The sequence below is a fragment of the Candoia aspera genome, chromosome 4 (genome assembly GCF_035149785.1).
Source record: "Candoia aspera isolate rCanAsp1 chromosome 4, rCanAsp1.hap2, whole genome shotgun sequence".
Lineage (NCBI taxonomy): Eukaryota > Metazoa > Chordata > Lepidosauria > Squamata > Boidae > Candoia > Candoia aspera.
The window spans coordinates 106,992,346-107,053,293 of NC_086156.1; the positions used below are offsets into that span (position 1 = coordinate 106,992,346).

General features: G+C 39.6%; 2 protein-coding genes across 2 annotated transcripts; one reads left to right on the forward strand and one right to left on the reverse strand.

The window, feature by feature from the left end:
* Nucleotides 1–16,643: 16,643 nt before the first annotated feature.
* Nucleotides 16,644–36,277, reverse strand: LOC134496937 (vomeronasal type-2 receptor 26-like). The gene is made up of 6 exons (XM_063302651.1): nt 36,153–36,277; nt 33,142–33,433; nt 32,048–32,893; nt 29,579–29,806; nt 28,666–28,792; nt 16,644–17,545 (listed from the first exon to the last, which is right to left on the reverse strand). The coding sequence occupies exons 1-6, from the start codon at nt 36,275–36,277 to the stop codon at nt 16,644–16,646; spliced, it is 2,520 nt and encodes an 839-aa protein (XP_063158721.1).
* A 1,619-nt stretch (nt 36,278–37,896) lies between these two features.
* On the forward strand, nt 37,897–60,680 carry LOC134496938 (vomeronasal type-2 receptor 26-like). The gene is made up of 7 exons (XM_063302652.1): nt 37,897–38,742; nt 46,905–47,008; nt 48,028–48,319; nt 48,583–49,434; nt 57,686–57,913; nt 58,693–58,873; nt 59,779–60,680. Exons 1-7 carry the CDS (start codon nt 37,897–37,899, stop codon nt 60,678–60,680), a joined length of 3,405 nt encoding a protein of 1,134 aa, XP_063158722.1.
* Nucleotides 60,681–60,948: the final 268 nt, after the last annotated feature.

Sequence of the window (60,948 nt, forward strand, 5' to 3'; positions counted from 1 at the left end):
TCACAGGTTTTCTAAAGAGTTCATTTAAAACTGGAGACCAGCCCACAATTTCTTTGCTTATTTACAATATTGGAGGTAGACAGGCTAACCTGAAAAGGGGAGAGATGCAAGCCCTTAATATTTATTTATGCAAATTAGAATATACATGTGATTGGATAGAGCAGCAACGTTTTTGATTGGATAGAGCAGCACATCAGGTGTTTAGGGAGGAAATTAGGGCAGAACTTCAAAGGCAATGCTGGTTTTGAGAGAACACATGGAGAGTATTTCATGAACTTAGATTTTTTTTTTTTTTTGTAGAGTGATTGTTAAACTTCCTTTGGTTTCTAGAGTCTGTGCCCTCCTCCTGGTATTTGTCTGGGTTTTATCAACATTCATTGGCTTAATGTTTAATGGCTGAGATTACAAGATTCATTGTTCCTGGGAAGTAATCAGGGAGGGGATGAGGTATTTTCCTTTATGTCACTCATCCCAACCAGCCATATATTTTCTCCTATAGTACATAACCTCTACGGTACTACATATTTTCCTTCTGAATTTATTCCACAAAGGTTTTCATGCGTTAATTTTTCTAAACTGAGCACACCTTACCTTTCTGACTTGTAATCTTCCCTTCTGGACATGGAAGGCACTCATAGCAGCAAAATGGCTTTCCTTCTATTTTGGCCCTACTCGAACCAGAATGGCAATTGTCATTACAGAGGGAACGGGGTCTTTTCTGAAAAAAGGAGATGGAAATTTAAAGAATCCGTGTGGTGGTCTTGGCATGCCCTGGGGCATTGCTCTTACTGAAGCACACACACCTATTCTGTATGCACTGCTTGAGGGGATGCTCAGAATGAGACACTGTGAAGTGACTATAATGTTGATCCGTGTCTACATGGTGCGTATGTGCCATGGCAAGCATTTCCAGAGTGCTGTGCATCTTGGATATAATGAAAGATATGCACTAAGCAATGAGCTGAAGTGCAGCAGATGGGGACTTGGGTCCAATTTACATCATATTTTGGTCACTAACCCAAGGTAATCTCCTCATTCTACCTAACAGTATGAGAAAGTCAAAACCTGCTTTGAATCAATTTCAGCTGCTTGACAACAGCATGAAAATATTTTACTATCATTTTCCAGGATATTTTTTTCCCCCAGCCTAGCCTAAGCCCCAGAGATTTGACTTGGGCAGCTATTCCTGTTCTTACCAAGCCTTGCCCTACTTCTCTTTTCATGGTCAGCTGGAATCATCAAGGTAGTGGCATGTAATCACATACCACTCTTTAGAGCAATCTCAATTCAAGCCATGGCTTCAGTAACTGAATGTGGATTAAATTATCCCCAAATCTTTGCAAAATACTGTATGTATCTTGTTAAATCTTCTGGCCCAAACAATGGAGTCGTTTTGAATGTTTAGCAGTTTGGGTGAGGAAGACCTAAGCAGCCTAACACTCTTCTTCTGGAATTATTCAGAAGGTTGTCAGGTTACTGTCATCAAATTGCATAATAATCCCTAGAGCACATACCGGTTCAAAACACAAGTACAGTATCAAAATAAGGCTATGCTGTTTCAATAGATGAACAGGTCAACATTTTTTGAATATTCAGAATGTAGGTTAAACTATCCCCAGATCTGTACAAATTATATACCTGGTTAAATCTTGTGGGCCATACAATGGAGTCCTCATGAATGTTGAGCGATTTAGAAGAGAAATAATTTGTGTCTACCCATCCAACTTTGGTTTTTATAAATGAGTTGTTTGAGTATGTGACCCAGTTGAAAATATCAAATCCAGCAATTATATGTCCATTGTCATCAAAGGAAATATTTTCTCCAGCACTGTTTTTAAAAGAAGTACTTCTGATAAACTTGTGGAGCTAAATTGGAGAGAAGGTGGACAGAAAATGATGCCATGGGGCAACCTTCATAATAATCCTAACACAACTTAAAACTAAGATGAATGATTTTTAGGGGAAAAAAATCTACAAAAAGGAGGAGGAGGAGGAGGAGGAGGAGGAGGAGGAGGAGGAGGAGGAGGAGGAGGAGGAGGCAGAAACATTCAAGTCAGTTGCCTAGAAAGTGTGGTGACACCACCTGAGAAATTTTTCAGATAAATTGCTTTGCTCTCTCTCTCCTTAAGGTCAAAATATGCTACCAAAAATTTGGCAGTAGAAAATTTACAGTTCAAAACTAATAACATATTAATAGTAGAGAAGGTTTACACTTCCAGTAACAATATGTGTACTCACAAAACAAAAATAAAACTCTTTTGTGGACAGAAATATATAATATGGACATTTTACACATTTCATCTATTCTTAACATTTTGAATATGGTATTCATCCTCAGAAAATATATATTTAGAAAGGAAATGGGAGAAGAACACAGAGGGAAATGTGTGCCTTCTTTAACTATTTTAACCTGATGTGTCTTTCTTTATGTAATTTCCCCCAAAAGATAGCCATCATTACATCTTGGGATTTTTGATAGGAATTACATAGATATTTATGAGCTGTGAGATGGGTGGCAGTTTTTGTCTCTTTTGTATCTCCTTCCTGGCACTTAAGTGGGTAACATCTTGTCCCAATATTCTACTATTGCTACATGTTTCATTGTCTACTAAAAAGAGCTCTTCTGCATTCCTTTGGAAGATACCTGCCAGGGCTCTTCAAGTAGATATTCTTGTCTCATGTTTTTTATCTTTGTTGCCTCTTTTGATTTGGATGAACGTAGGGCATGCAGAGAATATATCATAATGTAAACTCCATTGTAGATGCTATAACTGTGGCCAGACATGCTAGTGTCAAACAGGGTCCCAGGTAGAGTCTCCAGCTCTTCGTCCCCAGAGCAGATCTCCTCAGCCTTCTTGTCTAGAGTGGAATTTGAGAAATCACAATTAAATGCATCTCTCCAGAAGACTCTGATAAAGCCATCTCTATTTTCTGAGAGAGGGTTTCTTTCCTTCATAAATTTCTGGAATCCTCTAGGATAGTTTGTATGAATAGCAAATGAGAGAGCACCATGGAGGAAATGAATGTCCCAATCTCTTATCAAACTAGGAGATGTAAAATCCATCTGGGCTGTCATAATCCACACTCGGCTCTCAATTGTTACATCAGAAAATTGTGAAAAGTGGAAAATTGTTCTTAAGACACTAATGGTTTGTATTTCACCTTGTACAATAATGACATTGGCAGTACTTCCTGTGACAACCCGTGAAGTTCCAAACCAGTTCATTGCTGTATCAGCAATGTCACCTGAAAAACTAATTTTGGGTATTGCTTCTAAGAAGTCCACACAGATACCCTGCTGAGAATATATGGGAAGAATATTCTGGACAAATATCTCTCCATTGTCATCATCAAAACAAATCACACCTATCCAGGTCCACTTGAAATGCAGTAGCAACTCAAGGATTTTCATATAGTGATGGGTTCCATTTGGAAAAATCTGGTGAATGAAATCTTCTTTGGTTTTGTCATTTATTATTGGAGAAGAGCCATATAAGATCTTGAGGAAGAAATACATGGGAGGCGGTCAGACATAATCCGAATGAATCTTCTCATACATTTGATATAAAGACAGACCATTAGAAATGGTTTCATTCTTTTTCTTTTCCATCTTTCCATCTGTTTTTTCCTGATCAATTAAATATTTCTTATGACCAACCTTCACCAAAACAACATATTCCTACAGAGCACTGGTATTTCAGGAACTTTATGTTTTACTGAGACTTTTTTTCTTCTTCTGTTGAACAGCATTGACTGCAATATTTAGGCATACATTTGAACTTCCCAAAGACTTTTTCAAAAACTCCAAATCAGTGCTTTTCAAGAAATGTAGAATCTATATTGACATATAGATCAAGTATTGCAAAATATTCTCATTTATTTTGAATACATCAAAGTGTCCCGACATTTTTGGCACCCAAACACAGATTGATCAATTACTTTCTCAGGACTTGATAAATAGGTCACCTAGCAAACTAATGAGGTTTCCATTTTCTACCTCCCATTTACCAAAGTGCCCTTAAACATAATGAGCTTGAACCTTTCATATCTCTTTTTACCTGTGGAATCTTGTAGGTGCTCAAGATGTTTGTCATTTGGAAACAGACTTCAGAAGTAGGTCCCCCAATGACTCCCACAATGTTGTTGTGAATGTCACATTTGTAGTTAGGGGTGAATTTGTCCTGCGTGGATAAAAGTTCCATTGAGGCAAGATAGGTCCATCTTGCCAAAAAATAGCTGTTTAAAATACAGAAGCCCAAAGTGACATTGGGTAAGAGTTGGGTATTCTCATTGATTTCCTTCACAGCAAATGCCAAGGCCAGAATGTGCTGGTAATTCTGAGTGAACATCCTACATTAGGAGCAATAGATTTCAGGTTATCACATTCTTAAGATCTTATTACTGATTCTATCTAATCATGGTCATTCTCATAATCGGCCCCTTGAAAATAGGAGACTTATTGTATGGAATAAATTGAAACATATTTTTAAGGTATGCCAATGGATGAAATTCATGACAAAAATGTAACACCGTTTTCCATAAATTGAGAAGACAGAATGCATATATTGCTTGCCTACAAGAAACACATTTAAAAACAGGAGACATCCATCTGTTAAAGCAGTGGAATTTGGGAAAAGGATATATTACTGTTCGACACACTAAAAATAATGAAATAGTAATTTGTATCAAATGACATGCCTGGGAAGATTTGAATCAGTTTAAAGACAGGGCAGGGAGGATAATAATCTGAAAAATATGAAAGGGGGAAATCAGAAACGTAATAGCTTGTTAACTTTTTTCTTTTTTCTTTTTTTTTCCTTCTTTTTTACTTTTTGTATTTTAATTTTGTTAACTATTTATTTGCCCAACTTTTTTTTCCCCTTTATTAACACACAGGCACACAAACATACACAGAGAGAAAGAGAGAGAGATGCACACATATTTATACCAAGTAACAACACAATGGAGATTTCAATATCAAGCAATATAGATTGAGATTGAAACCTTTAATATATAACAAACACCTTGATGTATTTTGCAGCGTGTCCTTCTTCTCTTCCTTTTCAATGCTATATTTAACTTTGAATGGGGGGGGGGATAAATAAATAATTGTAATGCTTGTAACACTGATATCCAAAATGATACAATTAAAAAAAAAAAATGTCTGCCAAAATTGAAAAGATGATAAGCTCCCCTTTTCCTTTTTTAAAATGAAATGATGAGAAGGTGAGAAACAACCTTTTCAATGGGCCTTCTCAGCCTTTTAGCTATATAGCCAGCTGGTTTTTGTGTTCATTGTGTTTTTGCCTATAGATACAAAACTTTTATTTCTTTTCCCCCCAAGAAGGACAGTTTTTACCCCCCCCCCCCTGAGAGACATTTCGTAGTTTCCAGCAAAGAAAAACTTCCTTTCTTTTTTGTGGTTTTCATAATTTCTATACAATAGATTATTATGTCTCACATTTATTATAGGTTATTATAAGAAGTTTCTGAATGTTGAATATACTAGCATATGTTTTGCAATTTGCAATTTCCAGTGAAGATGAGCACATGGAAATATGTATACCCTAAAATGTTGAATGAAATATCTACCCTCTTCTGTTTTCATCCTGAAGCTGGAGCTTTTGATGAAACCCCTAAATGAAGGCTACTAACTTAAATAACATGAAAACTTATCTGGTCACACAGAAAATGGGCTTTATTTTTCAGCCTAAAGTACTTACAAAAGATCATCAAAAGTTTCATCTGAAGGCTGCTTCTCAAAAGTTACTGGGCTTGAAAAAATGTAGACTTGAGATGTAATGCTAGCAATGATGAAATCGCCAGGTTGGTAATATTTGTGGAGAATATGCAGAGGTGCAGTAACAGGACACTTAGCCTGAGGAATCTTACTTGGGCCACAAGGCACCACTCTTGGGACAATCATCAGTGCCACACATAACATGACTCTAACGGAGAGTCTTCCTGCTTTATCCTGAATAGTCTGTCCCCTCATTGATATTTGAAAAGTGGTAATTCACAAAGCAACACTCAGCTGATCAAAAGCCAGAACTGTATAATATCAGCTACCAATAATCACAATAGTGTAGCTCTGCCTGTCTCATCCCTCATTAAAGGGAACATGAAATCACTGATCATATCAATAAAGCATGAGATATTAGTATAGTTAACGGTTGAATTGTCCTCCTGTCCCGAGGGAATGTTTGTGGGCTGGCAAGATACTCTATAGCATTAATTATGGTTATTTCATAAGTGCGGTGGGAAGGGGAAATAGTTACCAATTTAGAATTCTATGTTCTCTCAAAAAGATTCAGAGGTCAACATGTTGATCTTTATAACACCTCAGCTGGCATCTTCCCAATCTATCTCTTTGAAAGTCTTTTCCGTAGCAGTGCCTGCCCTCTGTAATCAGGTTACCTCCAAGTTCTGGATGGCCCCCGCTTGGTTGTTGTGTGTATGTATATGTACGTCCGTCCGTGCGTGCGTGTGTGTGTGTGTGTGTAAATAATTTTTCAACACCATAAAAGTATACAGAACAAAATAAAACAAAAAAGAAAGTAAGATAAGAAAAAGAAAAAAGAAAAAGAGAAAACAAATGAAAAGAGAAAAAAACATACAGTTATGCCTTCTGCCCTTCTTTCTATCGAGATATTATCATGGTATCCTTTTCCCCATCTTCTTTGACCTTTTATTCCCCATATCCAGAAATCATCAATTCAATCTTTACTTCTTTCAACAGAAAGTCCATGTATTGTTTCCAGTCTTTCAAAAAAAAAAAGATATTCCAACTTTTTGTATACAATAATCTTCCCCCAACTCTGTGATTGTTAGGACAGCAATGAAAACCTGACTCTTCATCCTGGCCTTTGTCTAGGGAGAGTGGGACCCTTCATTTCATTGTGCTTGCCACCTTTTATCTTTATATTTCTTATGTTGTATTGATTTTATTGTAATCGTAATTTTAAATTTTAATATTGTAATTTTAATTTTAAAATTGTAATTTTATTGTATGATGACTAATTAATGGTTGGTCAGGGTTACTGAGAGTAACATGGCATAAAATAATTAATAAATTGTTGTTGTTGTTGTTGTTGATCACACAGTCAGCCAGATGTTTAAACTGGATTTGGCATTTTTGTCCACCTATCGAGTCCTTCCCAAGGACGTGGAATCTACAGATTTTTTAAAAATAGTATTAAAGGTATCATCGCAGGATGTAAGATGTTCCAAGTAAAGCTGCCTTTTGCAATTAGCTGATGGTGATTTTGTCAATGTCGATGGTGTCCATGTGGTCCTCCAGATGTTTTGGAATTGCACCCAAAGCTCCTATTCCTATTGGTACTATTGTTGCTTTCTTTTGCCACAGTCATTCTACTTCTATTTCCAGGCCATTATATTTTGTGGTTTTCTTCAGTTTTTTTTCTCTTCTGTTCTGCTATCTCCAGGTATTGCAATGTCCACTATCCAAATTTTTTTTTTTAATTTTTCTTATCAACAATTGTGAGGTGTTGTGTGGCAGATGCTTGTCTGTATGAATTCCAAAGTCCCAGAGCACTTTAGCTTCTTCATTGTCTATTACTTTGTCTATTTTATGGTACCACCGGTTGTTGCTTGCAGGCAAGTGTTATTTCTTGCAGATATTCCAATGCACCATTGTTGTTACTTTGTCATGTCATTGTTTGTCATCAGTTTGTGCAATCTTATCGCAGCCGTTAACTAGGTGATCCACTGTTTCTTCAGCTTCTTTGCAGAGACAGCATTTGCTTTCTGGTGCTGTCTTCTCAATTCTGCCATTATATGCAGTTGTTTTTAAGATTTGGTCTTGTGCAGCAGAATGAGCCCCTCTGACTCTTCCTTCGCTTTCCTGCTCTTAGCTATTGCCAGGCCTCCTTGTTGTCTATTTTGCCTGTTTGCCTGTTTGTTTGTTTGTTTATTTATTGCACTGGCCATGTAATATTTTGCCTTGCCATGTCTTTTTTTCTGTTCTTCATTTAGTCTTCCTTGTAGGCCAGTTTGGTCTCTTCAGTATTCAGTAAGCCTTCATGGTATACACCTTCAATGCATCTTCTTCACTGTCCTTTAGTGCCCCCCCCCTTTTTTTTTCTTCAACTGTCTGGTGGACTTGCAACATTCCATGCTAAAATATGCTCCTTGATAAATAGATGATGATGATGATGATGATGATGATGATGAACACCAGATGCATAATTACCCATTGAAAGGTACACCCAGAAAAGAATCAGTAAGTAAAAAGAGATTTTTGCAAAGTATTATGCATAAGAAGATTTTTCTGTCCATTTCTCATTGTGGGATATATATATATATATATATATATATATATATATATATATATATATATATTCATCCATCCATCCATCCATCCATCCATTCATTCATTCATTCATTCATTGATTCATTCAATTTGTTCCTTTCCATCTTGGTAAAATGAGTACCCAACTTGCTGGGGAAAGTGACGACTGGGGAAGGCAATGGAAATCACCCCGCTATAGTCTGCTGATAAAACGTTGCAAAAGCAGCATCCTCCCAAAGGGTCAAATGTGATTCAGTGCTTTCACCTTTCTTTTTCACCAAATAAATAAATAAATAAATAAATAAATAAATGCCAAATATTTATTTATATGTTTACATGGGTTTCATCTCTCTCCAAGCAGGAAACATGTATATGCAAGTTCAATGCAAAGGTACAGATATACAACAAAAAAGTATGAGTAGAAACAAGTCCATTAAGAGTATTAGTGACAGATATTTATATTCCAAAAAGGCAAGTACACTTGGATCTCTGAGCTTTCTACTATCATGGTATGGGAAAGATAAATGCGGAAAGGAAAAAAAAAATGTTCTCTGTCTAAGAAGCTGGCTGTATTTGTAATGAATGTTAACCTTAACTGTAAGTGCACTCTTAACTTCTCCCATTTTTTATCTTACCAGTTCTTTCTAGAATCTTTTAAGGGAAAAAATGGAAGACCCTTTTTTTTCCTTTTTATCTAGAGTGTTGAAAACCAAAAGCCAAATCAGAAATTTCAAGATTTCCTTTTTATTAGTTGTTCCCTTGTATTCATAAAAGGTCTCAGAAGAATGAGGTGACATTTGGGAAAATAGATAAAACTGAGCAATCCAGCACTGGAAGCCAGGATGGAGAAGCCCTCTACTGCCACCATGTATTTCCCCTTGGTGCTCAAGTAGGTTGGAAGAAAAGACACCCAAACACTACAGAAGGCCAACATGCTGAAGGTGATAAACTTAGCTTCATTGAAAGTGTCTGGCAACTTTCTAGCTAGAAAAGCCACCATGAAGCAGACAATAGCCAAGAAACCCATATAACTCAAGACACAATAAAACATGGCAACAGACCCATCATTGCACCAAAGTGTAATTTCATGAACCGCTGAGTACATATCTGAATCTGAGGATGGTGGACATCTGGCTAGCCACACAAAACAAATAATGATTTGAATACAGGAGCAGAAAATAACTATGGAGATGGCTAATCGATTTCCAATCCATTTTCTTAACTTAGACCCTGGTTTTGTAGCCCTGAAAGCAAGAATCACCATGCTGGTCTTTGCCAATATGCAGGACAGGGTGTCAGGGTCAGCCTCGCTTCGCAATAAGACACAGACTCACTTAATGGGTATTAAGGATTTCTGGTTTATTGGAATGATGGCTGACAGAATGAAAAACGGGAACGGGGTGTGTGGTGTGGAGTTGCCCCTTTTATACCCTCTTGTCGGGTCCCGGGCTCCTCCACCCTTCATTGTCCCAATCCCTCTTGATGGGATCCTTGATGGCTGCATGGGCGTTTTCCCAGTGTCTCCTCTTGTCCTCTCGATTCTGGTGTGTCCTCCAGGGCACCAGGTGCGGCTTATCTCTGCTCATCCGATGTCCTTCTTTTCAGCTGTATATGGGTCCATGGGTGTGGGTGCTTTGGGTGCTTGTTTTAATCCCTGGTTTAATTATCTTCTTCCTCTATTCCTTGATGATCATGATCTACGTTGTGAGGCTCTTTGTGCCTTGCAACGAGGTCATGACATGCTGCCCCCCAAAGATGTCTTTATGGTGCTGGTTTCTCTGGGTATGCCTCGCGGAATTGTCTAGTTAGTTGTCTTGCGGTATCCGTGTCTCTCTCTGGGTCTCCTCTCAAGTTAGTCGACCCGTCGCCCGGGCGGGGGGGCGGGACGTTCTTCATCGGGTGGGCTCCTGGGATCGGGCTGTTGCCGCCGCCGTACGCCTGGTCATCCCTCCGCCTCTCGTCCGGGTGCGCCTCCAGTCGTCGGGTGGGCTCCTGGGATCGGGCTCCGCCACCGCCGCCGCCAAGGTCGTCCCACCGTCTCTCATCCGGATGCACCTCCGATCGGCGGGTGGGCTCCTGGGGTCGGGCTCCGCCGTAGTCGCCGCCGTCCGCTGGGTATCTGCTCCATCTCTCGTCCGGGTGCGCCGCTCGTCGAGTCGTTGTTGCTCTTTGTGCCATGCAACGAGGTTGTTCTCATTGGCTTTAACTATTTTATAGAACTTGCATTCTTTAGAATGGATTTGGATCCTCTGTTCATACCCTTTGTTCCCTAGTTAAAATATTTACCTGATTAAAGCCACTAGGCCATTTGATTGTGTCCTCCGAAATGGTGAGGTGTGTGTCTGATCTCATCTCTCCAACTTTGAGTTTCTGAAAGGACTGGTTTGGAAATGTGATCCAGTTGATAATATCAAATCCTGGTACCAGTTTTCCATCTGCATCAATGGAAACCCTTTCTCCAGCACTGTTGTTAAATGAGAGTCTTCTGAAGAAGTGGTGCAGCTATATTGAAGTGCAAATAAATAAATATACAAATGTGTAATACCGTAACTAATATTCTCTTCTTCAAAAGGGGCATTTGCAGAGTAACATGATAATAAAAGGAAACCTAGGAGGAAATATATCAGATCATCAGATCATTTTATAGGTCCATTGGCTCATTAACTCAGCTTTATTGAAGTCTTTTTGATTTCATGTTTGAAAGTTATTAGAAACTGGGCCTGGGACAATGGCAATCATCTTTAAAAAGTAATGTTAAAAGAATAAAAATAAAAGGAAAAAAAATATATATTAGTTTCTTCTGACATACAGTTTTTGAATATGTCTTTCCCTAATTAGCACATTTTAACAGAGAATTTCAATTACTGACACATTAAAAATATAATAACCAAAACCTTAATAACTTTCTAATGCCAATTTCTTTGTTGTTCTTCTTTTTACGTTAATTCCCCAATGCAGAAGTGTACATTTCCTTACAAACAGTTTTCTTCTTACAGATGTTTAATTGAAAAGAAAGGGCTGGCACTAGACATTTCATTTAATGCTAATGTCCAGGCCACTCTGGCTTGGAGCCAGATTAGGGCTACTAACTTAGTTCTTCATGTGAATATGGAAGAGCTGGGGGCTTTGCATTTAAAATGGAAGCTCAGACAGATATAGCCAAAAAATAGCTAGGAAAGTCAAACTATGGGTACACTTGCTGTAGGTAGCAAGTATTATTTCCAGTTGTATAATTCCAGGGACAATTTGTTTCCCATTATTCAGGGTAGGAAATACTAGATGGTCCAATGCACAATTATAAGGAAATTTCCTACATTGCATCAGTAGAACCAGTTCTGAAAATTATTGGAACATAGTGCACTGATAATTTCCAAAGTGCTTGGCTAGTGTTCAGAAAAGTCATGACATGGATGTATTTCTTCATCATGGAACTATCCAGCCTATGTTAATGCACCTAACCAACATTGTCTGATCTTGAAAAACTAAGCAGGGGTGGACCTATTTAGAGCTAGGATCTAAAGTAAGGATGGCTGTGTTTAGGGTTTTTTCAATAAGTATATACAATCCCTTTATAAATACAATGGAAATAATTTGAGATTTTAAACTTTTGAACATGGAAGAAAGCAAAATTCTAGTTTTTGCCAAGAGAGCTAGGCAGCATTCCTGGAAAGTAGAAGGGCATAAAGTAGAACAGGTCAATGTATCTAAATACCTTGGGGTGGACTTTCACTCAAAAGGTACTTGGAATGCACACCAGAACTATGTAACACAATCAGCCCTCAGATCAACGAACTCCATTAAACACTTTTTTTTTATACTGGCAGAGGACAATTAGTACCTGTGGCTTTAAAACTTTTTGAGCTCAAAACATTGTCTCAAATTCTTTATGGGGCACAAATAGGAATTTACATGAAGAAAGTGTGGCAGGAAACAGTCCAAACAAAATTCCTGCAATCAGTTTTGGCCACACCCAACGGTACATCAAATGCCCAGTTAAGGCTCGAAACAGGAATGCCGTCAATTTAAGTGAGGGCCTGGAAGCTGATGATAAATTATTGGCTAAAAATCCATTTTTTCCCAGTTGATTTAACTCCTTTAGTCCTAGTAGATAATTTCTCTTCACCCTGGAAGCAGGCGGTGGTATATCCTCTACTCTTAGCATCATTAGGCTACGATCAAGCCAAACAAATAGTCATCCAAAGAATGAAGGACATGGAGTTCCAGAATGAACTTAATAGGCTCCAACAACATAACATAATTTGTATAAACATGGGCATAGGGGAACCAGCAAGGTATCTGCTAAATTTAACATTTCCTAAGTTGAGAATCACATTTTTTTAAAAGCCAGATTCAATATTCTCCCATATGCACTACTCCAAGGCAGATACAACAAAGTATACAGACAAAGAAATAACTCCCTATTTTAAAACATACTTATAAATTTGAAATATTTTAATTGATAAATTGTCAGGGGATATACATTTTTACTTTTATTTTATAATTTCTTACCGTATAATTTCTAATGTTTTAGGCTCACCCCATAAGGTAACAAATGCATTAATACAGTAATGGAAGAGTGAACACTGTATTATTATGTGGTATATTTTGTTAGTTTGTAATTTATTATTGTATTTCTTAATTATACTTCATTTTTTTCTTTTAAATTTTGCTGGTCATTGACCGCAACTAATAGATACAAACACATACATGGATGAAGTAATGACCAGACCATGAAAGTGGGCAAGCAGATGTCAGTGAACAGCTGGGCCCAAGTCTAGAGCTACTCCTATTCAAAATACATTTTTTACCTGCCATGATGCTTGATGAAGAAGCTTCCTTGTGTTGAAATTTGCCAGTGTTCTGCGACTGAATTTGGAAGAATACATGGCTTGCAAAGCATGTGCCACAGCATAGACTGCATTGTATATGCTATAGCTATGACTAGCCATGCTCATTTCAAAGACAGATCCTGGAAGATTCTCCAGCTTCTCCTCCCCTGTGCACTTTTCCAAAACCTGGTGCTCTTCTAAGCAGCCTGGGAGAAGACAATTAAATGCTTCTTGCCAGAAGGCCCTGATAAAACCATCTTCTGTTTCTGAGATGGGTTTTCCAATATGAAGGAAATTCTGGAAGCCTGATACCTCATTAGAGTGAACTGCAAGTGATAGAGCACCATTGATAAAGTCCATGTCCCAGGTTCGTTGGAAAGGAAGCGATGTGATATCTATCTGGGCTGAGGTTACCCAGACCTTTTTCATAACAGATGTACGCTCATTTTCTGTGAAATAGAGCAATGTTCTCATAACCATCATGGTCTGAATTTCACCATTTATGATCACAACATTGGCAGAACTTTCCAGTACAAAAGCAAATGTTGTAAACCCTTCTACCATGATGCTGCCAATATCATTGGAAAAAACTTACTTGAGGGAACTTTTTAATGTAATCAAAGCAAATGCCGTTCTCAAGAAATGTGGGAAGCACAAGCTGTGCAAATTCATCTCCATTGTCATCATCCAGATAAAGTGCCCGGATCCATGTCCATTTGAAAAACAATAGTAACTGGATAATCTCTATATATTGAAGAGACCAATCAGGGAACATCGAGTACAAGAACGTGGTCTGAATTTTAGTAGTTTGTAGTGGAGCAGAGCCATATGTGAGCTAAAATAAAAAAATAAAAAAGGAGATAAAACTTACATCCCAACAGAAATGTGTATGCAGTGATACAGCCTCTAGCTGTTTAACATTGCCTGTAAGAAGAGTGACTTTTTTTTTTACTCTTATACTTATGATTTTACTCATCGATAAAGGAATATCTATGTATTCTTTTATTTCTGTCATATAAATGAATCATCAGGATTTTTCTTTCTTTCTTCTGTGTGCACGAAGCTAGTTTGCTTTTTCAAAAAAGGAACAAACGGCAAAGCCCTTTCTGGAAGACAAGAGAATTATGAAGTACCTATTTAACTCTTTTTCTTTATCTGCCTTTCATACCTGTAAAATCTTACAGATAGACAGGGTGGTTGCCATGGGAAGATACGTGTTGACATTAGGTCCTGCAATAACAGCAAGCGGATTATTTGGGGCATCACACTTGTAGTTAGGAATGAATTTTTCCCACGTAGAAAGAAGTTCAGTTGAGGCAAGAGAGGTCCAGAATTCCATGAAATAACTATTATATATACGGAAGCCCAGGGAGACATTGGGTAAAATCCCTGAATTTTCATTTATCTCATTGGTAGCAAATACCAAAGACAGGATGTGCTGATAAGTGTGAGTCAGTAATATCCTTCAATAAGAATTAAAGACTGTGTCAAATTCAAACTGAAACATATTTTTTATTAGTTTTACTATTTTTTTTCCAGGTAAAGACAAGGTAAAACATGAGATTTCCCCACTTTCTATTCTGTTCTACAGTGCTGGGATTTCATAGTGACCTCTGATTCTAGTTCTAGCAAGGTCCATCCCTGTTTACCTTTTCAAAATCAGACAGTGTTGGTTGGGTACTGTATTCAAGTAAGTTTCATGGTTCCACAATGAAGACATACATCCACATCTTGACCTTTCTGAACCCTAAGCCAAGCACTTTGGAAATTGTCTGTGTACTATACTCCAGTAATCTTCAAATCTGGTTTTATTGAGGGAATATAGGAAAATTCCTTATAATTGACAGTAATAATTTACTATTACATTAGACCATCAAATATTTCTTGCCCTGAATAATGGGAGACTTCCCTACTCTTACATGAGATGCTGAGAATTATACCTGAATTGTATGCTTGGAAATAGCATTTCCAAATACCCTGAATTTCAACTTTTCCCTACTACTATTTTAGCCTACTTTTCTTATCAATCAGTAATTTGAACTGACCCTATAGCTGGGGGTGATGGTGGCTGAACAAGTCATAATACCTGTTTTACATGTAACATTAAGCCATAAATCAAGCCATAAAATAACCAGCGTTGTACCTATGCCACTCTGAAATACCTGAAAGCCAATGTTTCCCAAATACCAGTCCAATTTCAGCCACTGATATTTACTTCACAATGAAGTAAGTAAAGAAGGTGGACTATTGAGAAGGGGAGGAAGAGAACACACTACCTGTTCAGGAAAAAGAAAGATGTTCTGCTGATCATTTCCTATCTAAAACCAATACAGGGCCCATCCCAGCATGAGAATATTATCTGTTCAAGTATAAGATAGAATTTTTTTAAAAAAATCCATACATGAACTCATTGGCCAAGTCTTGGGAAGGATATTTCAAAAAGGTGATTGCATTAGAAATGATGTAAAGATGAAAAACCAGTCCAGCAATAAGAATATCTCCTGGCTGATAATACTTGTGCTGAATAAGAAGAGTTTCCGTGATGGAGCATTTACTAACAGAAACTTTGCAGTCTGCATTTGGGAAGAACACAAGTAATAACATGGCAAATCCTGTCATCTTTCTTAAAAATCCTCTTTTGGCCCACAGTTCAATCATAATTTGACATTTTGATTTAAATGCCTTTGTGCCCAGTCATCACTCAGCTTATCTGAAGCAGGGAGGACCTTAGAGTCAAAAACAGCAATCAGTTAGTCTGCCAAGAATGCATATATACATATACATACATATATATGTATATGCATACATATATACCCACATACACACTATACACACACAGTTTTACATGACAGAGATAAACAGTCTTGCTTCGAAGAGTTTCAAGCTGACTCCAGATTTCCCTTTAGGATTGAGAAAAATGTAAGCCCCAATAGTTAATTTGATTACTAGTCAGAGATAATTACATACTCAATTCTAGGATCTCTGAAATGCAACTGGAATCGACATATCTGAACGAACTTCAGTTCATTTCAGTGTGATATTGAAAAAATGAAAAGCAAAACAAGAACAGCGAAATTTAAGATCTCAGAAGTAAAAAGGAAAAAAAAATCTGTGTCTCTTCTTGTGTTTGAAAAGTACAGAATACCCACACAAACCAACTTTATGTTATTTTTTTTAACATTCTTGTATAATCCAGTCAGCATATATACAAACATGAAAAAAGAAAAAAAAAATCTCTCTTTCTCTACCATAGGAAATAAGGAAGATTGCTGACTTTTCTGTATTATAGAAACATGGATAAAATATTAAAATCCCAGGGACTTTTTAAAATTTGTTTTGGGAGCCCATTAGCCCCTTTATTACTAATAGTTGTTTCTTATACATTTCAAAGACATGTTTACATTGAATATCTGCAAATAAAAGTACATCTTAAATTTGTATTGTAGATGTTAAAGAAAATAGTAGTGTGCTTCATGACATAAAGTAATCATGAAGAATACAATTTAATTGATTCTTTTTATCAGATGCTCTTTTCTATTAAAGGCAGGCCTCAACACAATAATATAACATTTTGGGAAAAAGACACAAACCAGTAGTCCTCCACTAGAGGCCAAGATGGCAAAGATCTCCACAGCCACCATGTATTTTCCTTTACTACTCATGTAGGCAGGTATGAAGGACAACCAGACATTGCAAAAGATCAGCATGCTGAAAGTAATAGATTTGGTTTCCTGGAAAGTATCTGGTAACTTTCTGGCTAGGAAAGCTACAACAAAACTAACAGCAGCCAAAAAGCCCATGAAGCTCAAGATACAATAAAGCATCATAACAGATCCTTCATTACATTGCAAAATTATTTCACTGTTTAGAGAGTTCATGTCAGTGTCTGGGAAAGGGGGAGAGGTAGAAAGCCAGATTAGACAAAGAATAGTTTGTACAAGGGAACAGGAGAAAACAACAGAAAGGGCTAATTGTTTTCCAACCCATTTCCTCATATTTGATCCTGGTTTGGTGGCCATGAATGCAAGAACCACTGTGATAGTTTTGGCCAACATACAAGAAACAGCCACTGAGAAGATGATCCCAAAAGCAGTTTGTCGAAGGAGGCAGGTCACCTTCATGGGTCGTCCAATGAAAAGCAGAGAACAAAGGAAGGAGAGCAGGAGGGAGGTAAGGAGGGTGTAGGAGAGGCTGCGGTTGTTGGCCTTGACAATAGGAGTGTCGTGGTACTTCCTGAAGATTCCTAGCACAGAAATTGTGGTGAAGGAAAGCACAAGAGCCACTGTGGCCAAGCCGGTCCCCAAATTTTCTTCATAAGAGAGGTAAATGATATATTTGGGAATGCATAAATCATGGTCTTTATTTGGATAATGATCATCTCGGCACTGAAAGCAATCATCCATGTCTGAAAAAGCAAAAGTGTATATTAAATCAAGATAATTTTGGCATTTATGTATATTCCCCCCATTAAGAATATAAAATAGATGTGTTAACTGCACTTCCATTTGTTTTTCTCTTCTCTGTGTTTTTATACAGTACAACACATATTTGTCAGATATGTTGGTAAAACAAACACATGCAGGGAAGAATGTATGCAAACTTTTTTTTTTTTCCCTAATGAGAAATTTGCCTTTAGTTACATTCAGGTGAGGTTTGTTTTTCTAATCACCAGCCAGTTGGTGAAATGCAATAATTAACTTACCATCTGCGACAAAATCTCATTCAGATAAAGATTATAGGGCATTTGGCAAAAATAGTTCACATTTTTATATCTATGTCTCCCTCTCTTCTATTTACAGTATATTGGTAGTAGAAATGTTGCTCTCTATGGAAAATCAATGGAGGCTAATTCACTACATTTCTTCCCATTGTTGTCCAGCTGCTCCTGAGATAATGCGTTTAAAAGCTATAATAATAAAAAAAATAAAAAGGAGTGCTCTCTTGCTGAACAACTGGATTTTCCTACAAATAAAATCAAAGTATTGCCTGTTTCTGGATCATGATTATGATTAGCAGCAAGCCAGTTTGGTCTAGTGGTTAAGGTGTTACCTTAGAACATGTCAGCCTTTCAAGGTAGTCCAGACAGGAAACCAAAACAACAGTAACAGAATTTTGCAAGTCTGAAAGAACTCCCTCCCCCCATCTTTTCTTTCCTGAGACCTAGGCAGGGTCCCTTCTGAGACCCTTTATCCACCCTTATCTCTCCTTTGGACTCAGATATCTCTTATCAGACATTGTCTAGACCAGCCTTTTGATGCTGAAGGAAGCCTTGAAATATTTTTCAAGCATCACGGAAGCCTGCAGATTCAGGCTCAAATGTAGGCCAGAGTTACAAAATTATTATATTTGTTTCATGTGTAGGACAGTATATCAGTATTCACAGTATTTAGTTTTTAAACTAAAAATAAACAGTGAAATATACCTCTTTAATGTGAAGTTGCAAATTTGAAATTTTTTTTTCAATGAATTGTGATTTCCCAAGGAATGCCTAGTGACCTCTTGTGAAACCCTAGAGTTCTGCGGAAACCTAGTTGAGAAACCCTGGTCTAGACTGGGTCCCAAGGTTGTACTCACAACTAATTACAAAGTAAACACCAGTTTGATGGAATGTGGCCCAGTTACTCTCTCACAGCCCTGGGAAGAACAGAATGGCAAACAACTTCTCAAAATGTTGCCAAGTAAACTGCATAGTCTTGTCCATGGAGATGCCAAGTGTGACTCAAAAATATGCACATGTATATACACAGAGAGAGAGAGAGTCAAGAGTGCTCATCTAGTATTGAGTAGAATAACTAAGAAACATGATTTGTATTTTTTCCTCTTTTTTTTTTTTTTTTTTGGAGGAGAATAGAAAGGGAGATTTTGTACATTGAGACTTTCATTTCCAGTGCTAATGCTAATTTCTGGGACAGTTTTTAAGAAAAGTGAGCATTTCTTTACAACCTGATGTCATCAGGAAGCAGTACATGACTGGTTTTGACTTGTTTTGGACTCACCAGACATACATAGCCACAGATCTTGGAAACCCCCTCCTGGACATTGTACTTTGGATTAAACCAAGAAAAGTACCAGGACCAGATGAATTACCAAGTTCCTATTATAAATGTTTTGAGGATGACATTTTACAACCTCTTCAAAATAAAGTGAATTTGGTGCACTAGTTGGTTTTAAGATTAACAAACAAAATACAAAGATTCTAATAAAAACATGAAGACACAAGATCAGGGAGAACTGGTGAACAAAACAGATTTTGTTTGGGTGAGACTGAGAAAAAGGTCAAATATTTGGGTGTTACCCTGACAAGTATCAATTGTATGTTGTTTTAAAATAACTATGTCAAGATAAGGAATGAAGTTTAAAAAATATATGTTAAGATGGCAAAAACTGCAACGGTCACTGTTGGGAAGAATTTCTAAGATTAAGAAGAATGTTTTACCTAGAATGTTATTTTTGTTTCAGACAATACCGGTTTTGAGAACTAATATAGCATTTAAATGGCAGAAAGATATTCTAAATAGCAAGGTAAAAAAAATGAGTTAAGTACAAAGTATTCAGCAAAGGATCATTACCTTGCCAAGGTGCTGGAGCTTGAGCACCTAAATGATGCCATGAGCTAAACCGTGAAGGGCCACCCAAGATGGGAAGGTCATGACAGAGAGGACAGACTAAATGCGATCCCTGGGGAAGGTAATGGCAACCCACCCCAATATTCTTGCCGTGAAAACTAAATGGATCAGTACAACCAGAGATATGTCGGTATACCATTGGGAGATGAGACCCCCAGGTCGGAAGATGGTCAAAATGCTACTGGGGAGGAACAGAGGATGAGCTCAACTAGCCCCAGACGTGATGACGCAGCTAGCTCAAAGCCGAAAGGACGGCTAGCGGCCGACGGTGCTGGTGGTGAACGGCGAATCCGATGTTCTAAGGATCAACACACCATTGGAACCTGGAATGTAAGATCTATGAGCCAGGGCAAATTGGATGTGGTTATTGGTGAGATGTCAAGATTAAAGATAGACATTCTGGGCGTCAGTGAACTGAAATGGACTGGAATGGGCCACTTCACATCAAATGACCACCAGATCTACTACTGTGGACAAGAGGACCACAGAAGAAATGGAGTAGCCTTCATAATTAATAGTAAAGTGGCTAAAGCAGTGCTTGGATACAACCCAAAAAATGACAGAATGATCTCAATTCGAATTCAGGGCAAGCCATCTAACATCACAGTGATCCAAATATACGCCCCAACCACAAATGCTGAAGAAGCTGAAGTAGAGCAGTTCTATGAGGATCTGCAGCACCTACTGGACAACACGCCTAAAAGAGATGTTATTTTCATCACAGGAGACTGGAATGCTAAGGTGGGCAGTCAAATGACACCTCGAATTACAGGTAAGTATGGCCTGGGAGAACAAAATGAAGCAGGACATAGGCTGATAGAATTTTGCCAAGACAATTCACTCTGCATAACAAACACTCTCTTCCAACAACCTAAGAGACGGCTTTATACATGGACTTCACCAGATGGACAACACCGAAATCAGATTGATTACATCCTTTGCAGCCAAAGGTGGCGGACATCTGTACAGTCGGTAAAAACAAGGCCTGGAGCTGACTGTAGTTCAGATCACGAACTTCTTCTTGCACAATTTAGGATCAGACTAAAGAGATTAGGGAAGACCCACAGATCAGCTAGATATGAGCTCACTAATATCCCTAAGGAATATGCAGTGGAGGTGAAGAATAGATTTAAGGGACTGGACTTAGTAGATAGGGTCCCGGAAGAACTCTGGACAGAAGTTGGCAGCATTGTTCAGGAGGCAGCAACAAAATACATCCCAAAGAAAGAGAAAACCAAGAAGGCAAAATGGCTGTCTGCTGAGACACTAGAAGTAGCCCAAGAAAGAAGGAAAGCAAAAGGCAACAGTGATAGGGGGAGATATGCCCAATTAAATGCAAAATTCCAGAGGTTAGCCAGAAGAGATAAGGAATTATTTTTAAACAAGCAATGCGCGGAAGTGGAAGAAGACAATAGAATAGGAAGGACAAGAGACCTCTTCCAGAAAATTAGAAACATCGGAGGTAAATTCCAGGCAAAAATGGGTATGATCAAAAACAAAGATGGCAAGGACCTAACAGAAGAAGAAGAGATCAAGAAAAGGTGGCAAGAATATACAGAAGACCTGTATAGGAAGGATAACAATATCGGGGATAGCTTTGACGGTGTGGTCAGTGAGCTAGAGCCAGACATCCTGAAGAGTGAGGTTGAATGGGCCTTAAGAAGCATTGCTAATAACAAGGCAACAGGAGACGACGGCATCCCAGCTGAACTGTTCAAAATCTTGCAAGATGATGCTGTCAAGGTAATGCATGCTATATGCCAGCAAATTTGGAAAACACAAGAATGGCCATCAGACTGGAAAAAATCAACTTATATCCCCATACCAAAAAAGGGAAACACTAAAGAATGTTCAAACTATCGAACAGTGGCACTCATTTCACATGCCAGTAAGGTAATGCTCAAGATCCTGCAAGGTAGACTTCAGCAGTTCATGGAGCGAGAATTGCCAGATGTACAAGCTGGGTTTAGAAAAGGCAGAGGAACTAGAGACCAAATTGCCAATATCCGCTGGATAATGGAAAAAGCCAGGGAGTTTCAGAAAAACATCTATTTCTGTTTTATTGACTATTCTAAAGCCTTTGACTGTGTGGACCATAACAAATTGTGGCAAGTTCTTAGTGGTATGGGGATACCAAGTCATCTTGTCTGCCTCCTGAAGAATCTGTATAACGACCAAGTAGCAACAGTAAGAACAGACCACGGAACAACAGACTGGTTTAAGATTGGGAAAGGAGTACGGCAGGGCTGTATCCTCTCACCCTACCTATTCAACTTGTACGCAGAACACATCATGCGACAAGCTGGCCTTGAGGAATCCAAGGCTGGAGTTAAAATCTCTGGAAGAAACATTAACAATCTCAGATATGCAGATGATACCACTTTGATGGCTGAAAGCGAAGAGGAACTGAGGAGCCTTATGATGAAGGTGAAAGAAGAAAGTGCAAAAGCTGGTTTGCAGCTAAACCTCAAAAAAACCAAGATTATGGCAACCAGCTTGATTGATAACTGGCAAATAGAGGGAGAAAATGTAGAAGCAGTGAAAGACTTTGTATTCCTAGGTGCGAAGATTACTGCAGATGCTGACTGCAGTCAGGAAATCAGAAGACGCTTAATCCTTGGAAGAAGAGCAATGACAAATCTCGATAAAATAGTTAAGAGCAGAGACATCACACTGACAACAAAGGTCCGCATAGTTAAAGCAATGGTGTTCCCCGTAGTAACATATGGCTGCGAGAGCTGGACCATAAGGAAGGCTGAGCGAAGGAAGATAGATGCTTTTGAACTGTGGTGTTGGAGGAAAATTCTGAGAGTGCCTTGGACTGCAAGAAGATCAAACCAGTCCATCCTCCAGGAAATAAAGCCAGACTGCTCACTTGAGGGAATGATATTAAAGGCCAAACTGAAATACTTTGGCCACATAATGAGAAGACAGGACACGCTGGAGAAGATGCTGATGCTAGGGAGAGTGGAAGGCAAAAGGAAGAGGGGCCGACCAAGGGCAAGGTGGATGGATGATATTCTAGAGGTGACGGACTTGTCCCTGGGGGAGCTGGGGGTGTTGACGACCGACAGGAAGCTCTGGCGTGGGCTGGTCCATGAAGTCACGAAGAGTCGGAAGCGACTAAACGAATAAACAACAACAAAGTATTCAGCAAAGGATCATTACCTTGCCAAGGTGCTGGAGCTTGAGCACCTAAATGATGCCATGAGCTAAACCGTGAAGGGCCACCCAAGACGGGAAGGTCATGACAGAGAGGTCAGACTAAATGCGATCCCTGGGGAAGGTAATGGCAACCCACCCCAGTATTCTTGCCGTGAAAACTAAATGGATCAGTACAACCAGAGATATGTCGGTATACCATTGGGAGATGAGACCCCCAGGTCGGAAGATGGTCAAAATGCTACTGGGGAGGAACAAAGGATGAGTTCAACTAGCCCCAGACGTGATGACGCAGCTAGCTCAAAGCCGAAAGGACGGCTAGCGGCCGACGGTGCTGGTGGTGAACGGCGAATCCAATGTTCTAAGGATCAACACACCATTGGATCCTGGAATGTAAGATCTATGAGCCAGGGCAAATTGGATGTGGTTATTGGTGAGATGTCAAGATTAAAGATAGACATTCTGGGCGTCAGTGAACTGAAATGGACTGGAATGGGCCACTTCACATCAAATGACCACCAGATCTACTACTATGGAAAAGAGGACCACAGAAGAAATGGAGTAGCCTTCATAATTAATATTAAAGTGGCTAAAGCAGTGCTTCGATACAATCCAAAAAAATGATAGAATGATCTCAATTTGAATTCAGAGCAAGCCATCTAACATCACAATGATGCAAATATACGCCCCAACCACAGATGCTGAAGAAGCTGAAGTAGAGCAGTTCTATGAGGATCTGCAGCACCTACTGGACAACACGCCTAAAAGAGATGTTATTTTCATCACAGGAGACTGGAATGCTAAGGTGGGCAGTCAAATGAAACCTCGAATTACAGGTAAGCATGGCCTGGGACAACAAAACGAAGCAGGACATAGTCTGATAGAATTTTGCCAAGACAACTCACTCTGCATAACAAACACTCTCTTCCAGCAACCTAAGAGACAGCTTTATACATGGACTTCACCAGATGGACAACACCGAAATCAGATTGACTGCATCCTTTGCAGCCAATGCTGGCGGACATCTATACAGTGGGTAAAAACAAAAACTGGAGCAGACTAGTTCAGAACACAAACTTCTTCTTGCACAATTTAGGATCAGACTAAAGAGATTAGGGAAGACCCACAGATCAGCTAGATATGAGCTCACTAATATCCCTAAGGAATATGCAGTGGAGGTGAAGAATAGACTTAAGGGACTGGACTTAGTAGATAGGGTCCTGGAGGAACTATGGACAGAAGTTTGCAACATTGTTCAGGAGGGATCAACAAAATACATCCCAAAGAAAGAGAAAACCAAGAAGGCAAAATGGCTGTCTGCTGAGACACTAGAAGTAGCCCAAGAAAGAAGGAAAGCAAAAGGCGACAGTGATAGGGGGAGATATGCCCAATTAAATGCAAAATTCCAGAGGTTAGCCAGAAGAGATAAGGAATTATTTTTTAAACAAGCAATGCGCAGAAGTGGAAGAAGACAATAGAATAGGAAGGACAAGGGACCTCTTCCAGAAAATTAGAAACATCGGAAGTAAATTCCAGGCAAAAATGGGTATATTCAAAAACAAAGATGGCAAGGACCTAAGAGAAGAAGGAGAGATCAACAAAATGTGGCAAGAATATACAGAAGACCTGTATAGAAAGGATAACAATATCGGGGATAGCTCTCATGGTGTGGTCAGTGAGCTAGAGTCAGACATCCTGACAAGTGAGGTCGAATAGGCCTTAAGACGTGTTGCTAATAACAAGGCAGCAGGAGATGACATCATCCCAGCTGGACTGTCCAAAATCTTGCAATATGATGCTGTCAAGGTAATGCATGCTATATGCCAGCAAATTTGGAAAAAACAAGAATGGCCATCAGATTGGAAAAAAAATCAACTTATATCCCCATACCAAAAAAGGGAAACACTAAAGAATGTTCAAACTATTGAACAGTGGCACTCATTTCAAATGCCAGTATGGCAATGCTCAAGATCCTGCAAGGTAGACTTCAGCAATTCATGGAGCGAGAAGTACAAGCTGGGTTTAGAAAAGGCAGAGGAACTAGAGACCAAATTGCCAATATCTGCTGGATAATGGGAAAAGCCAGGGAGTTTCAGAAAAACATCTATTTCTGTTTTATTGACTAATCTAAAGCCTTTGACTGTGTGGTCCATAACAAATTTTAGCAAGTTCTTAGTGGTATGGGGATACCAGTTCATCTTGTCTGCCTTCTGAAGAATCTGTAAAACGACGAAGTAGCAACAGTAAGAACAGACCACAGAACAACACACTGGTTTAAGATTGGGAAAGGAGTACGGCAGGGCTGTATACTCTCACCCTACCTATTCAACTTGTACGCAGAACATATCATGTGACATGTTGGGCTTGAGGAATCCAAGGTTGGGGATAAAATCTCTGGAAGAAACATTAACAATCTCAGATATGCAGATGATACCACTTTGATGGCTGAAAGCGAAGAGGAACTGAGGAGCCTTATGATGAAGGTGAAAGAAGAAAGTGCAAAAGCTGGCTTGCAGCTAAACCTCAGAAAAACCAAGATTATTTCAACCAGCTTGATTGATAACTGGCAAATAGAGGGAGAAAATGTAGAAGCAGTGAAAGACTTTGTATTTCTAGGTGCGAAGATTACTGCAGATGCTGACTGCAGTCAGGAAATCAGAAGACGTTTAATCCTTGGGAGAAGTGCAATGACGAATCTTGATAAAATATTTAAGAGCAGAGACATCACACTGACAACAAAGGCCCGCATAGTTAAATCAATGGTGTTCCCCGTAGTAACATATGGCTGCGAGAGCTGGACCATAAGGAAGGCTGAGCGAAGGAAGATCGATGCTTTTGAACTGTGGTGTTGGAGGAAAATTCTGAGAGTGCCTTGGACTGCAAGAAGATCAAACCAGTCCATCCTCCAGTAAATAATGCCAGACTGCTCAGTTGAGGGAATGATATTAAAGGCAAAACTGAAATAGTTTGGCCACATAATGAGAAGACAGGACACCCTGGAGAAGATGCTGATGCTAGGGAGAGTGGAAGGCAAAAAGAACAGGAGCTGACCAAGGGCAAGATGGATGGATGATATTCTAGAGGTGATGGACTCATCCCTGGGGATGCTGGGGGTGTTGACGACTGACAGGAAGCTCTGGCATGGGCTGGTGCATGAAGTCACAAAGAGTTTGAAGCGACTGAACGAATAAACAACAATAAAGTATTACAAGATGCTAAAGAAAGAGGAGGTTTAGATTTACCAGATTTGAAATTGTACTTTGCAGCTTGTTGCTTAGTATGGACGAAAGGTTGGTTGACTTTGAGAAATAGGTTGTTATTGGAATTAGAAGGGCACAATTTGAGATTTGGGTGGCATGGCTATTTATGATATGATAAAGTTAGGTTAATGTGGATTTTAAATATTGTTTTATTAGATGTGCCATATTGAGCGTGAGGAACAGATATAATGCTAGGTTGTCTCCAAAAATTTGTTCATGTTTGTCACTGCAGGAAGCATTTCACAGAAGAGAAATGATAACTAAGCATAGTGGTTAACTTATGGTGAAATATTGCCCCCCCCCCCTCAGAAGGACTTCAAGATAAAACCAAGAGAGGATTTGATATCAGAAGGTTATATTTGTCAATGGGTTTCATATATTCAAGTATTAGAAAGATTTAAAGTAGATAAAAATAGTTTTTACTTTGAAGTTGGTAAAAATGAATTTGAACTCTGTACAAATGATGAACATGTTATTGCTAAGTTGTACAAACTTTTATTGACATTAGAAACAGAAGATGAATAAGTTAAAGACTGTATGATAAAATGGGTTAAACACTTTGGATATAATATACAAATAGAACAATGGGAGAATATTGGATGAAAGGATTGAAATTTACATTGTGTTATAATGGTAAAGAGAATTTTGATAAAATGATGTACCATTGGTATTTGTCACCAGATAAACTGTCTAAAATGTACAAAGGTACTTTGAATGCATGTTGGAAATGTGAACAACAAGAGGGGACTTTCTATCACCTTTGGCGGACACACAAAAAAGCTGAAAAAAATTGAGATCAAATACATTTTTTAATTCAGAAGCTCTTAAAGATTACTATACAGTTGAACCCATAGATTTCAATTTTGAAACTGATATGTAAACATTTGGAAAGAACCCATGGAATTTTGTTTTCATAGTTGATAACATCAGCAACGTTTTTATATGCACAAAGGTGGAAAGATTCGACATTGCCTCCAGTGGAAGAATGGATGGTGAATTTGATGGAGTTGGCTGAGATGGCACAATTGATAGCTCTGATTAGAGAAAATGCATTGAATAATTTTAATGCTACTTGGAAGCCCCTTTTGGACTTTTTGCATGAAACAGAAAAAAATATGAAATCATTATATATGGATTTGATTATTAGAAATAATAATAGACAATAGTAATAATGAAAGCTATGCTGTAAACTTAGAATAAGAGTTTAATGTAAATGGATACTTATATCTGCTGCAAAGAAATTTGGAGTCATTCTTTTTCTGTATTTCTTTTTCTTTTTCTGCATTTTTGATTTGGTTCTTTCTCCTTTTTTCTACACTATTCTTAAAAAAAAAAATTCTATCTTAACCATTACTTTTTGTTTGCTTCTATCTTTTTATCTTGAAAATGTAACAAAGCTTAACAAAAGAGAGAGAGAGAGAGAGAGAGAGAGGGAGAGACTGTACTTTGGATGACTATAAATACTGCATTAGCATTAGGAGCTATCCAAATTCTAATTGTTGTAGGAAGGCATATATATTTCTATGGTCTCAGAGTTTAAGTAAATGGAAGGGAGACTGTATATAAAACTAGATAACCCATGATCCATTGGGTCATCATTTCAGAGATATTTCCTTACCTAAACAGAGAAACAGAATGACCACAGGCAGGCAAAAATGTAGTGGGAATGGGAACTTCTTCAAATTTCCTGCCAGCTTCCCCACTGAGTTTCCTTGTGGGAAGCTGGCAGGGAGCATCAGAAACCTTCCTTCCTTCCTTCCTTCCTTCCTTCCTTCCTTCCTTCCTTCCTTCCTTCCCTCCCTCCCTCCCTCCCTCCCTCCCTCACCTGTGCATCCTCCCCAGGCCCAAGACACTGTTCCAAACCAGCTACTCACATACCCTCATGCACCCTCCCTGACGAATGCCATGTCTCCACGTACCCTCCACAACCAGCAACATGCACTGCACCATCACACACCTTCCCTGACCTTCACAGCACTTCTTGCATACCTGTTTCCTTCCTCCCCACCCAGCAGCAGCCACTTACCTGCCTGCTGGCCTTGGACTTGTAACTTCCTCCCAGCTTCCTCACTGACTTTGCTCGTGAGAAGCTGGCAGGGCACATCAGCAATCACAATTTAGTTTAGACTTCCTGCCAGCTTCCCCATTGACTTATGGGAAGCTGTCAGAGAACATTGGAAATGATGATCATGTGACCATGGCTGACTGCAGCACTGCAGTGGCATTGAAGTGGTAGCAGTGCAGCGAGGCTAAAGCGGTCACAACTATGCCAAATTTTGGGATGGGATTTTCCGTGCGTTCTGTAAACACATTCTGTAAGTTAGCCAATTTGAGGTACCTCGGTTGAAAAATTGTTGCCTTATGATGCACCATTTCACCCAATTGAAGGTTACAAACAGATATGAGAACTTTAGTATAGATACTAAAGTTAGAACCTGGTGTCAAAATGTACCCCATATTCTGATCAGTCTTTTTACCTGTCTGGTTTGAAATCTTCCCTTCTGAACATGGAGTACAATCATAGCAGCAAAAAGACTCTCCTTCCTTCTTGCTCTTTCTATAACCTGAACGGCATTTCTCATTACACAACGAAATGGGCTGTACCTGTCCATATATGGAAGAAGCATTGAATTAAATATGCAGAAAATTAGAAAAGGGATCAGTCAGGGTTCATGATGAGTGAAGAAGATTCCTACTTTTGGTCTAAGGGAACAGACTAGAATAAAGCAGACCCACCACCTGTTCTTGCCATCTGTGCATGCAACTTACATTTTTGCAATAAGGCTCGAAATTGGAAGAAGCCACACCTTCCCTCCAATCTCACTGAGATTGAGGACTCTAGAAAGATACAAGGAGACCTCAGACAGAGGAACTATTCCATTAATGGACTTGATCTTCTAGACTCCTCAGTCGTATTGAACCAAGTTTCAGAGAATGTAGGATGAATCTTCCAGATCATACACATTGTTATTAGAGAGAAAACTACCCCAAATTCTTTTCTGGGAAATTACTAATTTATACTACTAAATGAGAGACAGCAATAAGCTAAAAGTGGAGAAGTGATCAAGCCACTTTTGTTCTTTATTGATATTCAAATAATGGCCCACAACCTCAAAATGCAATCAGTGTTGTTGTCAGAATTCTTCAGCTATTCAGTGATAGCAGGTTCTTTCATGAAATACTGTCCAGTTGAAGTTGTAAGATAGATAGACAGACAGACAGACAGACAGATATCAGAAGAATATTTGGGGAAAAGAATTCTAAATGACAGATGTAGAAACTATGACAGTTTTGTTTATCAAAAGTATTCAATTTTGTAAGCTGAACATTGAAGCTCCTTGAACTTTAGATAAGAAAATAAAGAGTTCTTAAAACAACATGGATGTCTACCTGTCCAAACTGGGTTGGCCAGACAACGTTCTTTTCGGAAATAGTCAACAGTTGGTCTGAGGGTTTCTGTGGCTCTATCCTTCCAATTTTGACTCTAAGAAAAGACTGATTTGAGAATGTGACCCAGTTGATAATATCAAATCCTCCTACTAAATCACCATTTTGGTCAAAAGAAATAGATTTTCCACTGCTGTCATTAAAAGAGACGTGTCTAAGAAAGCGATGCATCTAAATGGGAGTAAGACAGGAACTATTTAATATATTCCTTTGTACTGCAGTTTATTTTTAGTATTTAATATGTTATGCATATTAGCACCTAAGGGTGGGAAGACAGGCTTCTTTATTAACACAGTGACGTCAGACCATGCTGTGATTTCCATGATTATACAAGTGAGAAAGGAGAAATATATATATATATATAAATATATATATATATATATATATATATATATATATAAATGCAAAGAAGAAGGAGAAGAAGAGAAAAAGTAGCTGTTAAATTAATTCAAGTATTTGAAGGTATAGGAAATAGGGGATTAACATCCCTAAGAATTTATCTGTCTTCTTTTAAAAATATGTTATTGTTTTTAACATGTCAAGTTATACTGAATGTATACCATCCAATGTTTAAAAGGTTTACTCTTCAATGGAATTCCCATCACATTTCTCTGGAAAGCTTTATATGATTAGCAAAAAAAAAAAAAAAAAAAGAGTCTGTTAGTGCCTTTTCTGACCATCAAATTTTATTAAAAGATTTTGTGAATTTTGGGAGTTTATACCTTTTAATAGAATTAAAAAGTTTATTCCGTTTAATAAAATGTGTTAGTTGGAAAAGGTCCTATCAGACTCCTACTTTTTGCCAGCAAAGACAAACATGGTTCTCCTCTTACAATGCCTGTTGGATTAGGTAATCTTTAGGATTTGACATTTATCCAAATAAATATTTCATCTCATCAGATGGCTGCAAGTAGCTGATCTTCCTTGAAGGTATAACAGGATCAGGCATTCTTATAATTTGGATTAAACACTACCAAGCATGCAACAGATATAGCTTAGAGGGAAAGTTGGAAAAAAAAAAAGTTCCCAAAAAAGAAATGGCAAACCATCTCTGCACTGTTGCCAAGAAACTATGAACACGTCCATAAAGAATTTCCATTTCATACATGGGCACATAATTTCAGGGGAGCATAACAAACCTTGTTTGATGTAACATAAATATAAGCAAGAAGAAACCTGTTTCAAGCAGGATCTATATCAACCTGGATGACCTTGAAAATATTACATGTGCTTACTACTTGCGGTGAAGATCATTGGAAGGTTTCATGGCAGCATGTAGAGTGGGAACTTTAAAATTATTTCCCCAAAAAGACAATAAGAAATTTCATGACTGTTGTCAAGAAAACTACATGGACATGAGTATGAAATCATCAGGGATCAACTTCAAATCAAAGGACACTTTACCTTGGACTTGATATGCTACTGTCATCATATCATGAAAAGAAGTTGGGTTAGTCTAGTCTTGACTAAGAGAATACAGTCCCCTGCATAGACCCGGGCTCTACCTTTCTTCTTTGCTCACAGGAAAAGCCAAAATTGGTTTAAGTTAATACTATCTACTTCCTCAAGTCAGAAAATACTCAATGGTCCTGATGAAGAACAGCATGCCCGCAATAAATAGTGCATTCCATTTCTACTTGTAAGTAATATTAAAATCTTCTCTTGAACCAAAAAAGTGGCACACAAAAGGGATTCAGAGCAGTTAACTAGTTTACTGGTTACATGATCTAAAAATAAACTAAGGAAGCCTCTTTTCTAAGAAATGCTGGTCTTTCATTCTGAGAGACTGAAACAAATGGAACATATTTATTTTGTGTTGTTTCATCTTTCAGAATGAAGGTCAGCAAATACTCACAGAATAGTCAGGCTAATCCCTAATCAATCCCACAACTGATTCATGGCACAATGAGGTTGTTTGTTTGACTCCACATTCCCTTCTGTGTTATACAATGAAAGAAACAAGCTACAGAGGGGCAGTTGAAAGACAAACCTGCATAAATAATATAAAAGAAGCAAGAGCTTTATACATTATTAGCCCAACACATAGGATTTTACAAGATAGTGTAGATAAGATTACCCTATTATCATAAGAGTAATGATTTTTTTAGAAAAAAAAAGAAAAAAAACAATCAACTGGAGAACAACAAAAAAAGAAAAACTATAATGAGAAACTGTGATGAGGTTAGATAGATATTGCCATTTTTTTTCTTACAGAGGAACAGTCTTTCCACTTTTATCTGACTTTCACTAGATATTTCCAGTATTCCACAATACAGTTAATTCTGTGGAAAGAAATTGGGGAAGAAGAAGGAATTGGATTAGAGGATATTCAAGGTCTCTTCCAGCCCTATGATTCTATGATTGTAAGAAGAGAATGCTGCAATGTCTCCATTAGTTTACTCAGAGAGTTACCTTCCATGACTGTTGACGAAGTTTCTGTCTCCATCCATTTGCAGTTGACCTTTGATTGTTCACAATAGTTTGCATGGCATGCAAAGCATGTGCAATGGCATAGACAGCACTGTAGACACTGTAGCTATGAGCCGTCATCCTCATTTCAAACACAGTCATAGGGAGAGTTTCTAGCTGCTCTTTCCCAGTGCAAATATCCTCATTCACATTGTCACTGGTAAAACTAGGGAAAAAGCAATCAAATACCTGTTGCCAGGCTTCTCTTAGGAAGCCATCTTCTTTCTCCAAAGCAGGGTTCCTCTCTTGAAGGAATTGATGGAATCCAGGAACATCATTGAAATTAATTGCCAAGGATAAAGATCCATGAAGGAAGTTTAAGTCCCAATTTCTTTGAAGGGGAATGGATATGAAATCAACTTCTGCTGTCATAATCCAGACTTTAGAATATACTGGCAGTTCCTCAAATGCAGATATTTTGAGGAAATTCCTTAAAGATAGCATACTTTGAAATTCACCATGAACAATCACAGTATTAGACGTACGGGTCAAGAGAAAAAGTATTGTTTCATGAATCCCTTCTGCTACTTCACCAATCTTGTCGAGATAGCCATCAGACAGTTTTCTTATGAAATCAAAACAGATACCACTTTTGGAAAACATGGGTTGCACCTGTTGTAGTAATATTTCTGTCAGTCTGCCAATATCAAGATATAACAGACCAATCCATGTCCACCCAAAATGCAGTAGAAGATGAAGAATCCCCTTGTGCTGATTAATTGCATTTGGGAACATCGAGTGGAAGACAGTATTTTGGGTCTTCATCTCTGGAGCAGAGATATATCCAAGCTAAAATGTTTGAAGGAAAGCAGGACAAATAAAGTGTCACCCCGCACTCCGCCACCCTCCCATAATATTGTTTCATGGTCAATTTGTGCTTATATATACAGTATTATCCAATTCACAGTACTATTCCAGCTGATGTTCTCAGGTAAAAAAATGTTACTAAACATTAAGAGTGGAAGATATAAATATCCAGGCATCCTTTTTTTTATATATTATTATAAAACTCTTATTGTTTCATGAAAGCCACTTACCTGTGCAATTTTGTAGCTGGTCAAGATGTTTGCTATGTCCAGGAATTCATCAGAGCTCGGTCCCCCAATAACAGCTACCAGATTGTTCTGGAGGTCACATTGATAGTTAGGGATGAATCTGCTTGGTGTAGAGAGCAGTTCCATTGTGGCTGCGTAGGTATATCGCGGACTAAAGTAAGTGTTGTAGATATTGAAGCCTAGGGTGACATTGGTTAAGATCTTGTGGTTTCCATTAATCTCCTTCACAGCAAACACCAAGGCTAAGACATGCTGGTAAGCCTGAGTCAGTAAACTAGAGTGAAATTCAAAAATCAGAAATACATAAAGTTAAATTGCTTCAGAGGAAATATTTGCTTCATTTCAATACAATATATGTTTGCTAACATCATACTAAACACAGAGGGGCATCTAGGAAGAGTGATTCTTTGCCTTGACCCAGCACAACGTATACAGTACTGTGAATGTTAACAGCTCATACATTTCCCCACACAACTTAAACATATATGCACATACTTTCTCCTTCTCTCTCCACAACTTCATGTCACTCTCTTCCTCTCTCACACACAGAAGAACATGAGGGAGACAGAGACAGAGACAGAGAGAGACAGGAAGAACACTGTTTCTATTTATATTTCACTGGAAAATGTTAAAAAGTAGAAACCACTTATGATTCTCAAAGGTACCAAAACTACTTCAGATTACAGACAAAATATAACAAACCACTGTGGTCTTCCTTCCTTCCTCTTCCTCTTCTTCCTTCCAACCTCCATATTTTTATAATTAATTAATGACAACTACAACAATTAGCATATCAACAACTACTGTAGTCCTTAATACTATTGGAGGCAGATGAGGTATCATGCCTTTTTGCAATCATCTATTTATAGATGATTTAGATACAGATCTATAGATGTTGTGGAAAGCAGATGTTCTCCATATGCCAGTAGCAATAGCTAAAATCTAGTACTATTTTTTTCCCAATTTTCATCAGAATAGTATCATGCCATGGCTTGCAAAGTTTCAATTCCTTACATGAATTCAGAGAACATGTCATGAAAGGGATGTCTTGTGAATTTGGCCTCCTCAGAAACAGCAATGTACTGAGAAACTATACCACCAATAATGAGTTCTCCTGGTTGATAATATTTATGAAGCATAATGCTTGGCTCACTGCTATGGCATTTTGCAAAAACAACTTTGCATACATTCTTAGGGAACAAACATATTATCAGTACCCAAAATATTACAATCACAAATGATTTTTTTCCTTTCCAAAAACAATTTTCCATCTCCCTCAAAGAAGACAGAATAGCCTCAAATTTTGGAGGAAAGTATCAACTGCAAGCCACGGCAGTAGAGAACAAGCATTTGTCCACTGAGTTGACGAAGCACAATGTCCTTGTATCTCCAGCTTTGAGGATCACAGAAAATATTTAAATAAAGCATCTTTTATTTTTGATAGAATCTCACTCACAGAGCCTTCAGGGAGCTGGAGAAGGGACTTGAAAAATCTCTATCAAGATGATAATTAAGTCAAATAATCCCGTATGATGGTGTTTACTATGCTGCTGCTATCTTTGTCTTATTCCCACTGAGCAAAAGGTGGGTTGTAATGTCCCCTGTCCATGAGGTCAAATTCCATCAAGCTCAACTGTAACTCAGTAGTTGAAAATCAACATAAGCCATATGCTGGTTTGCAAAGGGTATCTTGGTTGAAACAGCACCATAATTTTCAAATATTATAAATGGATCCCATTTTTTCCAGATCAAGCACACTTTCCAGTTTGGGGGGTGGGGGATACTACTGATTGCTCAAAAATGCTCTTGTCCCCTGCACCATTTCCACTTCATCAGAAGTTATGTAACACCCTATTCTTCTTACCTGTGGAAATAGAAAAGATTCAAGTAATTTTATCCCATCGTTAAAAAAAAATGAATTTCTTCAGGTAAGCAGAATAATGTGATAGTGAACTCAAGTTTCAATGACTTTCAGGCTACCACTGCTATATAAGAACTTAAGAATCATCATGATGGATTAGGCCATGGTTCTTCTTAGATCTTTTCAAAGTAGCCCTTCACATGCTTTGGGGTTGTTTACATGCAGCAGGGGAGATTTCACCACCTTCTTATTCTGACACAATCAGTCCACCCTTATTTTCCATAAATGATTCTGGATAACCATGTTTATGCACTTCCATGGAAAGTACACACCAAGCCTTTTTTGATCTGACATTGCTTGTTCTGAAGGTTCATACCAACATATTGGGCCCCTCCTCCTCTTCCTCCTCTCCCCTTGTCAAAGATCCTTCAAGTACTCATTTAAAGCAAACAGATATAGATTTTCTTAAAAAAAAAAAAATGAGTATCCCAGGTACTTTAAAAAAAATGGCTTTATCGCTTTTGAGATTTCACAAAGTAGACACCTTTTTTTGTTGAAAGTTTCTAATATACAGTATAAAAACTGATTTTGCAGTAAGTGATAGTGGCACAATGTTCTTATTGCAGAGACATTAGTATTTACATGTTTCAAAAATCAGTAAGAAATCATCAGCGTGGCCACAATTTCTGTAAGTTTGGTGATAGCTAGCAGTCAGCATAGGCTTGGATATCACCTACTGTTGTTTTAAAAAAAATGAGAAGAAACTTTCTAATTTTCCATTTTTTTTTTAATGAATAGAAGGCTAGAAATGTTTGATTTCAAGAGATCACAGCTAATACGATACTTTCAGGGAACATTTTTCAAAAAGATTTTTAAAAGATTTTTCATAGATAAGATATACATTCAAAGAAAAAAAAGAAAAATATAGCAAAGTGTGAAAAAGAAAAGAGGAAAAAAAAACAGAATGGAAAGAAGATAGAAAAAAGAAAAAGAAAATAAAAAGACAGAAAGCATGAAAAATATATAAAGAAATGGCTTCTGATATCCTTCTCAACAGTTATACATACAATTCTAATCAAACCACTCTCTCCAATTTCATCATAATTCCCTTCCTTCTATAGCCTGTTCTTACCAATCATCAAAACTATAAATCAAAAAATCATTTTCTTTCTCATGCAAAATGTCCATAGGGGATTTCGAGTCCTTGATGAATGTCAGTAATGAACTTTCACTAATCAAAGAAGTCAATTTGTCCATCTCAGCAAGTTCTGTCAATTTCACCCACCATTCTTCCATGGTGGGTAGGGTCAAATCTTGATATCTTTCTCCATAATCTTGCTGCAGTAATCATATATTGAAGTGACCTTCCATGACTCTTTTCTAACTGTTCATCCATCAATCCTAAAAGGAAAAGTTCTAGCTTCAATTGAATATTAATCTCTAAAATCCTCTCTATCAATTTATGCATTTGAATCCAAAATTGTTTAGCTTTTTACATGTCTGCCAAGCATGATAAAATGTCCCTTCATGTTGTTCACATTTCCAACATACATTTCTGTCTGTATGCATTCTAGATAATTTATATGGCATCCTGTATGAACGATACATCATTTTATTAGATAGATAGATAGATAGATAGATAGATAGATAGATAGATAGATAGATAATAACATAAATTTCAGTGCTTTTAACCACACATTTTCCCATTGATCCATATGAATATTATAACCAAAATTCTTAGCCCACTTTATCATATATTCTTTAACATATGAACAGTTCTTCCTCTGTTTCAAATTGCAATAAAAGTTTATACATTTTAGTAATTACATGTTCATTAAAAATACACAATTGTACTTCAAATTCTGCCTTACTTTGCTCTACACAATAAGTCTTTTTATTCATTTAAATCTTTCTGATAACTGTAAATGGGAAAACCATTGAAAACTATATCCTTCTGCCATTAGTTGCTCTCTTGATTTAATTTTACATTTCCCTTGATGGTTTTCCAATAAGCTTGCAACCAGTTTTCTACATCAGTTGTATCTGATCTTCTATTTCCATATTTTTTTGTTAACATCTTCATCTTCTGATTATTAATCTTAAAACCTGCTAGCATACCAAAGTCCTTTAATTTTCCCATTAATGTTTCTACTCCCTCTAGAACATCTTCCAGGAGTAACACCAGGTCATCTGCAAATGCCCTTAATTTATACATTTCTTCTTCAATCTTAACTCCCGTGATTTGCTCATCTTGTCTTACCTTTCAATTCAATACTTCAAGAACTAAAAAAAAAGAAAGAAAGAATGAAGACAGCAGGCATCTTTATATTATCCCTTTTTGAATATCACAAGGTTTTGTTAGTTCTTCATTAACAATTATTTGTGCATTCTGTAAAGCATAAATAAATCGATCTTACCCATTTAAGAACTTAAGAACTTAAGAATCATCATGATGGATTAGGCTCACCTGGACTAAAAATACAGTGGAGGGTGCTTTCTTAGTATAGGAGCTTATTTCCAGAATTATTATCAAAACAATATGCAAATTCAGCTGCACCCCCTCAATTTCTGAGAAATGTTTTCTGTGCAGTTTTCAATATAAGCCCAACATATATGCAACTTTCTTTAATATGTTATGGTTCCAGGCAAATATTTGATATGTATATGTGATTGTCATTTTGGTTTGGGTCCAAATTAAATTGGTAGACAGGGACTTCTCTTCTGATTGTATTGCCAATACTGCAATAGAATCTGCATCAGTAAATCATGTTATTTATTTGAAAATAATTTCTCTGTTTTCATTCATATTGCCAATGCTCTGTCTGGTACACTCGGGCGTATCTCTTAGCTCACAATGAATGTTGGCTTTTTCAGACATGAATGACTGTTTTCAGTGTCCAGAAGATTATTATCCAAGCAATAATCAAGATAAATGCCTTCTAAAATATGCAAGTTATCTTTCTTATGAGGAAATGTTGGGAATGAGCTTGGCGACAGTGGCTCTTGTGCTTTCCCTCACCACAGCGTCTGTGCTAGGAATCTTCCTGAAGTACCACAACACTCCCATCATCAAGGCCAACAACCGCAGCCTCTCCTACACCCTCATCTCTCTCCTCCTCTCCTTCCTTTGTTCTCTGCTTTTCATTGGTCAACCCATGATGGTGACCTGTCTGCTTCGACAGACTGCTTTTGGGATCATCTTCTCAGTGGCTGTTTCTTGTATGTTGGCTAAAACCATCACTGTGATTCTTGCTTTCATGGCCACCAAGCCAGGATCAAGGATGAGGAAATGGGTTGGGAAAAGACTAGCCCTTTCCATTGTTCTTTCCTCTTCCTTTATTCAAACTGTTCTCTGTGCTGTGTGGCTGGCAACCTCCCCTCCCTTTCCAGATGTTGACATGCTCTCCATTTATAGTGAGATAATTCTGGAATGTAATGAAGGGTCAGTTACAATGTTTTACTCTGTTTTAGGTTTTATGGGCTTCCTGGCTTTCATCAGTTTTATTGCAGCCTTCCTAGCTAGGAAGCTACCAGATGCTTTCCAGGAAACCAAATCCATCACTTTCAGCATGCTGGTCTTTTGCAGTGTCTGGTTGTCCTTTGTTCCTGCCTACATGAGCAGCAAAGGAAAATACATGGTGGCCGTGGAGATCTTTGCCATCTTGGCCTCCAGTGCTGGGTTACCGGCTTGTGTCTTTTTCCCCAAATGCTACATTATAATGGTGAGGCCTGAACTGAACAAAAAAGAGTGTCTAATAAAGAGAATACAATAAATAAGGTTGTCTTCTTCAGAGTGAGAATTCCATTTGGTAGCAAATTTTACAGTAGAGATATTTTAAATAGCCCATAATCAATATTCACGAGGTTTTAGAATGTAAGCATTTGGCTTTTAGAGGCAAACAAATGCTTTTACAGTGTCTTTTCATAGTATGATTGATACTAAAGTGTCATCATTGATGTTTGTATTCCTGAACTCAAAGCAGCCAGAAGTGTTCTTTGAGTGTGGTTGTGGTACTTAAAGATCCTCTTCAGACAATACCAGTAGATGATGCACCATTAGAAATCTAAACAGAGCTTCTCTAGATGAGCACCACAAGCTATTAAGCTCACAAAAAAGTGATTGGGATGGACGTAGATAAGGAATAGAGTTCTATACAATTCTATTTTAAATAGAACAGGTTTTTTTTTCTTTTGTTCTTGTTTTGTGTTTGTGTGTGTGTACATTCAGATCAGTTTTGACTCCTGGATTATTCCCTGCAGTTTTCTTGGCAAGATTTCAGAAGTGGTTTCCCATTGCCTCCTTCCTAGGGCTGAGAGAGAGTGACTGGCCCAAGATCACCCAGCTGGCTTTGTGCCAAGGCAGGACTAGAACTCACACTCTCCCCGTTTCTAGTCTGATGCCTTAACCACTACACCAGACTGGCTCTCTTATCAAGTACTGAGTTGAAGAATCATTGTCACCCCTGCTTGGGGCAGCGTATCTCCAAGCATCAGTTAGAGAGGGCAGCAGCATCTGCAGAGGGAAGCTGAAGATGTCAAGAGGGCAGTCCTACAGTGTGATTGCAACAACATCCCTTTTTTACAGCAACATCCAATTCAAAACAGCTGATATTTGTATTTATTTATTTATAAATTTTCTACCACTGCCCATCTCCCTCCCATGGAGGGACTCTGGGCAGTTTACAATAAAACTAACAGAGGCAAAAAATATGTTCTTTATTTGGCTTGTGCTTTTTATTACATGTCCATTATCTGATCATCATAATGCACTATAATGCACCAGAACCATCCTCATCTACAGTGTTCTTGGTTATACGGCTCTTTTTGGAAAGAAGCTACATCTTCTGACTCACCACCAGGTCATCTGGGAAAATTCTATGGTTGCTTACTTTTGTAGAAGTAAGGACTTCTAGTTTAATGCCAGTTTAGTATGCTGCCCTATTTCACCTTGCTTTGATCCTGTGGATGATATTATTCTGATAGGTAGCTGGACATTGAGAGAATCATGCCAAGTCTTTTACTATTTGCTTTGAAAAGTTAGGTAAAATCTGTTTCAGTGATTCAAGCTTGAGATGCTTCCTTTATTTCTTATATAATTTTTATCAAGGATTTTTAAAAAAGGAAGATAAAAATAAACACAAACTAATATAAAGTAAGAGAAAGAAAAGAAAAAGAAAGAAATCAAAGAGATAGCTAAAAGTGCCAGAAATGGTTGGGGGGGGGGAGTAAAAAAAAATAGAGAAGAAAGAAAAAAGATACAAAGAAGTGACTTCCAAAAGATGGGACTTTCTCACCCATGATCTCAGCCTCATCCCACTCCTTCAGGGATGTCTAGTTTGCCATGAAACCTCACCAGAAACTTGGATGCTTCTTAAAATAGAGAAGATGGGACTTTCTCACCCATTTTAAATGAGAAGCTCTACTCCATATCTCAGTGGAAGGGGCTCAGAATAATTGGAGGATATCTTACATATATATCAGCTTCACTATTTTGGTGAGAAGAAATAATGTCCTTTGATATCCTGGTTAACCTGCAAAACTATGGCAGCAGATCTATGAGTATGCAAAATGGCATATGTAAGGTTTATGGAGAACTTGAATCCATGAAAGCCCATTTTTATTACTCAGGGTCTGGATGGGATTGGTTGGATGGTGGTCAGTGAAATCCATGTTATGTTTCTATGTGCTGATTAGTATTAACTGCACCTCTGAATCTGTTTCTATCTCTCGTTTCTTAAACCAGGTCAGCCATCATTATCTTAATTGCTGCAATCTCCTTCCATGTACTGCAGACTGGCTTCCTTAGACATAGAACCTCCATGAATTGTGAATGGCTTTGATTGAGAAACTGCAGGTCTTCACACCCATAATCTCTTCAAGGATGCAGATAATGAATGTGTTGAAAGCTTGTTTGAGGTGAAAGGAGGATCTAACCATTAAAATAACAACAAGCAGCAATTAGCATTGCATCTGTCTTTTTGATAAGCTAAGCACCCCAATAATACAGAATGTTCTTGTTCTGGACACCATTTGCATTTTGTATCCAGTTGTTAACAAATTATCCACTATGCTTGGACTTCTCTTCAGTTCTCAGTAAATTATAAAAAAATATAAAATATAAAAGCTGCACTGACCAGTCACTGTGCTCTTAGCCCTTGCTGGCCAGGAGCCCGGTGATCATAGTAACTTGTCCAGCCTAATAAAGAAGCCAGTCTGGACCTCTCCAATCACTTTGGATTATTCTTTAAGGCATTTTTTTCACCACACCCTGAAGCAGCATTCTCCAAAGTGGTCAATATTGATCCCCAAGTGTCAATGTGACTATCCATTGTTGTTGTTGTTGTTATTTGTAGTACTATTAGTTAAAGTAGTATTTATGAATTTATTTTCATATAATAAATGTTTTGGGGTTGATGTACAATCTGAAACTTCATGAAGAGGTTGATGAGCTGAAGAGTTTGGGGACCCTTGCCCTAAAGTGATCAGTTAGAATGTAAATGGGCTTAGGATAATGGAGTGGAGTGGAGTGAAACTGAACAGAACAGAACAGCACAGAACAGAACAGAACAGAACAGATTGGACTCAGGTTATGTGTCCCTTGCTGATTTTTGAAATGGCTTCATATTGTGAAAACAAGAAGGTGGAACAATCTGTGTCTATATGGTAATAGGTACAAGTTCTGAACTAATATTTGTATTACATAGATACAATTTCTCCTCTTTATTCATTTCATTTTTTTTCTCCTTTTGAGGTCAATTTGCTATAATCACTGTACTGTATGAAGGTTTGTTTGTCTGTTTTTTACTGTATAAACACCAATGTATCTAGACTTAAACTAAAAAGAATGAATAAAAACAAAGAGCAGTCACACCATATGCCAAAATCTCAATTTTCTTTCTGACTGTAGAGAGATGCTGGTGATATAATGATAGCTTTATTTATTATTTTGTTCATTATTATTTATTATTTTTGTTATTATTTTAGAAGCAATAAAAATAAATAATAAAAACAATTTTGAAATATTTAATATTAATCTCCCATAGGTTACAACAGAGACACTTTCTACAATCAGTCCCTGTAAAATGAGTTTGTATAGGTATGATTGCTTCCACCAGAACAGCCACATCCCAACAGCACATGAGAGGAGCTGTGTAAAAACTCCCTTCAGATGAGCAAAACTGCACTGCAGTGACTCAGATCTTCAAAAAGCAGTTATAATCCATCTGTATCACAGGTGGCTTCAGCAAAGGATCGTTACCTTGTCGTGGTGCTGGAGCTTGAGCACCTCAATGATGACATGAGCTAAACCGTGAAGGGCCACCCAAGACAGGAAGGTCATGACAGAGAGGTCAGACTAAATGCAATCCCTGGGGAAGGTAATGGCAACCCACCTCAGTATTCTTGCCGTGAAAACTAAATGGATCAGTACAACCAGAGATATGTCGGTATACCATCGGAAGATGAGACCCCCAGGTCGGAAGATGGTCAAAATGCTACTGGGGAGGAACAGAGGATGAGCTCAACTAGCCCCAGACGTGATGACGCAGCTAGCTCAAAGCCGAAAGGACGGCTAGCGGCCGACGGTGCTGGTGGTGAACGGCGAATCCGATGTTCTAAGGATCAACACACCATCGGAACCTGGAATGTAAAATCTATGAGCCAGGGCAAATTGGATGTGGTTATTGGTGAGATGTCAAGATTAAAGATAGACATTCTGGGCGTCAGTGAACTGAAATGGACTGGAATGGGCCACTTCACATCAAATGACCACCAGATCTACTACTGCGGACAAGAGGACCACAGAAGAAATGGAGTAGCCTTCATAATTAATAGTAAAGTGGCTAAAGCAGTGCTTGGATACAACCCAAAAAATGACAGAATGATCTCAATTCGAATTCAGGGCAAGCCATCTAACATCACAGTGATCCAAATATACGCCCCAACCACAAATGCTGAAGAAGCTGAAGTAGAGCAGTTCTATGAGGATCTGCAGCACCTACTGGACAACACGCCTAAAAGAGATGTTATTTTCATCACAGGAGACTGGAATGCTAAGGTGGGCAGTCAAATGACACCTCGAATTACAGGTAAGTATGGCCTGGGAGAACAAAACGAAGCAGGACACAGGCTGATAGAATTTTGCCAAGACAATTCACTCTGCATAACAAACACTCTCTTCCAAAAACCTAAGAGACGGCTTTATACATGGACTTCACCAGATGGACAACACCGAAATCAGATTGATTACATCCTTTGCAGCCAAAGGTGGTGGACATCTGTACAGTCGGTAAAAACAAGGCCTGGAGCTGACTGTAGTTCAGATCACGAACTTCTTCTTGCACAATTTAGGATCAGACTAAAGAGATTAGGGAAGACCCACAGATCAACTAGATATGAGCTCACTAATATTCCTAAGGAATATGCAGTGGAGGTGAAGAATAGATTTAAGGGACTGGACTTAGTAGATAGGGTCCCGGAAGAACTCTGGACAGATGTTGGCAGCATTGTTCAGGAGGCGGCAACAAAATACATCCCAAAGAAAGAGAAAACCAAGAAGGCAAAATGGCTGTCTGCTGAGACACTAGAAGTAGCCCAAGAAAGAAGGAAAGCAAAAGGCAACAGTGATAGGGGGAGATATGCCCAATTAAATGCAAAATTCCAGAGGTTAGCCAGAAGAGATAAGGAATTATTTTTAAACAAGCAATGCACGGAAGTGGAAGAAGACAATAGAATAGGAAGGACAAGAGACCTCTTCCAGAAAATTAGAAACATTGGAGGTAAATTCCAGGCAAAAATGGGTATGATCAAAAACAAAGATGGCAAGGAGCTGACAGAAGAAGAAGAGATCAAGAAAAGGTGGCAGGAATATACAGAAAACCTGTATAGGAAGGATAACATTATCGGGGATAGCTTTGACGGTGTGGTCGGTGAGCTAGAGCCAGACATCCTGAAGAGTGAAGTTGAGTGGGCCTTAAGAAGCATTGCTAATAACAAGGCAACAGGAGACGACGGCATCCCAGCTGAACTGTTCAAAATCTTGCAAGATGATGCTGTCAAGGTAATGCATGCTATATGCCAGCAAATTTGGAAAACACAAGAATGGCCATCAGACTGGAAAAAATCAACTTATATCCCCATACCAAAAAAGGGAAACACTAAAGAATGTTCAAACTATCGAACAGTGGCACTCATTTCACATGCCAGTAAGGTAATGCTCAAGATCCTGCAAGGTAGACTTCAGCAATTCATGGAGCGAGAATTGCCAGATGTACAAGCTGGGTTTAGAAAAGGCAGAGGAACTAGAGACCAAATTGCCAATATCCGCTGGATAATGGAAAAAGCCAGGGAGTTTCAGAAAAACATCTATTTCTGTTTTATTGACTATTCTAAAGCCTTTGACTGTGTGGACCATAACAAATTGTGGCAAGTTCTTAGTGGTATGGGGATACCAAGTCATCTTGTATGCCTCCTGAAGAATCTGTATAACGACCAAGTAGCAACAGTAAGAACAGACCACGGAACAACGGACTGGTTTAAGATTGGGAAAGGAGTACGGCAGGGCTGTATACTCTCACCCTACCTATTCAACTTGTACGCAGAACACATCATGAGACATGCTGGACTTGAGGAATCCAAGGCTGGAGTTAAAATCTCTTGAAGAAACATTAACAATCTCAGATATGCAGATGATACCACTTTGATGGCTGAAAGCGAAGAGGAACTGAGGAGCCTTATGATGAAGGTGAAAGAAGAAAGTGCAAAAGCTGGTTTGCAGCTAAACCTCAAAAAAACCAAGATTATGGCAACCAGCTTGATTGATAACTGGCAAATAGAGGGAGAAAATGTAGAAGCAGTGAAAGACTTTGTATTCCTAGGTGCAAAGATTACTGCAGATGCTGACTGCAGTCAGGAAATCAGAAGACGCTTAATCCTTGGAAGAAGAGCAATGACAAATCTCGATAAAATAGTTAAGAGCAGAGACATCACACTGACAACAAAGGCCCGCATAGTTAAAGCAATGGTGTTCCCTGTAGTAACATATGGCTGCGAGAGCTGGACCATAAGGAAGGCTGAGAGAAGGAAGATCGATGCTTTTGAACTGTGGTGTTGGAGGAAAATTCTGAGAGTGCCTTGGACTGCAAGAAGATCCAACCAGTCCATCCTCCAGGAAATAAAGCCAGACTACTCACTTGAGGGAATGATATTAAAGGCAAAACTGAAATACTTTGGCCACATAATGAGAAGACAGGACAGCCTGGAGAAGATGCTGATGCTAGGGAGAGTGGAAGGCAAAAGGAAGAGGGGCCGACCAAGGGCAAGGTGGATGGATGATATTCTAGAGGTGACGGACTCGTCCCTGGGGGAGCTGGGGGTGTTGACGACCGACAGGAAGCTCTGGCGTGGGCTGGTCCATGAAGTCACGAAGAGTCGGAAGCGACTAAACGAATAAACAACAACATCACAGGTGGACACAACGGATGCCCACTCAGCCTCTTCTAAAAGTCTCTGTCCGTGCAAACAGCTCCACAAACCATACAGCCAAAGAAAAGGATAAGTCTACCCTCCATCAAATTTAAGAACTAACTTAATGTGCAAGTGTACGATCCTTTCTAGTGTACAACAGTGTACCTGTTCGTGGCATGGAGGTTATTAGGCTCACTGAACAAACCTCAGATCATTCATAGGTTAAATATTATCAATTTAGCCAGGCTCACAGTTCTGAGCATGTTTTATCAAACAACCAAATCAGACACAAGATCTCTGGTGAGACGCTGCATTCATCCTGAGAAAAAGCAGTTTCATGTACATTCTTTGGCTCATATTTGTGGCCAGCCCCTATCTGATTACTATAACGCACTCCTCTTCCCGTACGGTATAAGGACTACAGAGTTTTTCAGTAAATGCTTCCTCCTGCTGGAAGATTCAGTGGTTGCTCAATTTTACGGAAACAAGGCCTTGCAATAAAAAAGCAAAAACATTCTTTTTCTCGTATTTCTACCTTCCATTTGTGTTGCTTGTAGGGCATAATACCTAGAATCCCAAGTGTAGAGCAGGGTTCATTGGATTGTGCCATGCAACTAGAAATGTCTTGCAGAAGATTAATTGATTGATTGATTTTCCAGAAAGATAGAAAGGAAAAAGACGCCTTTCTGGTGGTTTCATTGAACTTCCAACCTACTGTTTGCATGTGCAAGTGCATTTTTGAATCATCTATAGTAATTTAATTTTCTTCTCAAACTGCAAAATAAGTTTGACTTGGAACACAGGATCAATCTGTATGATGTAAAAGTTGTAGTTTTATTTCTTACCAACATATTCTTTGCAAACCAGAGGTATGTTCATTTTAAAGTTGAGCTCAAGGGTGGTTGACCTCGAGGACAAGGGACAGGACAACTTTACAGTCTCTTTGTGTCCATGGGGAATAAGTTGAAAAATATATCAGCAGCAGTAAAGTAAGCAAAATAATATGGTATTATTTGACTTGCAATTATCAAGCTAATTGCGATTTCTTTGCATGTAACTCCAGTTCTCTGGAGAGTTGGTGGCCATAAGAAATTTTATCGATAAAAATTAAAAGATGCTTGAAATTTGCCATTTGACAGTCCCAGCTGGAGCAATAAGGAGGTTAGGCTGCATCAACACAGTGCCCAGACATTTGCTCTATAGAGCCTTGGCCTGCAACGGACACTTGACTCTGACCTTTGTAGCTATTCTGTCCTCTATGAGGGAGATGGAAAATTGTTTTTTGAAAGGAAAATTTTCATTTATGACTGTAATACTTTGCATGATGATATTAGTTTTGATCCCCAAGAGTGTCTGCATGGTCCATTGTGCAAAATATTCTAGTAATGAACCAAGTATTATTTTTCATAAATATTATCAGCCAGGAGAACTCATTATTGGTGGTATAATTTCTCAGTTCTTCATTATGTCTGATGAGATCAAATTCACAAGGCATCCTTCTCAGGACATGTTCAATGACTTAATGTGAGGAAGTGAAACTTTTCAAAGTTCTGGTGTTATATCTCTATTCTGATCAAAGTCAGGGGAAAAAAAGTTGTACTGCAGGTTAATTAATGCTTTAGGTGATAGACAATATTTGATTTCCACAATATGTTTTTGTAATCATGTCAAAATGCCATCATGTTTTATTCCATGGGTATCAACAGCTACAGCAGTAGCTTTGTTTACTAATAGTTGGAGTACAGTAGTTATTCAAACAGATCAAAAAATACTATAGGTAACAGATACAGTGTGCACAAGAGAAAATATAGGATATAATACAAAGTACAAGCTATAGTGCAGTAATTAAATAATAGAAGGATATAAGTTGATAGACCTTTTGGTATATAAAATGGTGTCATAAATGAGCTTTCAGTACCCAAACATTCATTGTGAGAAGAGCTGAACCTGCCATTTTTATAGTTCGATGTCGCAGCTCTTAGAGCAAAATAAATTGAAAACAAAAACTGGGAATTTTCAGGAGAAGAAAAAATATGGATGGATGGTTAAAGGGATGGAGGGAGGGAGGAATATACCATAGCAGTTTTTTGTTATATTATGATCTGTGTGTCATCTGAAACGCATTAACCAATTCTGCTCTTTATCTGAGTCCTAACTGGTGTCTAAGGTTGGCTTGTTTATTTCTGCGTTCATTGATATGTAAATAGACAGACTGCATCTGTGTCTCTGTGTGTACAGGTGTGACAAGGAGACAGAGAAAAAAAAAGAAAAAAAGAGAGAAAGAGAGACTGTTGCTCAGAGAGAGAAATGTGTCTATGTGTGAATAAGTGTCTATGTGGATATATGTCAGTATCTCTGCTCTTGTCATACATACAACCATGATTATGTACTCTTTAGTCAAATGTATGGATTTAGTCTTCACAGCTGCCCTGACATATATTTTACTTTAGTATGATGATAGGAAAGATATGCAGGATTGAAATAAGTATTTCTTCTGAAACAACTTAAATAAAGGTGTCTTTTATTTTCCAATGTCACTGCAGGTTACTGACTCAGGCCTACCAGCATGTCTTAGCTTTGGTGTTTGCTGTAAAGGAGATTAATGCAAACCACAAGATCTTAACCAATGTCACCCTAGGCTTCAATATTTATAACAATTACTTTAGTCCACGATATACCTATGCAGCCACAATGGAGCTGCTCTCTACAACAAGCAGATTCATCCCTAATTATAAATGTGACCTCCAGAACAATCTGGTGGCTGTTATTGGAGGACCAAACTCTGATGAGTTCCTGGACATGTCAACAATCCTGACAAATTACAAAATTGCACAAGTAAGTGTTCTTAAAGAATCAGAAAAGGTTTTTAAAACAGGTCCCTTGATTTTTAGGGCTGCTACTTTCATTTTGTTTTGGACAACTAAAGCTCACCAGCTAGAATAAAACAGTTAATTGTATTATATCAAGTGATGGATGGAACAGAGGTCATGATGGCCAAACAGAATGACTACAGAAATAAAAAACTGAGTGTCATATGCTTTGAAACTATATCTTCTCTTCTCTTCTCTTCTCTTCTCTCTCTTTTTTTTTTACTTTAGCTTGCATACAGCTCTAACCCAGAGATGGATTCTCAAACCCAGGCTGTTTTCTTCCACTGGATGTTCCCAAATGCAATTCATCAGTACAAAGGGATCCTCCATCTTTTGCTGCATTTTGGATGGACCTGGATTGGGGTGTTCTATACTGATACTGGCAATGCAGAAGTGGTTTTCATAAGAAATGTGATCCCTATGCTTTCCATGAATGGTATTTGCTTTGATTTCATAAGAAATTTGGTTGGTGGGATGCTCAGTGACATTGATAAAGTAGAGGAAGCAGCATGTGAAGCATTAAGATTTGCCTTGACCCGTACAACCAATACTGTCATCTTTAATGGAGAATTTCAGAGTATGTTAAGTTTAAGGATATTCCTCAAGGTTTCTGAAATTGAGGACATTCCAGAATATTCCAAAGTTTGGATTATGACAGCAGATGTTGATTTCACATCTCTTCCCTTGCAGAGGAATTGGGGCTTAAGCTTTATTCATGGATCTTTATCCTTGGCAGTTACATCAAAAAGTATTTCTGGATTCCATCAATTTCTTCAAATGAGAAACCCTACTCTGGAGGCAGAAGATGGTTCCCTGAGAGAAATCTGGCAACAGATATTTAATTGCTTCTTCCCTGATTTTTCCACTGATATGAAGAGTGAGAACATCTGCACTGGGAAGGAGCAACTAGAGACTCTCCCTATGACTGTGTTTGAAATGAGGTTGACGGCTCACAGTTACAGTGTCTACAATGCTGTCTATGCCATTGCACATGCTTTGCATGCCATGTACTGTTCTATGGGAAACCAAAGATCAGTTATGAATAGAAGGAGACAGAAGCTTAATCAACAGTCATGGAAGGTAAAGCTCAGAGAAGACTAATGTAAGAGCACTGACCATATGTGGCCTACCATATGCTGGTGATAATATTTTCTTAGTCATAACTTGATTAGATCACAGTCATTTGTGTGATGGTGGATTGCTGCTGAGCATTTGCTCCAAACTGAAGGTCAAAAGTGAGTGTGATGGTTGCCTTATTCAGAAAAAACACAGACTGACCAGTCAGGGCTAAGGATATCTGGTTTATTAAGAATAGAATGCAGACATGAAGAAAGATGGGAATGAGCACATGGCGTGCGAGGTAGCTGGTAAATACCCACAGTGCGGACCTGATCCTTCCCCACCCCCCATTGTTCCAAAGTCCTGACCGACGGTGAACCCGGAGTCTCGATGGGTGATCAGGGGGCGATTCCGGAGTCTCGATGGGCGATCAGGGGGATTAGTGCTTATTACCTCTGTCCTCTTCCTGTGTCTGGAGCCGGTGTGTCCCCCGTGGTAATGCAGAGATGTCAGGGAGATAGGATGATGGCTTCCCGGGTCAGGGCAAAGGTATGGCTCCTTTGTCCTTTATCTGTATTGTCTTTTGGTGCTTATGGGTTTAGCACTGATTCTTTCCTCCCCCCTCCCCTTCACCGGAAAGGCATGTTCCCCATTGTGATGTATGTATACATCACAATGGAGGACATGACATACTGCCTCACCAAAAAAAGTTCAAGGTGCCGGTTTGGAAGTATACGCTGCATGGAAGTGTGTGACTAGCCATTGTGCTGAGACATCCAGGGCATGCACCCACTCAGGGTGGGGGAAATGTCTTCAGTGGAACAGGTACTGAAGGGTGCCCCATAGCCTTCGGGAATCTAGAACCTCCTTTATTTCAAAGTGCTGCTGCCCATCGATCATGATGGGAGGAGGCAGGGGGGGTGTTATGCCACTTTGAGGAGGTAGCCGGTTTCAGTAAGGCACAATGGAACACCGGGTGTATGCGTTTCAAGTTGTGTGGCGATTCTAACTTAAAAGTTAGAGGTTTGATTATTTCCACTATTGGAAAAGGGCCAATGAACTTGGGGGCTAACTTCTTTGAGGGCTGCAGAGACTTAATGAATTTAGTGGAGAGGTAGACCTTATCTCCCACTTTGAAGTCTGGCTGCGCAGCCCTGTGGTTGTCTGCATAATTCTTGTAGGTTGCTTGGACTTCGGAGAGAGCCAGCTGAATGATTGGCCAAACGTTGGCTAGCTGAGCCGCCCAGTCATCTGGGGAACAAGGCGGGGTAGCTGGCTGTGGCAACTCTGGGATCGGGATGAAGTCTTGTCCATAGACTACCCGGAAGGGGGTGTGGCCCATGCTCTGGTGCACTGCATTGTTGTATGCCACCTCAGCAAAGGGGAGTAAGTCTACCCAATTATCTTGCTGGTAGCTTATGAAGGAGTGCAAAAATTGCTCCAGGGTGGAGTTAAGGATTTCCGCAGAGACATCCGTGTGGGGGTGCCAAGCAGCGGACAATGCCTGCTTGGTGCCAATCAACTTCAAAAATGCTTCCCAGAATTGTGAAGTAAATTGTGTACCCCTATCTGTGACCAAGCGGGAGGGGTTACCATGTAATTTGTAAATGTGATTTAAAAAGAGGCATGCCAGCTGTTGAGTGGAGGGAATGGAGGCGCATGGAATAAAATGGGCCTGTTTCGAAAAGAAGTCCTTAACCACCCAGATGACCATTTTCCGCTGGCTGGGTGGCAAGTCTACGATGAAATCCATCAAGTTTTCCTCCCAAGGGCAGGAGGGGCTTGCCACCGGCTGCAATAGTCCCTGGGGCTTACCCGCTTTTCGCTTGGCCATAGCACATGTAGGGCAAGCAGCGACATAATCCTTTAAATCCCTCCTAAGTGTAGGCCACCAGAATTGTTGCCTTACCAGATGTAACGTTTTTACAAAGACAAAGTGCCCTGCCGTATTGTCATCGTGAGAACGTCTCAGAACCTCTGCTCGCAATTGCTCCGGCACGTACAGGGTATTTTGTTTCCAGGCCAAATCATTTTCAAAAGAAACATTGTTTTTATTGGTTTGCAACCATGTATCCGTTTTTAAGGCTTGTACGAACTGCTGTTGCAATTGCGATGAAATTGACATGCGTCTCCCTCCCCTTGCGGGCGGTTGTGCCGGAGTACGCTGCGTTCCAGTTGGGTTGTGCATGACAGCTTGGCAACCCAGTTGTGCGTTGGTCCACACAGTACCTAAAATGTCTGATGCCTGACTGGCATCCTGGGGCTGCCTAGAGAGAGCGTCAGCTAAGAAGTTCTTTCTTCCGGATATGAACTTCAGCTGAAAATTAAAGCGGCTAAAAAATTAAGCCCAGTGAACCTGCTTGGGGCTGAGGCGTTTTGGGGTACTGAGCACTTCCAGGTTTTTGTGGTCCATCCAGACCTCAAAGGGGCAAGTGGCCCCTTCCAGGAGGTGTCGCCATGCCTCTAAGGCAGTTTGACGGCAAAAGCCTCTTTCTTCCATAGGTGCCATCTCTGTTCTGTTTCGGAGAACTTGCAGGAGAGGTACACGCAGGGCTTCAGCTGATCATTTGGATCCCGCTGAAGCAAGAGCACCCCAATTGAGAAATCGGAGGCATCTACTTGGACTACAAAGGGCTTGGTGGGGTCAGGATGTTGTAGAACTGGTTTGGCTGTGAACAGGCTTTTGAGATGATCAAAAGCCCTTTGGCATTCAGGTGTCCAGTTAAGTAGCGCTCCCGGGTTTCATGCCTTGCGCATGTCTCCCAAACCCTTGGTGCGGAGTAAATTAGTTAGGGGCAAAACAATTTCCGCTAGTCCCTTGATGAACCCCCTGTAAAAATTAGTAAATCCCATCAAACTTTGTAGTTGCCTCCTAGTGCACGGGCGCTCCCATGCCAGGATGACCTGGACTTTCCCAGGGTCCATTTCGATGCTCCTCTCAGAGATTCTGTAACCAGATAATCTAGCTGAGATTTATGAAACTCACACTTAGAAAGCTTAGCAAATAGCTCTGCTTTGCGGAGTTTCCTGAGAACCTGCTTAACCAAGTGTTCATGCTCCTCTTCAGTCTCAGAATATATCAATACATCATCTAAATACACAAGGACCCCCTTGAACAAGTGTTCGTGCAAGACCTCATTGATCAATTGCATAAATACCCCTGGTGCCCCTGCCAAACCAACGGTAATACTTTATATTGGAATGATCCCAGTGGGCAATTGAAAGCCGTCTTCCACTCATCCCCCTCCCGTATGCATATGCAGAAATAGGCTTCTCACAAGTCCAGTTTAGAGAATATTTTCCCCTTTGCCAGATGTGCTAATATGTCTTTGATTAGGGGCAAAGGATATTTGTTTGATATGGAAACCGAATTCAATTCGCGGTAGTCCGTACAGAGTCTTAATGTCCCATCGTTTTTTTCTCTGAACAACACTGGGGCTCCAACTGGCGAGTCTGCGGGCTCGATGAAGCCTCGTGCTAAGTTCTTGTCCACAAACCCCCACAATGCTGCCAGTTCTTTCTGGGTAATTGCATATTTTTTTGGCTTTGGCAAGGGTGTGTTGGGGACCAGTTCTATCACACAGTCAGTCGTTCTGTGGGATGGGAGTTTGTCTGCTTCGTTCTCCCCAAAAACATCTGCAAACTCAGTGTATTTGTCCGGCAAGCCTTCCAGGGCCGCTGCAGCCAGATGTGTTGTTGTAGACGCCGCCCTCCCCACCACAGCACGGGGAATTCGGTCCCCTGTAGGTGCTTGGTAGAAGCCATCTGCAAACATGATCGGCCTGGTTTCCCAATTTATGTATGGGTTCCTTCGTACCAGCCACAGAATGCCTAAGATGATTAAAGGGTGGCCCACCGGTGCCACGACAAATTTCAGTCTCTCCTGGTGGCTGCCTAACTGCAGCGCCACTTCTCCAGTGAATTGGGTGACCAGGCCCAGTCCTGCTGCTGAACCGTCCAATTGTGTGAACACTATGTGGTGCTAAAGTGGAAAGCAGGGGAGATTCAAATCAGCAACCACGCCCGGGTGCATTAGGCACCTAGAACAGCCCGAGTCTATTAGGGCCCAGACTTCCTGGTCATTCTCCTCCTCTTCACTGGAGTAAGGTAGTTCTTTTGCTCCAATCTCTCCCCTGGCCGCTGGCATCTTTTTGGGCCCTATGGGTGGTTTGCCCAGCTTTTTCCTGGCCTGTCAACTACCTTTGTTTTCGGGCATGCCGCCGCTTTGTGGTCCTCTTTCCCACATCAAAGGCACTGCCCCTTGGCAAACTGTCGCTCCCTCTCCTCTCTCCAGGGTTGGGATGTTGGCCTCACCAGTCCTGCAGTGGTTCGGGGTCCCTTTACCGTTGCTGCTTGTTGTGTACCCTCTTGTCTTGTAGGAAGGTTTCCTGGGCATTTTCCGCCTTACTGGCCAGCAGTATCCACTCATGTAGAGTGTTTGGGTCATCTCTGCATAATGCCCACCTCAGAACGTCCAAGTTCAGGCCCTCTTTCAAACGTTCAATTAGGGTAGAGTGTAACCAGTCCACCACCTTTCCAGCCAGTGCTTTAAACTCCATGGCATAATCTGCTACAGATCGTTGCCCTTGGCTGATTCCCCTTAGGGTTCTCTTTGCTCTCTCCTTTTCTAAGGGGTCTCTGAAGTGCAGATTTAGTGCCCAGAGGAACTCGTCGAATTCATTGAGCTCTGGGTCTTCTGCCTGGCATAGCTGCACATACCAGTCAGCCTCCCTTCCTTTAAGTTTGTTAGCAAAGGCATTAATTTTGCCCTTTTCTGAGCGGAAATATGGCCCAAATTCTTCCATGTAGTTCTTGGCATTTGTTAGGAAGAAGGATAATGTTGCTGGGTCCCCGTTGAATTTGACCCCGAAGCCTTTCACCCCCGCTCCTAGTGGGCTCCAAACCACATCTGGTCATCTGGACGTACCTTGGGCTGCTGGGGTTCTCCGGTCTCGGTGTGGGGATTCCCCAAGCCAGACTCCAGGCGGCATTGTCTCAGTTTCATGCCGGCTCCAGCCTCTTCCCAGTGGTTGCGTCTCCAGGGTGGGAGTGGGGGTGATGAACATCTGGTACATGGTTCCACCTCACCCCTTCCTCGGGATTCCCACGTCACCAACCATCTCAGGAACAGCTGTTCAATTGACTCCAGCCTCGCCTCCATTATCCTCAGCCTCTCAGCTGTCTGGGAGCCTTCCTCGGTTCGTCCGATCTGGCGCCTTCCCTCAGCTCCTGCGATCGTCGAGGACAGTGGGTCCCATGGCTTCCTAGACGCCCCGAGCGACCCTGGCAGGGATCCCGGTGTCTCGTCCAGGGTGACCCACTCACCCTGCGACTCCCTAGTGGCTTCAGGTGTCCTGCTCCTTCCATCCTCCTCCTCCTCTGAGCTTGATCTCGCACCCTCCTGGATTTTGTATCATCTGTGAATAGTGTTCTCACCGATCACCCGTGCCGTGGAGTCGGGTGCCCCATCGCTGGTCCTCTGGTAGCCACCTCTTCATGGGTTGAGTGTTTCCATCACCAGCTTTGATCCCTCACAGACGAAATCTGGAATGTTGCTAGGGGAATTTTTTTTTTTTTTGATTCCCGTCTTTATGTGATGGTTGCCTTATTCAGAAAAAACACATACTCACCAGCCAGGGCTAAGGATATCTGATTTATTAAGAATAGAATGCAGACATGGAGAAAGATGGGAATGAGCACATGGCATGCGAGGTAGCCGGTAAATACCTGCGGTGTGGACCTGATCCTTCCCCACCCCCCATTGTTCCAAAGTCCTGACCGACGGTGAACCTGGAGTCTCGATGGGCGATCAGGGGGTGATTCCGGAGTCTCGATGGGCGATCAGGGGGATTAGTGCTGATTACCTCTGTCCTCTTTCTGTGTCCGGAGCTGGTGTGTCCCCCGTGGTAATTCAGAGATGTCAGGGAGATAGGATGATGGCTTCCCAGGTCAGGGCAAAGGTATGGCTCCTTTGTCCTTTATCTGTATTGTCTTCCGGTGCTTATGGGATTAGCACTGATTCTTTCCTCCCCCCTCCCCTTCACTGGAAAGGAATGTTCCCCATTGTGATGTATGCATACATCGCAACGGGGGACATGACAGTGAGATGATTTTCAACTCCCCACTCTTAAGTGCTAACCTGCAATATCCTGGTTATCTTCTCTCCAGTACTAACTAGATCCAACTTTGTTATATATCCATACATACCTAGATACATACCTAGATACATACATATATACATACATACATACATACATACATACATACATACAGTATATACATATCTGTGTGTGTGATATATTTATACTGTATTATGCTCTATCTGTGAGGGTAGGACTTTACTTTCTACACCTTGGCCTTTACTTTGCTATGTGGCCCACTGGTAGTTCCACTCCATCAGTCTTGACTCCCTTCCCTCTCTTTACTGCCATCCAACCACAGTTCTCTACTCCAAGTGACATACCAAGGTCCTCACTGTAGATCTGTGTCAGAGGGATCAGGGAGTCGATGTCTCATTCACTCTTAGCATGCAGCTGGAGTGAGCCATGTAGAGGAGGTGGCTGATGGTAGTTCCATTCTTGAACTTGTATGCATATCCAACCCTTGTGATTACCTGTCTGAGGGGGTCAAGAACATAAACAGTGGATCAAGAACATGAAGAGCTGGACAGCTCCTGACCAAGACATGAACCACACCTACTGGCTAAAGAAACTAACAGCAGTGCATGAACTCCTAGCAGCACAGACGAATCAGCTGTTAGCAGCAGGCTCCCACCCAGACTGGCTAACACAAGGTAGGACAGTGCTGATCATGAAAGACCCCAGAAGGGAAGATCACCATCCACCTGCTGGCCAATAACCTGCCTCCCCACAACATGGAAAGTCCTATCAGGCATCCTAACTGCCAAGCTGCAGGACCATATGCCCCAGTACATGAGCACAGTTCAAATAGGCATTGGGAAGAACACCAGAGGCTCAAAACACCAGTCACCCATGACTCAAGATCTAGACAGACTAATCTGAGCACTGCTTTGATTGACTACAGGAACGCCTAAGACTCAGTGCCACACACATGGCTCTGTGAATGCCTGACACTATACAAAGTCAACAGGACACTAAGGACCTTCCTCAAGATCTCAATGGGACTGTGGAAAACAACACTGGAAGTCAACTCAAGACAGCTCACACAAGTGGCCATCAAGTGCAGCATATACCAAGGTGATGGACTGTCCCCGCTCCTGCTCTACATAGACTTGAACCTCCTCAGCCAGCTAATCACAAGGACTGGAGAAAGATACAAGTTCAAGAGTGGAACTACCATCTGCTACCTCCTCTACATGGATATCATCAAGCTCTTTTCTAAGAGTGAATAAGACATCGACTCCCTGATCCACCTGACATGGATCTACAGTGAGGACATTGGGATATCATTTGGACTAGAGAAGTGTGGCCAGATGGTAGTAAAGAGAGGGAAGGTACTTAAGACTTCAACCTGGTGGAAGATATCCTCCCTCTCTCTCTGTCTCTCTCTCTGTCTCTCTCAACTTCCCTATCTGGCTTTCAGCTTTTCTATTCCCTTTTTGGCTCCCATCAAAATATAAAGAAGAGTGGACCCAATGACCCACCTGCTGAAGCAGTATGTTGTATGAGATTAAATTCCTATAGATTTCTAAACCAAATGCTGTTTTCCCAAGTAATGTAATGAGGAATCCACTGATCATTAAATGATTTGAGTAGCTCAGAATAAACCTTAAGTATACAGTAATTTGAATCAGTCCAAATGACGTTCATAAGTTTTCAATTATGAAGTTTCCCTTATGAAGCACTCAGTCAGTCACATCTCTTTAGAATTTGGTGGCTCGCTTCTTTGAACATCAGTGTTTTGAGGTCAATCAATCAAACAGTGTATGTGAGAAAATCCAATATGAGATCGAATGTTTAAATCTGTAAAACACTTTTGAAATAAGCCAGAGTATTCCTAAGGGAACTCACTTCTTCATTTCTGATATTTCCTTTTACTTGAAGTAAATTAGTATGTCATTTTGTCCCCTTCCCCCTCTGCTTCACCTTTTAAATATTCAACCTTTCCCTTATTTTTCTTCTATAGTCATGTGAATAATACAAACAATCACAAATAATAATGCATTTACATCAGTAAAGTTAAAAACCTTTATTTCCATAATTATCCCACATAAATACAATATACGATTGTATATTAGAATAGAAACAACTACATTGTTCTTTTCTTTTTCTGTTTCTTCTTTTTCAGTTAGATTCACCACTTCCTTAGAAGTGTGTCATTTAATGACAGCAGTGGAGAAGCTATTTGTTTTGACCAAAATGGAGAATTAGTAGCTCGATTTGATATTATCAACTGGGTCACATTCCCAAATGAGTCTTTTCTTCGGGTCAAAATTGGAAGGATTGAGCCACAGGGATCATCAGACCAGCGGTTGAGACTTTTTGAGAAGAACATTGTCTGGCCCACTCAATTTAACCAGGTAAAATCCATGTCATTTCTATAAATAGCCATTTTAAAGACCTTTAGGGTTATGTTCTTGGAATTCCACAGTATTCATTGAGCTAAGAAAAAAAGTACATGTTTTTAAAATATGGTTTATTAGGGCCTTCCCCAACCTCCAAAACATTCTTCTGATTTTTTCTGTTAAAATTCAAATTGTTGGTTTTCTTCTTAGAATTCATTCTCAACAGTAAGAAATTTCCAGTCCCTCCTAGAATGTATTTGACAGAAACAGTGGCTATTTATTTGTTTGTTTGTTTATTTGAATTTATTGACCACCCAACTCCTGCCATCACTAAATAGCTGTTGACTTTTATTTGCATATCAATATAGACCCAAAGGGCTTGATATGTTTTCCCTCTATCCTTCTCTCTTAGTTTATTGTTGCCTCCCACTCATTAGTTTAATATAAGAATTTACCAGAAAAAAAGATGGGGTATGTTTCTCTCTGCTAATTATCTTTGAAGGATTCATCTTTCATGCCCTGAAAGAAATCTCAAAATGTATGTGGATTCGAGAAAACGGGGTCCCTGAATGGAGGACCTCCTCTATCTAAGATCAGCATGCCTTTTTATGTAGTCCTCATTCTCAGTGAAATAGATATTGATTCCTTTACTTTCCAACCCCATCGGAAATAGATAAGTTGTATGTCTTGAGGGCAATGAGAAGAAGTAGGCCACCTACATGGCAAGTAGCTGTGCCCTACTTCCACTGAGCAAACCTGGGAATCCTCCTTATTTATTGTGAACATTGACTGAGCCCTTTTCTGATTTTCTGCACATGACATCAAATGCTTCTTCCATACATGGACAGACACAGCCACTTTCGTTGTGCAATGCAAAATGCCACTCAGGTTTCAGAAAGAGCAAGAAAGAGAACAAACCCTTTTGCTGCTATGATTGTACTCCATGTTCAGAAGGGAAGATCTCAAACCAGACAGGTAAGAAACAACTGAACTTCTATTGTTGTAGAAAGTTGTCTCAGTTCCAACAATCACTTTCAGCTTAAACAAGCTTTATTAGAAAGTGTAACCAAGTGAAATGAACACCCATTCTTGGTAAAAAGTTTTTCAGAAATCAAAATCTGCTAGTACTTTTTCTGTGTAGCATTAAGATGAGTTAAGTTTATATGTGCTGTGGCTGGGAATGGAGATTTCCTTATCCAAAATCCCACTGTTTCTTGTGTTCCTAAAATGAATATGACAATTTCCATTGTTATTCTACTTATCAAGAGATAAGTACTACTACTTTTGATGATGATGATGATGATGACGACCATGAACTCGATAATTCTTAGAGTTATTTGTAAGAATAATCAAGTTGTCCTGGAATGGGGTGTTGCATTTTATATTATACATTTATCACAGTGTCTAGTTACCCCAGCTTAAACTTGATTGGACCTCAATGGAAAGCAGCATTTCCACTAAACCCAAGACTAGAAAATAGAAAAGATGAAAACAGGGATAAGTTAAACTGGATCTTCAATCATGAAATCATGAAATGCTATTTAATCTTCAAGTAGTCTTAGCTCTTATAGCATGAAGTTTCATTCCAACATTTCCTTAATGATTAAAAAACAAACAAACAAACCTTTATCTCAGGGTATTACTGAACAAACATCCCCCCCCCCCTTAGAGGTGAGTTTTGTACATTCTTGCCTAACATATGCTATTTTTGCATGCATTGGAAAAAATATATGCTGTACAGAATGAAAAAAAAAAATAGAAGTGAAATCAAGATGGAAATGCAACAAATAAACCTATTTTGTATTCTCAATGGTCTATTTGGGCGAATATGTAGAAATGCCAATAACACCTTGATTTAATATACCAACTTGTTTTTCCAGACATGGATGATTGTTTTCAGTGCCCAGATGATCGCTATCCAAATAAAGACCTTGACTCATGTATTCCCAAACATGTAACTTACCTCTCCTATGAAGAAAAATTGGGCACCAGCTTCACTACACTGGCTCTTGTGCTGTCTTTCATCACAATTTCTGTACTGGGAATCTTCAGGAAGTACCATGACACTCCCATTGTCAAGGCCAACAACCGCAGCCTGTCCTACACCCTCCTCATTTCCCTCCTACTCTCCTTCCTTTGTTCCCTGCTTTTCATCGGTCGACCCATGAAGGTGACCTGTCTCCTTCGACAGACTGCTTTTGGGATCATCTTCTCAGTGGCGGTTTCTTGTATGTTGGCCAAAACTATCACTGTGGTCCTGGCTTTCATGGCCACCAAACCAGGATCAAGGATGAGGACATGGGTTGGGAAAAGACTGGCCCTTTCCATTGTGCTCTCCTGCTCCCTTACTCAAACTCTTCTCTGTATAGTCTGGCTTTCCACCTTTCCCCCCTTCCCAAATGTTGACATGAACTCTCTAAACAGTGAAACCATTTTGGAATGTAATGAGGGATCTGTTGCAATGTTTTATTGCATCTTGAGCTTCATGGGCTTCCTGGCTCTGGTCAGTTTTCTTGTAGCTTTCCTAGCCAGGAATCTACCAGATACTTTCCAAGAAACCAAATCCATCACGTTCAGCATGCTGGTCTTTTGCAGTGTCTGGTTGTCCTTCATACCGGCCTACTTAAGCAGCAAAGGAAAGTACCTGGTGGCTGTAGAGATCTTTGCCATCTTGGCCTCCAGTGGGGGACTATTGGTTTGTGTCTTTTTCCCCAAATGCTGTATAATTTTGCTAAGGCCTGATCTGAATACAAAGGAACATCTGATAAAAAGAATCAGTTAAACATAATTCTCTATTACTTCTTTGCATGAAGGATGCTGTAGATTTTCCTGATGTCTATACCTACCTTAACTATGGGACAGTATAAAACAATTCCACTGATGGCAAACTTTAATGTGCAGATATTCAATATGTATGTGTCCTTTCAAGTGTACAGCAGTACTTGCATGTGGTATAAAGCAGCCAGATTTTATTCTGGATCCATGATGAGAAGGCGAGTTCATCCTGATGTACAAGGTGCAATTCAATGTTTTTCCTTGGGCTCATATTT

Coding starts and splice junctions, on each gene's coding strand:
- LOC134496938 (XM_063302652.1), top strand. CDS start 37,897: ATGAATGACTGTTTTCAGTGTCCAGAAGATTATTATCCAAGCAATAAT. Junction 38,743..46,904: donor CCAAATGCTACATTATAATG/GTGAGGCCTGAA, acceptor AAATATTATCAG/CCAGGAGAACTCATTATTGG. Junction 48,320..48,582: donor CAAATTACAAAATTGCACAA/GTAAGTGTTCTT, acceptor TTTTTACTTTAG/CTTGCATACAGCTCTAACCC.
- LOC134496937 (XM_063302651.1), bottom strand. CDS start 36,277: ATGGACAAATTGACTTCTTTGATTAGTGAAAGTTCATTACTGACATTC. Junction 33,434..36,152: donor ATTTATAGTTTTGATGATTG/GTAAGAACAGGC, acceptor ATTTCACTCTAG/TTTACTGACTCAGGCTTACC. Junction 28,793..29,578: donor GGCCAACCCAGTTTGGACAG/GTAGACATCCAT, acceptor ATATATGGACAG/GTACAGCCCATTTCGTTGTG.